The sequence below is a fragment of the Dipodomys spectabilis genome, unplaced genomic scaffold (assembly GCF_019054845.1).
Source record: "Dipodomys spectabilis isolate Male_0828 unplaced genomic scaffold, ASM1905484v1 ptg000112l, whole genome shotgun sequence".
NCBI lineage: Eukaryota > Metazoa > Chordata > Mammalia > Rodentia > Heteromyidae > Dipodomys > Dipodomys spectabilis.
The window spans coordinates 1,804,638-1,865,585 of NW_024870789.1; the positions used below are offsets into that span (position 1 = coordinate 1,804,638).

At 43.8% G+C, this 60,948-nt stretch overlaps 2 protein-coding genes, 1 long non-coding RNA gene and 1 pseudogene across 5 annotated transcripts; all 4 read left to right on the forward strand.

Annotated features, from left to right (window-relative positions):
• The first annotated feature begins 15,402 nt into the window (after positions 1-15,402).
• LOC122114894 lies at positions 15,403-15,797 on the forward strand (annotated as a pseudogene).
• Positions 15,798-15,801: 4 nt separating this feature from the next.
• LOC122114896 lies at positions 15,802-16,541 on the forward strand. The gene is made up of 2 exons (XR_006148659.1): positions 15,802-15,914; positions 16,130-16,541. It is a non-coding gene; the product is annotated as an uncharacterized LOC122114896 (long non-coding RNA).
• A 6,649-nt stretch (positions 16,542-23,190) lies between these two features.
• Mrps17 (mitochondrial ribosomal protein S17) lies at positions 23,191-25,656 on the forward strand. Of its 2 annotated transcripts, none has more exons than XM_042688081.1 (3): positions 23,191-23,246; positions 23,830-23,969; positions 25,188-25,656. In XM_042688081.1, exons 2-3 carry the CDS (start codon positions 23,847-23,849, stop codon positions 25,455-25,457), a joined length of 393 nt encoding a protein of 130 aa, XP_042544015.1. In that variant the 5' UTR covers positions 23,191-23,246; positions 23,830-23,846; the 3' UTR covers positions 25,458-25,656. The 2 variants fall into 2 exon arrangements, with proteins under 2 accessions (XP_042544015.1, XP_042544014.1); XM_042688080.1 differs by lacking the exon at positions 23,191-23,246 and adding an exon at positions 23,267-23,554.
• Positions 25,657-31,473: 5,817 nt separating this feature from the next.
• Positions 31,474-59,024, forward strand: Nipsnap2 (nipsnap homolog 2). Of its 2 annotated transcripts, XM_042688057.1 has the most exons (10): positions 31,478-31,626; positions 41,162-41,301; positions 41,382-41,427; positions 45,129-45,223; positions 45,849-45,919; positions 47,934-48,074; positions 48,861-48,892; positions 54,588-54,682; positions 55,319-55,402; positions 58,034-59,024. In XM_042688057.1, the coding sequence occupies exons 1-10, from the start codon at positions 31,535-31,537 to the stop codon at positions 58,096-58,098; spliced, it is 861 nt and encodes a 286-aa protein (XP_042543991.1). In that variant the 5' UTR covers positions 31,478-31,534; the 3' UTR covers positions 58,099-59,024. The 2 variants fall into 2 exon arrangements, with proteins under 2 accessions (XP_042543992.1, XP_042543991.1); XM_042688058.1 differs by lacking the exons at positions 41,382-41,427; positions 45,849-45,919 and having other exon boundaries at positions 31,474-31,626.
• Positions 59,025-60,948: the final 1,924 nt, after the last annotated feature.

A 60,948-nucleotide genomic window follows, 5' to 3' on the forward strand; every position in this document is an offset into this window, starting at 1 on the left:
TCATTTGACATTGTATACAAATACCAAACCTCACATTTTACTCTATAAGTGTATACAGTAATAATTAGTCAATTGAAAACCATACAACTTCAAGCAAATAAATAAAATCCCTGGTGTTTCTAGAAACTTACATGCTAATGACTGCCACCCCAGTCATTAATACAGTATAGAAAGAAAATAAACACTAAGCTATGTAAGATTTTGAAGAACTCTGAAATTTTCAAGTAAGAATGTTACAATAATATGGATGAAGAGATGGAAATCTGTACAAACATAAAAAATGGTTTTGAATTCCTGTTACCAATATCAAGCTGCAATATCAAGTAGCAACAGAGCAGGAGAAAAGTAAACACAGTGTGGTTTGTCACTTACCCACACACAGAATGTTAAAAGAGAACCCTCGCTGCAGAGACCTGTTCACCAGCTGATAGGGAAAACACTCAAACCCAAAATGGCCAACAGTGCTCAAGCACCTGACGTTTTCATTTGGCTTAAATAAAAGAAAGAGAAAAAGGAAAGCGTTTTAATTGCAACATAAAACAAGCTCATTTTGAATGGACAAAACAACACTATGAAAATAAATTAGGAGGGGCTGGGAAGGTGTCTCAGTGGTAGAGCGCTTGCCTTGCATGCATGAGGCCCTGGGTTCAATTCCTCAGCACCACATAAGCAAAAAGAAAAAAGCCAGAAGTGGCGCTGTGGCTCAAGTGGCAGGGCGCTAGCCTTGAGCTGAAGAGCTGAGGGACAGCGCCCAAGCCCAGAGTTCAGGCCCCATGACCGGACCCAAAAAAAAGAAAGAAAGAAAATAAATTAGGATACAAGTGTATTGAATAAATGTGTTTTAAAAAAGTCTGTGCCAGGCTCACGCTGTAATCCTAGCTACTCAGGAGGCTGAGATCTGAGGATCACAGTTCAAAGCCAGCCCGGTCAGGCAACTCTGAGACTCTTTTTTTTTTTTTTTTTTTTTTGGTGGGTCATGGGGCTTGAACTCTAGGCCTGGGCGCTGTCCCTCAGCTCTTCAGCTCAAGGCCAGCGCTCTACCACTTGAGCTACAGCGCCACTTCCGGTTTTCTAGTGGTTTATTGGAGACAAGAGTCTCACAGTCTTTCCTGCCTGGGCTGGCTTTGAACTGCGATCCTCAGATCTCAGCCTCCTGAGTAGCTAGGATTACCGGCGTGAGCCACCAGCGCCCGGCTAAATCTGAGACTCTTATCTCCAGTTAACTACCAGAAAACTGGAAGTGGCACTGCAGCTCAAATGGTATAGCCCTTGCCTTGAGCTGAAGAGCTGAGGGACAGTGCCCAGGCCCAGAGTTCAAACCCCACAACCAACAACAACAACAAAAAATCTGTATGCAGACACACAAATGTTGCTCTCATTATTATAAATAAATTCAATCTATCTCCAATCACAAAAAAAATTGTATTTAAAAATGGTAAATAAAGAAATGCCACAGGGCTAGGAAGGTGGATCAGTGGTAGAGTGCTTGCCTTGTATGCATGAGGCCCTGGGTTTGATTCCTCAGCACCACATAAGCAGAAAAACCTGGAAGTAATGCTGTGGCTCAGTGGTAGGGCAATAGCCTGGAGCTGAAGAGCTGATTCCACAGCACTACTTCCAGTTTTCTGGTAGTTAATTGGAGATAATATTATCAAGGATGGGGCTGGGAAGGTGGCTCAGTGGTAGAGCGCTTGCCTTGCATGTGTGAGGTCCTGGGTTCGATTCCTCAGCACCACATAAGCAAAAAGAAAAAAGCCGGAAGTGGTGCTGTGGCTCAAGTGGTAGAGCGCTAGCCTTGAGCTGAAGAGCTGAGGGACAGCGCCCAGGCCCAGAGTTCAGGCCTCACGACTGGACCAAAAAAAAAAAAAAAAAAGATTATCAAGGATGTTCCTGCCCATGCTAGCTTTGAACCACAATCCTCAGATCTCAGCCTCCTGAGTAGCTAGGATTATGGGTGTGAACCACCAGTGCCCAGCCCCAAACTATTTTTATCCTTCTCAATAGCTTCCATACAACATTATGACCCTAATAACTCACATTGCCAGCAACAGGGTATGTGTACCACCAGTGCCCAGCCCCAAACTATTTTTATCCTTCTCAATAGCTTCCATACAACAGTATGACCGTAATAACTCACATTGCCAGCAACAGGGTATCAGAGATCCCCTTTTTTTTTAGGGGGGGTGGTCGGGGGAGGTCTGGTTGTGGGGCCTGAACCCTGGGCCTGGGCGCTGTCCCTCAGCTCTTCAGCTCAAGGCTAGCACTCTACCACTTGAGCCACAGCGCCACTTCTGGCTTTTTTTCTTTTTGCTTATGTGTTGCTGAGGAATTGAACCCAGGGCCTCATGCATGCAAGGCAAGGGCTCTACCACTGAGCCACCTTTGCAGCCCTGAGAGCTCCCTTTTCTACACATCCTTCACTAGCATTTGTTTTTTAACATTTTTGTCCATCATGGGGCCTAGGCGCTGTCCCTCAGTTCTTCAGCTCAAGGCACGCACTCTACCACTTGAGCTACAGCGCCACTTGCAGTCTTCTGGTGGTTTATTGGAGATAAGAGTCTCACAGACTTTCCTGCCCAGGCTGGCTTTGAACTGTGATCCTCAGATCTCAGCCTACTGAGTACCTAGGATTACAGGTGTGAGCCACCAATGCTTAGCTTTGCTTTTTAACTTTTTTATAACAAACATTCTAATCAGTGTGAGGTAATAAATTCATTCCCTTTCCATTTGCTTTTTCCTATGACTGGTGATATTGAGCATTGTCTTAATAGGTATTTTATCAGAATATATTAATTGACTGGTGATGTTGAACATTGTCTTGATAGGTATTTTATCAGAATATATTAATTGTATAAAGTAGTAGGTTTCATTATGACATGTCATACATGTATATAAGACATTTTTACCATATTTATTGATCACTTGTATTTCTTCTTTTGATTAGTATCTGCTCTAATTATTTGCACTTTTTTGAGGGGGGTCGGGGCAGTCCTAGGGCTTGAACTCAGGCCCTGAGCCTCTTTATGCTCAAGGTTACAGCTCTACTACGTGAACCACAGAACCCCTTCTGGCTTTTTCTAGGTAGTTTGTTGGAGATAAGAGTCTCATGGACTTTTCTACCTGGGCTGGCTTTGAACCACAATCCTCAGATCTCAGTCTGCTGAGTAGCTAGGTTACCGGCACCCAATTTATTTCCCCATGTTTTTATTTGACTAGTTTAGTATTGTTTTGTTTCTTTTTTTAGGGTATTATATACTCCACCACATTGCATTTTGTTATATTGCTCAGCTATAGAACTTCTATTCAGAAATTGGACACTATATCTTCATTAACTTCATAATTTCCTGCTCTTTCCCTATCTTAGAAATAGATAAAAAGGGCTTCATTGTTATAAATTTAAATGTGTTTATATACATTTTAGTTATGTATAAAGCACATAAAATCACAGCTTCCATGAATATAACTTCTGATGATAAAATCTTGTTCTGTAAAAAAAAAAAAAAAAAATCCTACACACACACTATATAAAAAATGTGTTCTTATTTGGGAAATTTTCTATGCACAATAATTGTAAAAACTACATAAATAAATAAATAAATAAATCTTAAGTAAAACTAACTACACAGGAGACTGACATCTGCAGTTAAAGCCAGCCCAGACGGGAAAGGCTGTGAAACTCTTTTATTTTTTTGTCCAGTCGTGGGCCTGAATTCTAGGCCTGGGCGCTGTCCCTTAGCTCTTCAGCTCAAGGCTAGCGCTCTACCACTTGAGCCACAGCACCACTTCCGGCTTTTTTTCTTTTTGCTTATGTGGTGCTGAGGAATCGAACCCAGGGTCTCAGGCATGCAAGGCAAGCGCTCTACCACTGAGCCACCTTCCCAGCCCGGCTGTGAAACTCTTATTTCCCATTAACCACCAAACTACTGGAAGTGGTGCCGTGGCCTAACCTTGAGCAAAAGGGCTCAGGGACAGCGCCCAGGCCCTGAGTTCAAGCCCCGCCCCCCCCCAAAAAAAAAATCTTAACAATTACAATGTTCCTGACAACTGGTTCCCCCTAGTGTTCAATGTCTGCAACTGCCAACCTTACACAGTCAAAATTGCTATTAAAACGCAGGTTCTAAAAACTACACTTGCTTATTATGGCAATATAAAGAATGAAAATAATGAAATGATAATAAAAATTAGTATGAAATAGCCACATCTACCTAAATATGAAAAAGGCTTATTGACTTCAAATATAGATTTCTACTGCCCCTAAATTTATCAAAATCTCTAAAAAACAGCTACGTGGCTGAAAAATACAGGAAGCCTGTACCATCAACAGGGTTTAATCGGAACTCACAAAGAGAACAAGAAAAAATGGTTTATTCAAAACATCCATTTTAAACAATCCTAGTGAAATATAAAATATACAGATCTATTTGAAAGATATACTTAACTTTTTCTTCATCAATAGATTTTTGTGAAGGCACATTCTTTGTTTTTTCTGCCATGGTAAGTCAAAAGGGCTGAAATAAAGAGAGAAGATTCTTTCAAATGTAATTGAAAAGGTTATATTCCTTACACATACTTGAGATCAATAAGGAAGTCTAACATAGACATTTTCACAAGTTTCAGCTTTTCAGTTACGCCACTGACCAGTTTTAAGTTGTAGCTGTTTTACGAGACAATCTTCTATGAAAAACATATTACATACTAGACAACACATACTACAGAGTAATACATTTTACCATAAACACATCAACAGCAACCTTTAAAGAATGGCATATTTCCCTTTCAAATCAAGAGGGCAAGGATCATTCTTTCTTTTAAAAGAACTCCTCATGAGAAAGAGATACCAAGTTTTACCTTAAAATGTAAGATGACCATAAGAAAGATGTTCATGTAGTTATTTAAATTTCCAGAATCACTTACCAGGGAGACTGGGAATTACTGGGAAAATGGGCTTACAACATTCTGAATAAGCTCCTTAGGAAATGAACAGTTCATGTTTGCAAAGCACCGTTAACACACCCAATGTTATACTGGGGGCTCATAGGTTTTACTCCTATAGAAGCTATAATACACATGAACTACTTCATTGCCATATACCATGAAAAATCCAAGCTGGGGAATCGTAAACTTACTTGCTCAGAGTTCAGCTACGCAGCACCCACAGGTCTGAACTGACCCTGTAGCTGGTGTTCTTCTCACTATCTGCAAATGAAGATTCACTGTATTTGCAACAGTTGGGATTTGGGAGGAGGAGAAGAGAAGGGCGAGCTGTGCCGATGTCTACGCAAGCCTCCCAGAGCAGGCCAGGCCTCCCGTGCTTCCCCCCCACCCCACCCCCACTTTGGGGTATCTCACAAAGATACAAAGAAAATAAAGTCTGCTTCTTTTAAAGAAAGTATTATACATACGCTAAAAGCAAACCAGAGTGGAGAATGGCTCTGTTCCGTGCCTCCTTCATTTGATCTATCCTGAGGATTATTCCACTTCATTTTTTCACTTCATTATTTCACTTCATTTTTCCTTGATGCTATTTCTAATATGGTCCTCCATTCTGTAGTATGGTTTAGTATGGTATCTATAAATATAGTATAGTATCTATAAATATTTACTACTTATTTAACACAAAACACACGCTGGGCTTTGCAGTCCTTAATTGCAATCAACAATAAACACCAATAATAGAGTTTGCTTCTTTTTTTTTTTTTTTAATAAGTCGTGGGGCTTGAATTCTAGGAACTCTGAGGCTGGGCACTGTCTCTGAGCTCTTCAACTCAAAGCAAGTGCTCTACCTCCTGAGCCACAGCACCACTTCTGGTTTCCTGGTGGTTAGTTGGAGATAAGATTCTCACAGACGTTCTTGCCCCGGGTGGCTTTGAACCTTGATCCTCAGATCTCAGTCTCCGGAGTAGCTAGCATTACAGGCATGAGCCACTGGTGACTGGCTGTTTCTTAATCTCTTATACTTACTTTCTCTCAGAATTTGAAGTTGGTAATTACAAATTCAAGAGATGTATCTCTGTCAAACTACTATTTTGGGTAAATTTGTTGAAGATGGTTTGAAAAATAGAGGTACAAATTACCTTGTAGTTGCAAATGCAAATTTGAAAAGTTTCAAAATGTGAGTTCTGTTGAAACACACCTGTAATCTTAGCTGTTCAGGAGGCTGAGATCTGAGGATCACCATTTGAAGCCTGTGCAAGAAAGTCCTTCAGACTCTTCAATTAACCACATACATATTAAAAAAAAAAAAAAAAAGCTAAAAGGAGAGCTGTGGCTCAAGTGTTAGAGCACTAGTCCTAAGCAAAGAAAGCTCAGGCACAGTCCCCAGGCCCTGAGTTCAAAGCTCCAGGACCCACCACAAATAAAAATTGAAAAAATAAAATAAATAAGTAAACTAATTTCTTTTTATGGACCACTTATTTCAGGGACATATGTGATCATAATCTCTTAAGTAGTTGTAGAGAGGGTTTCTGTTCAACATGTCAGCTTATGACAGTTATGAGGGCAGTGTGTCTCCACGTACCACCCTCATCCATCCCATCCCAACCCATCCCTTCATGTTATCAGCTTCCATTTTCACCCATTGTTTTGAGAATTAAAATATAATCTCTGAATGAGAAATATACAATACTGCATTACTAAGCTCAGGTATACAATATCCTTTGATTTGGGGAAAGCAGTTGAGTTATCTGGATGAATCAGAGAAGCAGGGTCTGTTTTCTGCTCAGGACCTTTGTCTTCACTAAGAGAAAGTTTTGTCCATAGATCCAGACAGACACCCTCCCTGACCCACAGCCTCCACAACATAAGGGCTATCAGTACACAGGACTACATAACTAAATTACCTATTATATTGATCTATAAATCCACATATTGGTATACAAATCTATGTCTATAAACACTATATGAAGATTGTAAAGAACTAATTTCAAAAGTAGTGAATGAAAAGCATCTCCTCCTTGCGTGAACCACATAAACCACACCCTAGAGTAAGCAAATATGTGATAGAGGGTTTTTTGTTATTGTTGTTTGTTCTGTTGTTTGTTATTGTTGTCTTGCTCTGCAGCCCAGGCTGGCCTTCAACTCTCAAACTTCTTGTCCCAGCCTCCTCAGAGCTCAGATTACATGTGTATACCTCACCTAGGGTTTATTTTTTTTAACTGGTTTCATTAAGTCATTGTTCTATGTATATATAACATGCTTTGACTGTATTCACTCCTCACCCTCTTACTAGTCACTACACTCACCAAAAACAAGAAAAAAAGAGAGAATCCACAAGGCACTTGCATACTGAGAGATGTGACAGCGGTCTGTAGAAAACAAGGTAAGTAATTGACCAAGTTATAAGAAATCACTTCTTTTTCATGAAGTGGTTAATTGAAAAGACCATTGGCAAGCAGCGATCATTCAGGCTCAGGTACTACCACAACAGTTCTTGGAAATGAAGTGGGGTTTATAATATTAAGAAAAATAAATGCATCCAAGATGGTGGACTGCAGGCATCCAGCACTCACCACCACCACCCCCCGCCCCTCCGCAAAGAACCAAAGTAACAGTGTGTAGCTGCCCTTCAAGGTGAACTACCATGGGAAAACACTGAAAATCAGCACGAGAGGATTGGAAATGGGTAAGACTCAGAACTAGGACAAGCCGCCTAGAAAGAGAAACAAAATATCCTGATATCTGCCACCTTGCCTCCTCAAAAGAGAGAGGAAATCTCCCTTTCCATGGGTGAGGGTCAGAGCAGGTCCCAGAAAATTCTACCACAAATGCTGACAATCCTAGCTGTCAGAAAGCCTCTCAAGGCTGGGAATGTGGCTCAGTGGTAGAGGCTTAGCCTTGAGCAAAGGTAGTTCAGGGTCAGTGCCTGAACTGAGGAGGAGGAGGAGGAGGAGGAAGGGAGGGAGGGAGGGAGAGAGGGAGGGAGGGAGGAGGAGGAGGACTTTCAATCCTCCCAGGCTGGCAGCCATACAAATAAGTAGACTGTGTTCTGCACAGTGGACCAGCATCCTCTCCTGACCAACCCTCAGAGTGCTGTCATCAGAAGCAGTCTTGAGGAGGGAGCTGTTAGATTTTGTTTGGCACTAGCAATTGCATGCATAGCCCTGTCTCTGAGAACACAGACATTTCATTGTACTGGTCAGCAGCCAGCTGCCTCTCACACCCAACTTGACCCAGAAGAGTGACTGTGAACAAAGCCCACCAAGTGCCCTACAGAGGGTGGGCACCAAGACAGAAAGAAATGGAGGTTGCTGACCTAGAGAACAAGGAGCTTGGAGTGCTTTCCTTCCGTGGCAGAGGGTGTGGCCAGCACTGTGCCTGGACTCAAGGCAGAAGCTCACACAGCTCCTGCTGCACTCTCTGCAATACCATGCACAGCTGCCTGCTGGAGGAGAGTGAGGCTCTCTCATGTGGCTCCCACACAAGCAGACTGGGGAGGGTGTCTTATACGATTCCACGGCTGAGGCCATCACCTTACCTCTGGCATGCATGCAGCCATCACCCTGCCCTAAATGCCAATAGCCAAAGAGGCCCCAGGAGGAACAATTCCTGTACCCACACCCATCCTGTCCCTGGGCACACACCACCATCCACAGAGGGCCATGGCAGTGCCTGCTACCCCGCCCCCCGGGTTTCCCGCCATTGCACTGCCCAGCCGTGAGTGAAAAATGCACTCCCGTCAAAAGTGAGTGCAGTCACAAGGAAGGGGTTTTGTGGCTCCTACCACCACCTCTCCATCTGCATCTTGACAAAAGTACTTCAGAACTCACATCAATGATATGGCTGCCAGTGCCAGAGGCCCCTGCCTGTCACAAAACTAGCATCAGCAGTACCAAGTATTTCATCCATTTCTTTTCTTTCCTTTTTTTTTTTTTTTGTCAGTTGTGGGGCTTGAACTCTGGGCCTGGGCGCTGTCCCTCAGCTCTTCAGCTCAAGGCAAGTGCTCTACCACTTGAGCCACAATGCCACTTCTACTTTTTCTGGTGGTTTATTAGAGATAAGAGTCTCACAGACTTTCCTGCCCAGGCTGGCTTTGAACTGTAATCCTCATATCTCAGTCTCCTGAATTGCTATGATTACAGGCATGAGCCACTAGCACCCAGCTTTAACTAGTATTTTTTACTTACATTGAGTTTGCTAAACTATAACCCTATTGTAAGACAGGGTCATCTGTGTGTATCTATACAAAGCTATATTTTCTTCAGAATCTTCCATCAAAGCAAAGTAGTTCAAGAGACTGGAGAAACTGGTATAAGAATTGAACTGTCTTTCCCTTTTTTACTTTTCTATTGTGATATACATAATATAAAATTTGCCATTCTAGCCGGCTTTAAGTGTTCATTCTTATAAGCACATGTTTTCTTTTGTGTGTGTCTGAAAATACTGTACAGAGGGGTTACAATTACATGGGCAAGATAATGAGTACATTTCTTTTTTTTTGGTCCGGTCATGGGGCCTGAACTCTGGGCCTGGGTGCTGTCCCTCAGCTCTTCAGCTCAAGGCTGGCACTCTACCACTTGAGCCACAGCGCCACTTCTGGCTTTTTTTTTCTTTTGTGGTGCAGAGGAATCGAACCCAGGGCCTTGAGCATGCAAGGCAAGCGCTCTACCACTGAGCCCCCTTCCCAGCCCCAATGAGTACATTTCTTATCAAGCATTGTAACCTCCTCCTTTGTTTCCCCTTCCCATCTCTTCCCATCCTCACCTGGCCCCCCCACCCAATCCTCCTCGCCCTTATTTTTCTTTTTTATTGTTAAGTTTTTTCTTGTGAAAATACTGTACAGAGGGATTTACAATTACATGAGCAAGGTAATGAGTACATTTCTTATCAAGCATTTTTGCCTCCTCCTTTGTTTCTCCTTACCATCCTGCCCTCCCATCTCCCCCTCTCCACCCCCTCTCCGCCCACCCGCCAAAGTTGTAAAGTTCGTTTTTCAACATAACGTTTTGTACACCTCATTGTTGCAATGGGTCCACCTGTATCCCTATTTAAACAATTTGTTTTTTCCCTTCCACTCCCCAAATCATACCAACATCAAATACAGTGAAAACAGGGGTTATGGGGCTGGGAAGGTGGCTCAGTGGTACAGTGCTTGTCTTGCATGCATAAGGCCCTGGGTTCAATTCCTCATCACCACATAAGCAGAAAAGGCCGGAAGTGGTGCTGTGGTTTAAGTGGTAGCGCGCTAGCCTTGAGCTGAAGAGCTGAGGGACAGCGCCCAGGCCCAGAATTCAAGTCCCACAACCGACAAAAAAAAAAAAAAAAAAACATGAGTTATTCTTTGCAATTGATATTGGTCTAAAGAACAGTAATATTAGCCGGGCGCCGGTGGCTCACGCTGTAATCCTAGCTACTCAGGAGGCTGAGATCTGAGAATCACAGTTCAAAAGCCAGCCCGGGCAGGAAAGACCCTGAGACTCCTATCTCCAATAAACCACTAGAAAACCAGAAGTGGCGCTGTGGCTCCGCACAATCTTCCCTTTCATCCTGTACCTGTACCTGTGCGATCTCCCCACCCCCACCCCCACCCTGCCTCTCTTTCATTTTCTTTTCTCTCTCTGGGACCTTTTTTCATGGACTTTAGTCTGTATTACATATTGTGAAACACACAAAGAAACAATAAACTGTCTTGAAGTTACCCGTCACTAAAGAGCTCACCAAAAATTAAATGCCTGCTATTCTCTGCTAAACATTATGAACAATCCTGATCACTGTGGCTGCCTGGATGGAGCAAATGTGATCATTAAACATGCCTCAGGGCATCTACTACTACAAGTTAATGTTGAACAAAAGACTTTTGTACCTCTTCTGGAACCGGTTTAAGCCTGTAGTTATGATTCTATAATTTGATTACTGCATCTACAGGTGACATAGAAGTGCTACGTAGAAGCCAGGCTCTCATGGTTCACACCTGTAATCCTAACTACTCAAGAGGCTGAGATCTGATGGTTCAAAGATAACCAGGACAGCTGGGCACTGGTGGCTCACGCCTGTAATCCTAGCTACTCAGGAGGCTGAGATCTGAGGATCATGGTTCAAAGCCAGCCCGGGCAGGAAAGTCCATGAAACTCTTATCTCCAATAAACCACCAGAAAACCAGAAGTGGCACTGTAGCTCAAGTGGTAGAGAACTAGCCTTGAGCTGAAGAGCTGAAGGGCAGTGCTCAGACCCAGAGTTCAAGTCCCATGACCAACAACAACAACAAAAAAGATAACCAGAACAAGAAAATCCATGACACTCTTACCTCCAGTTAACTACCCAAAAAGTCAAAAATGGAGCACTAGCCTTGAGCAGAAAAGTCCAGAACAATGCTGAACAGTGCCCAGGCCCTGAATTCAAGCCCCAGGACCAGCACAAATACAAAAAGAAAAAAAAGAAAGGAAACCAAAAAAAAAAGAAAAAAGGAAACCTCAGGTTTATACCAGCCTAACCAATTAAATTATGTTTTAATTGCTACATGATTATACATATTTATGGGACACATGCTTCAATGTACACACACAATGTACACACACAAATGTAGCTCAGTGCTAGATCATTTGTCTAGCGTGTACAAGGTCCTAGGTGTGACCCCCAGCTCCACACCACAAAATCCTCTATTTACTCTTTGAAAATGCACAGTGTCAACTACATTCATACCACCATGCTGTAGAACTAGAACTTATTCCTCCCATTTAACTGTAACTTACTACCCAATGACTACTTTCCCCTATGCCTTTTGCCTTTACTTTCCCTGGAAAGCCTACATAGGTATATCAAACTCCAGGGTATAAATGAGAAATCCTATCTGAAAAAAAAAAAAAACTAAAAAGCCAAGTGAATGTACTTGGGAGGCTGTAGCAAAAGAATTGTGAATGCAAGGTAAGGCTGAATTACATCAAGAACCTGTCTCAAAATATTTTTTTAAAAAAGAAAATAATAAAGGAAAAGAAAAAATCCAAAATGAAATCCTATATTATGTTCTTGATTAGTTAATATCTTCTAGACTTGGTGACTTATCACTAAATTGCATAAGTGATTGAATAGAAATATATTTTAGAAAGATATATTACCAAGCATGGTACTGCATGCTTATCCTGGACAAAGTTAGTGAGACCCTGTCTCAAAAATAAAATATACAACAAAAGGGCTAGAGGTATCACTCAAGTGGTAAAGTGCTTGTCTATCATGTATGAGGCCCTGAGTTCAGTCCCCAGTACTTCAAAATAAGAAAAAAATTAGCACCCACAGTGTTACATGTAAATTTACTGTATTAATCCAAAGAATAGGAGCTGCCTTTTGGTTATGCATAATCTGATTTTTATTAAGGATAGTTTCAAAGCAGAGACCACAGGAATTTTGTGAATAGTCACTTCAGAAGAATAATTATAATACTACTACAAAAAGACTGGTTAGGATGTACTTTAAACATGTTCTGAATTTTATATATCTTTGAGAGTCTAATGAGACATATTCTCTCACACCTATATACTGACTCACAAAAACCTGTGTTTACTTTCAGCAGGTTCACAGATCCCCAAAACTCCCAAAGAGCAACAGAAGAAATACAGTAGCCCAAAAATATAAGGGAAAATGTTCACACTAACTTATAAAGAAACAAAAATTGAAATGTTGAGGAGGTACCATTTTTCATTCCTCACAGTAACAAAATCAGAATGTCTCACATCTTGCATTTAGAATGGTATGGGTGAAATGTTATACATGTTATAGCATGTAAATATTAATTAGAAGTACCTTTTAAGAAAACTATTTGCCAGAACCTATCAAAATGCTGATGTGCAAACACTGTGACTTGGCATTGCACTTTTCTTAGCATCTTTGTGTGAAATTTTAAAAAATTAATAAAATAAAAGCTAAACCTAAAACTTAGCAACAGGACAGTGGATATTTTTTTCCAGAACTGGGGTTTGAACTCGGGGCCTTGTGCTCTCACTCTGCTTTTTCTCTCAAGGCTGGTGCTCAACCACTTAAGCCAAAGATTCACTTCTGGCTTTTTATTGGTTGAAGTTAAGAATATCAAAGATTTGCTTGCCTGGACTGGCTTTGAAACTTGATTCTCAGATCTCAGCCTCCTGAGTAGCTAGGACTACAGGTATGAGCCTCTCACTGATCCATTCAGCCTGGCTGAAAATGGATTTACAATAATCAGGTATACCCTTATTTGATAGTCCTGAAATTTGAACTCAGAACTTTGCACTTGCTATGCAAGTGTTTAAGACACAGCTCTAACCCAAAATATAGGATATATTTTTCAAAAAGAATGAGGTACATCTACATCGTCTCATTTAGAAAGAATATTACTCAGTGAAAAGCAAACTTACAAGGTACTATGTCTAGCACTACTCTACTTGAGTTTCAAAATAAAATTTGGAGGGGGGTTGTTTTGTTTTGTTTTTTGTCAGTCATGGGGCTTGAACTCTGGGCCTGGGCGCTGCCCCTCAGCTCTTCAACTCAAGGCTAGCACTCTACCACTTGAGCCACAGCATTACTTCCGGTTTTCTGATAGTTTATTAGAGATAAGAGTTTCACGGACTTTCCTTCCCTAGCTGGCTTTGAACCATGATACTCAGCTCTCAGCTTCCTGAGTAGCTAGGATTACAAGTGTGAGCCACCAGTGCCTAGCAAAATAAAAAATTTTTAATGTGCAGTTACATACAAATATTTATCCATGTGTATAATCTGCGTGTGCATCTGTGTTAGAGGGCAGTCTTCCTGTTTGTGTGTGTGCATCTGTGTGTGTGTTAGAGGTTAGTCTTCCTCTTTTTGGCGTCAACAGAAGTATCTGCATACCAAAATAGACACTTCGGTAATCTTTCTAACCCCTCATGAGAACAAAAACTGGCCTCATAAATTCCTCTTTGGCCAGCCAAATCAGGGGTTTTATAGAGATCTAAGACAGCGCCCAGGCCCAAAGTTCAGGCCCCACGAACAACAACAACAACAACAAAAAAAAAGATTTGCTGGGCACCGGTGGCTCTTATCTGTAATCCTAGCTACTCAGGAAGCCGAGATCCACAGATCATAGTTCAAAGCCACTCTGGGCTGGGAAGGTGGCTCAGTGGTAGAGCGCTTGCCTTGCATGCCTGAGGCCCTGGGTTCGATTTCTCAGCACCACATAAGCAAAAAGAAAAAAGCCGGAAGTGGTAATGTGGCTCAAGTGGTAGAGCGCTAGCCTTGAGCTGAAGAGCTGAGGGACAGCGCCCAGGCCCAGAGTTTAAGCCCCAAGGCTAACAAAAACAAATAAACAAAAAGAGATCTAAGAGAGAGCTAATGATGTGGCTCTAGTGACAGAACACTTGCCAAACATGAGTGAGCCCATGGGTTCAGTCTGCAGTACTGCAGAGAGAGATCTAAGAGACATTTGCAAGAGGATTGGTAAAGAGGTTTCTTAGGAGAAAACTATTCTGGAGGTTGCTAACCTTCTTTTGGGGGAAAAGGGAAGGGAAGACATAAGTGTAGAATAATCAGACATCCCTCACCATTTTCCCCATGACTGGCCCTGGCTTAATTATTAATGGTACGTGCTGTGTGTGTGTGTGTGTGTGTATGTCTGTGTGTCTGTGTGTCTGTGTGTCTCTGTCTGTGTCTCTGTCTGTGTCTAGGTCTGTGTGTGCACATGCATACCAGTCCTAGGGCTCAAACGCAGGGCCTGAGAACTGTCTCTGAGCTTTTCTGCTCAAGGCTGGCATTCTATCACTTGAACCACAGCTCCAATTCTAGCTTTTTGGTGGTTAACTAGAGGTAAAAGTCTCACAGACTTTCCTGCCCAACTTCTTTCAAATAGGTCCTCAGATCTCAGCCTCCCAAGTAGGTAAGATGACACATGTGAGCCACCAGTACCAGCTGGCACCTGCTTTTTATTGTGAACTATCCCAACTAGTACGGTAACAATATGGCTACCCTGGCTCAGTGACATGGCTACCCTCCCCACCTCCCAGTTTCTGATATAGGTCTCTGTAGTTGCCTGACTCCCATGTGAACTAAGTCAGATGCACTCAGAAAGTCCAAGTGAATTTGAATCAAGATGTCCTGAGTGTTTCTATCGGTTCAACCAGCATCGTCTTAGATCTTTGTTTTTGCTGCTGTAGTTGTTTTCAAATTCTAGGTCTTACTACATATCCCAGATTCTCCTAGAACTTGAGGTCTTCCTGCCTCAGCCTTCCAAGTGCTGGGATTACAGGTATATACCACCATGCCCGGCTCCTGTGGTCCTGTATCTTATCAAATAAGATGTATACCCAAAATAGAAATGTGTCTATCTAGATCATAGAAGCAACAGGAAAGAAGAGGGTCTACCAAGAACCTCCCAAGAGTTACTAATGCTCCCCCAAAGTGAGTTCATTTTGAGGCGCAAGCGCAGATGGCGCGGGCCGCAGGTCAGTTGTGGCGCGGGAACAGAGGCTGCTCGGCCTCTGCGTCTTCGCCGCCATGGCTAGTCAGTCGCAGGGGATTCAGCAGCTGCTGCAGGCCGAGAAGCAAGCATGCCGCCGAGAAGGTGTCCGAGGCCCGCAAGCGAAACAACCGAAGGCTGAAGCAGGCCAAAGAAGAAGCGCAGGCTGAAATCGAACAGTACCGCCCGCAGAGGGAGAGAGTTCAAGGCCAAGGAAGCCGCGGCCCTGGGATCCCATGGCAGTTGCAGAAATGAGGTGGAGGAGACTAAGGAGAAGATGACCATCCTCCAGAACCACTTCCTGCAGAACAAGGAGAAAGTTCTAGAAAATCTCTTGGCCTTTGTGTGTGACATCCAGCCAGAAATCCACGAGAACTACCGCATAAATGGCTAGGACAAGAGAAGCGCCTTTCCATGGACTGTGAGGCTTAGCAAAGCTCCAGTTCTGTGCTGTGAGAGACATTAAATTATTTCTGTATTCAGAGTAGCCAGTCTAGCTTCTGTGTCTAAATTTAGTGTTTATCCAAAGGTTCATCTTTTTTTTTTTTTTTGAGTCCAGTCATGGGCCTGAACTCTGGGTCTGGCCGCTGTCCCTCAGCTCTTCAGCTCAAGGCTAGAGCTCTACCACTTGAGCCACAGCGCCACATCTGGCTTTTTGCTTATGTGGTGCTGAGGAATCGAACCCATGGCCTCAAGCATGCAAAGCAAGCGCTCTACCACTGAGCCACCTTCCCAGCCCTAAAGGTTCATCTTTATACCTCTTATTTCTTAGGAATTTAATGAGTCTATGTTGTCTGTTTTCCTATGCCTTTCAGCTCAAGCAATGTGTTAGTGTCACTTTTTTCCCTTAGATCTTAATAGGATCAAAAAATTATAATTCTTTGAAGAAAGAAAGGGATTAAGTAATTTTTTTCCCTTATACTTTCTTAAAGGTCAGGGGCTTTATCTATGAAAAAGTAGTATGTAGTTATTTGTAACTTGTACAAAGCAGCAGCCAGCCTTAAAACAGTCCATTCTGGCTAAATGTTAGAACATTGAATTCTAATGTACTTTTTGGGGGCTGCTGTTAGTTTATTTTAATCAAAATGACTAGATGATAGGACTTAAGAACTTACTACATGTTACTTGGTGTACTGATAATCATTTAAGAGTAAAATCTTTGTGTGAAAAAAAAAAAGGGAGTTCATTTTAACCATCTATGAAGCTTAGCCCAAAGCTATCATGCCACTCAAAAACTGGCTGTAACCTCTCTCCCTTCCCTCTTGTTAGACAAGAACTAACTAAAAAATGAATGAAAGAAGATGTCAGCATGGAAAAAGTTAAGTAGAGAAAGGCACAAAAATAGAAGCAAAAAAGAGCTAGTGAGCTTACAGAGACAACAATGGGAAAGAGATACAGAGAAAGTAGAATAGAGAAAGAGGCAGCCAGGGACAAGGGGGAAGAACTCAGTAAAAAGCCAAAGGAGATTAATTTGCTTTAAAGTTTGTTTGTTTGTTTGTTACCAGTCCTGGGGCTTGAACTCAGGGCCTGGGCCCTGTCCTTGAGCTTCTTTTGCTCAAGGCTAGCACTCTACCACTTGAGCCACAGCAACACTTCCGGCTTTTTCTGCTTATGTGGAACTGAAGAATCAAACCCAGGGCTTTATGCATGCTAGGCAAGTACTCTACCACTCGGCCACATTCCCAACCCTGCTTTAAAGTTTTGGCTTTTATATATGACCAAACATTTTAATTACTAAGTTTATACTGTTGTGTAAGTACGAGTTCCTTCTAACTTAGAATTACGAGGAAGCCCTGCTCAAATGTTCATATAAAAACAGGAGGGATATACAATCATTTGAATTAAGAAATCAAAATCCAAAATGAAATTTTGATTTTATTGTATTCCATAAGTCATGCTTGTTCAAAACATGGTTTCTTGCGTGAGTGTAGGGAGCCTTTTAGATAAACTAGGCTCCGCAGAAGTTATTATGATTATTTCTAAGGGAGAGTCTTTCCTTATGCACCTATTATTTGAATGTGTTACTGTAAGCAAGTATTACTTTTAGCGTTCTCAACAGAAGATGAAAATAAGAATACTTTTTCTGGCCCAGGGCCTTGAGTGTGTTAGGTAACCATTCTACCACTTGAGTCATGCCCCCAACCCAAGAAATTTTTAATCTTTTATTTTGCCAGTCCTGGAGCTTGAACTCAGGGCCTGGGCATTGTCCTTGAGCTTCTTTTGCTCAAGGTTAGAGCTCTACCACTTGAGCCACATCACCACTTTTGGCTTTTTCTGTTTACGTGGTACTGAGGAATAGAACCCAGGGCTTCATGCATGCTAGGCAAGCACACTACCACTAAGCCACATTCCCAGCCCTTTAATATTTTTAAATAAGCAAGTAGCTGGTAGATAATGATCATAAGGCCCAGACTCGGACCTAGCACTCAGCCAAGCCATTCCTCTAATACCCCATCCCTGAGCATGGGCATTTGATAGCTGCTATTCTCCTGCTCAACATGGATACTTCTGAATGACCACTCCCTCTGTGACTGCCACTTGCTTCCATTTTCCCCCTTACTGTCTGCTTTTTCTCCTCTTCTGGTAGTCTTTCACCTCGTTACATGCCATCTATGAAAGCTCTCAAGGTCATATAGCCCATGGACAGAGTCAGATTCACTTACAATTCATTATGCATTGATTTCCTTTTCAAAGCTTCAGAATGTTGGAAATAATTTGTATGTCCTGACTTTCTTTTAGATGGAAAGAAAACACTTGAAATAAAAAAAATGAACTGTAAACCAAAATATGTCTGATGAAAATCAAACCCAGGACACAATAATGGAAAGGCTAAGAAGAGGTCCATTTCTGGTACTCTGTCCTAGGAGGACTCTGGGATTTTGATTATCAACTAGAATTTAACCAGGAAAAACAGGAGAGATAAATACCTTTTACTCACCAAAAAACTGAACAAGAGAGATACATTAAAGGAAATAAATTTGAGGAAAAATATCATCTGAACTCAAAGCCTATTATGCACCCAAAAATTCCTTTAATTAAAATACCTCTTGACTATGACACACAAACAAATAGCATCAAACATAATTCAGATTTTATTTATCAGGAAAACTATGCAAGAGAAGTTCCTATAAATACCATGAATGTGGAAAAATCTTCAATGAACATATTCTTCTTTCTAATCAGATTCACACCAGAGAGAAACCCATTGAACATGGAACCCACAACCCGTCTCTTACCCAACCACAGATAGTCCCTACAGGGGAGAAACCTTATAAGTGTGATGAGTGTGGGAAAAGATTCAGCCAGAGAATACGTCCTATTCAACATCAGAGAATTCACACAGGGGAAAACTTTTATTTGTGATGAATGTGGGAAAGCCTTTCGCCAACATTCCTCCTTCACTCAACTTCTGAGAATCCATACTGGAGAGTAGTCCTATAAGTGTAATCAATGTGGCAAAGCCTTCAGCTGTATCACATCTCTTACTGAGCATCATAGATGTCATATTGAAGAGAAACAGTATGAATGTAATTTTTGCAGAAAGCCTTCAGCCAGAGTACACATCTTAATCAACATGAAAGAACACATACAGGAGAGAAGTCCTATAAGTGTCATGAGTGTGGGAAAGCCTTTTGCCAGATTACTCACCTTAATCAACACAAGAAAATCCATGTGCAGGAGAAATTGCAGAAGTACAAATGTGAGACAGTTCTAAGCCATAGTCTTTCATTCAGTGGCACATAAGATAGCTAAATCACGCACTTAAAAAATGTGGGAATATGGGGCTGGGAAGGTGGCTCAGTGGTGAGCGCTTGCCTTGCATGCGTGAGGCCCTGGGTTTGATTCCTCAGCACCAGTGAGCAAAAAGAATAAAGCTGGAATTGGCGCTGTGGCTCAAGTGGTAGAGCACTAGCCTTGAGCTGAAGAGCTGAGGGACAGCGCCCATGCCCAGAGTTCAGGCCCCAAGACTGGACCCCCCCAAAAAAAAGTGGGAATTGTTTTTATCAGACTCTTGTTCCTTCTAGTATCAAATTATTTATAGTGAAAAGAAAGCTTATAAATAAATTTTAATGTGTAGAAACCAAATAAATTTATACCTTAAGCTAGCAGCATTTCACATTCCCAGGAAGATTACAAATAGTCAATATTGTTTTATAAACAAAAATATATTTAGCTGTTTTTTTGGGGGGGGGGTCCCGTCTTGGGGCCTAAACTCTGGGCCTGGGCGCTGTCCCTCAGCTCTTCAGCTCAAGGCTAGCACTCTACCACTTGAGCCACAGCGCCACTTTCCCGCTTTTTTCTTTTTGCTTATATGGTGCTGGGGAGTTGAACCCAGGGCCTCATGCATGCAAGGCAAGCGCTCTACCACTGAGCCACCTTCCCAGCCCATTTAGCTGTATTCTTAATCTGATATAAAACTTCCAAAATAAACTTCTAGGTGTAGGTACATGCCTGTAACCCCAGCATTCAGGAAGCTGAGGCAAAAGGATAACAACAAGTTTAAAGGCAGCCTGGGCTGCATAGTTTGACTCTGTCTCAAGAGGAAAGATAGGGTAGGAGACAAAGAAAAGAAAGAATACACCTTCTATTGGGTGCTGGTGGCTCATGTCTGTAACCCTAAATACTCAGAAGGCTGATATCTGAGGATCATGGTTATAAGCCAACCTGGGCAGGCGAGTCCTGTGAGACTGTACTATTAAACACCAGAAAACTGGAAGTGGCACTGTGGCTCTAAGTGGTAGAGCACCAGCCTTGAGCAGAAGAGCTCAGGCACAGCGCCCAGGCTCAGAGTTCAAGCCCTATGACCAAAAAAAAAAAAGAATGTACCTTCCACACTGGCAAAATGTGTGCCTGACCACACCAAGTGCTGGGCCATGCAGTTCAACCTTGGAGAGAGAGAGAGACAGAGACAGAGAGAGAAAGAGAGAGGAGAGTTGTATAATCAATGACTTATAATTATTTATCTGTAAATTTTATGCCATAAAGTTTTTAAGTAAGTTTTTACATAAACATTGGTTAAGCAATACAATGCTATAGTAAAACCAGTTACACAAATCAAAATAACAGTATTTCTGGAATTTCATTTACAATTTTTACTATATCTAGTTTTCATATTTTTTATTTATGTGTTTGTGTGTGTGTGTGTGTGTGTGTGTGTGTGTGTGTGTGTGTGTGTGTGTGTATATGTGTGCTGGTCATGAGGCTTGAACTTGGGGCTTGAGCTTTTTTGCTCAAGGCTAGTGCTCGAACCCTTGAGCCACAGCTCCACTCTTTTTTTTGGTGGTTAATTGGAGATGAGTCTCATGGACTTTCCTGCCTGGCCTGGCTTAACTGGGATCCTCAGATCTCAGTGACCTGAGTAGCTAATATTACACACATGAGCCACCAACCTCTCTTTAGTTTTAGTATTTTTAAAGAACATAGGATTGTAGCTTGACCTAGGAAATATCTCTAAAAATTATGGGCTTCCTATACTAACTATCTTTGTTCTACTCCCATCAGAATAAATGTGCAGCTTTTGGAATTAAAATATTCATTGTTATACCACAAAAAAATACTGTGTGCCATCATTTGAGAAACTGTGATAGGACATACTATTCTTTTTAGTAATCCTTTCCTTTTCTTCAAAAAAATAATAGGATCACTTTGAGAAAAGAATTGGAGGGCCAAGCACCAGTGGCTCAAACCTGTAATCCTAGTTACTCAGGAGGCTGAGATCTGAGAATTGAGGTTCAAAGCCAGCCCAGGCAGGGAAAGTCGTGAGACTCTTATCTCCAAAAACCACTCAGAAAACCAGAAGTGGTGCTGTGGCTCAAGTGGTAGTGTGTTAGCCTTGAGGTGAGGGACTGTGCCCAGGCCCAGAGTTCGAGCCCCACAACCGACAAAAAAAAAAAAATGAATTGGAGGACACTGGTGATCTCATTGACAAACCTTGAAATTTTTATTTATAGAAATGCTTTTCTGTCCTGTTAGTCTAGTTTTAAGTTAACCTATAGCAAATGTAGATTATCATTTTATTCTGATGTTGGTTAACATGGGAAATACTTTACAGACACATAATATGAATGATTGTTTCTTATTGGGCCCATTAGTCTGTGGGCCTTTTAGGGTGAGTCTCTTTTTATCTTTTTGCCCTAGCACATAGTTCAGTGTTCAATAAGAGTTTACTAAAAAATAATAATAAGTAAGGCAAGTTAGTGTTTATTCAGATACTTATTTCCCAAGTCTTTCTCTGAGACTGACCATGTCTATATTGTGCCCTTCAAACTGTTCTTTTTTTTCTTTTTTTTTTTTTGTCGGTCATGGAGCTTGAACTCTGGGCCTGGGCACTGTCCCTCAGCTCTTCAGTTTAAGGCTAGTGCTCTACCACTTGAGCCACAGCGCCACTTCTGGTTCTCTGGTGGTTTATTGGAGATGAGTTTCACGGACTTTCCTGCCCGGGCTGGCTTTGAACAAGATCCTCAGATCTCAGCCTCCTGAGTAGCTAGGATTACAGGTGTGCGCCACCAGCACTCGCCCTTGAGAATGTTCTAATAGCCAGGCGCTGGTGGCTCATGTCTAGCTACTCAGGAGTGTGAGATCTGAGAAATATGGTTCAAAACCAGCTCCAGCAGGAAAGTCCGTGGGACTCATTACCAATAAACCTCCAGAACACAGGAAGTGGCACTGTGGCTCACGTGGTAGAGCTCTCACCTTGAGCTAAAGAGCTGAGGGACAGCACCCAGGCCCAGAGTTCAAGCCCCATGACCTACAAAACAAAAAACTGTTCCAGTAGTCCCTTGTTGCTGTTTCTCTCAGCAACTTCTGAACAAAAACCTAATATATTTCTAGTCTTTCCTCTGTCTGAAAAGGTACAATCAGGTGGCCTACTCAGTCTTAATTCCTTAATAAATGGCACAGGAATGTAGGTCTTCATCCAGACTCTCTTTAACAGACATTGAGAAGTAACACGAATTATAATGGATATAAAAATCTGGGCTGGGAAGGTGGCTCAGTGGTAGAGCGCTTGCCTTGCATGCATGAGGCCCTGGGTTCGATTCCTCAGCACCACATAAGCAGAAAAAAAAAAGCCGGAAGTGGCGCTGTGGCTCAAGTGGTAGAGCATTAGCCTTGAGCTGAAGAGCTGAGGGACAGTGCCCAGGCCCAGAGTTCAGGCCCTCTACCGGACCCCCCCCCCAAAAAAAAAAAATCTGCAAAACTTAAAGAGCAGCACAGGCTGGATGGAGAAGCTTGATCAAGCACTTCCCTAACATGCACAAGGCCATGGGTTCAATTCCTGCACTGAACACAGAAGCAGAGTGAGTGGGAATAACCGGGCATCTCTGTCTCTGGATTTAGAAACATCAGATGCTTCGTTGGTTTTATGTAGTCTTTTTTCAATTGACATATAATGCACATATGTATGAGGCACGAAGTGACATTCCAATACATGTCTACAATGTCGAAGGACCAGATCAGAGTCGCTGGTATATCCATTACCTCAAACGTTTATAATTTCACTGTCTTAACATTCAAAATCCCACTTCTGTTTGCCATAATGCAACTAAACGTTGTCAACCGCAGCTGTCATGCCGCGGGACGGAACGTTAGGAGCTATTCCTCCCGCTTGCAGCCCAAAGTTGCACTGCTTGGTGATGAACGTCCCTTTGGCAAGGCCTCGTCACACCACAGGGAGACGGGAAGGGGGCGCAACTGCGGCCGGAACTGCCAGCGCTGCCGCCGCGCGCAGTGCGCCGCAGGAAAACAGCCCGGACACCTGCGACCGCCCTAGACCCAAGGGAAAGGAGCGGCAGGGGCGGGGCCTGCGTGCGTCTTGACGCTATCACGCTTCCGCCCGGTGCTTGCGGCGTTGGACGCTGAGGTGAGCACGGGCGCGGGCCGCGGCTCCGGGACCGGCGGCAAGGCGTCGCCTACCCTCACGGCGGTCGGGGCGGAGATTGAGATCATCCCGGACTCCCGCGGGCCTGGCGGGAGGCCTCGGGAGCGACTGACCCCAGAGGCACTGCCCGGCGAGGCTCCGTCCCCTGGAGAAGTCCCTCCAAGTCCCGCGAACCCCGAGTGGCAGGGCCTCGGGCCTGAGATCAGCAGCCAGGAGGGCGGACGGGGAGCGTCGGGACCCTCACTGCGGGGAGGAGGCCCTGAAGCTAGGCAAACGATCCCTGCCGCCCGGTGAGCACTGGAGATTGGGCTGTGAAGAGGTGACTGGCCTACGGGTCTGCAAAATGGTGGCCCCAGAAAGATAACAGCCGTTTCTGAACTTGGGCGGTCCTCAGGACTGAATTCATTGAACAAGGCATAGTCACCCTAAGGGCTTCGGTTTGTTTTGAGATATCTTTTGTTTGTAGAGCTGAAGATGAACCCAGGGCCTCATTGTGCTAGGCAGGTATTCCACCCTGAACTTCAGCCCCAGCTTGGAATGTTGAGCTTTGAAATTTGTTTTTCAGGTGACCAGAACCTCATAATGTCAGTGATTCGTTCATCTGTCCACGCTAAATGGATCGTGGGGAAGGTAATTGGGACGGCAATGCAAAGAACTGCTAAAGTGAGAGTGACTAGGCTTGTCCTGGATCCCTACTTACTAAAGGTGAGGAACATCCCCATTTTCACCAGACATTGTGAACTCTCTGGATTTGAGCAGAACACAATTAGTAGGAGAGGTGTTGAGCATTTGCTCTCTGCAGCCAGCATGCTGGTCTGTGTGTATAATGTGGTTCACACAGTTAATTTATTCTGATAGGTACTGTCGGCAGGCATACAGAATGTGAGAGCAAAGAACAGTATGCTAAATTCTTTCCTCCTTGGTTGCCATAAAGAGTTTCTCAGAAATATTTAAGCTGAACCTCAAGTATGATTTTATCCAGAGGACCATAGATGGAAGTCATTCCAACTGTTGTGAGTGGCTTGTGGCAAGAAGTTCATTTAGCTATGATGGTGCAGGCGTATTCTACATTCTCGGGCAATGTTGAGCACAGGAGGTTGACATTTACCGAGCACTCCTATCAAATGAATGCAAAGATAAGTCAGGCTTAACTGTGAATGGTCTTTTATGTTTTTGACCTGATTCTTTAATTAAAGGAAAATATTTGAAAACAGGATGGGGGCTGGAGGAAAGAGAATGGATGAGGAAACTCGATAAAGTTGGAGCAGTGGAGATGGAGTAGAAAAAGATTTCAGGAAGAAAGCACATGGTCATTGGCTTGTTAGATATACAGGAGAGGGAGGGTGGTGTCTGTATCTGAGTTTGGGCTCATGGGCAATAGGAATGCTGATCGTGATCTAGGAGCAAAAGCATAGGAGCAAGCCAAACAAGGCCTGGTGATTGGCCTTGGGAGTTCTGGTCTTGAATACTGACCCTGTTGATGCTGTGTGTGCTAACCTTCTTAAGCTGCGTTTCTCATCTGTGAAATGGAAATGGCCTCATGCAGCAAGATTAGGAAAAGCAACTGATTCTAATTATTTTATTTGTGACACTTTGGGGCAGGCTTAGAACTACATGTGTTATATATGTTATAATGTTTAAGTCTCCTGATAATTACAGCCTCGTTTTAGGTAGGGAAAAAAATGAGCTTAGAGTTATTATGTGATTCACATAGATAATTGAGAGATTTGCATGCTCAGTGGAAAATGTTTGGTGTGTGGAGAGATGGTAACTAATAGAGCAGAGGAGTGGCCTGAAGAGCTCAGGGTGTTTTTTCCCTTCTCCCCAAGTCCTGGCCTCTTTTCTGAGCATTACCTTGTTATATTTTATACTGCCAGGTCACCAGTAGGAACTACTGATTTGTTCCTCTCCTTTTCTCAACAGTATTTTAATAAGCGGAAAACCTACTTTGCTCATGACGCCCTTCAGCAGTGCACTGTTGGGGACATTGTGCTTCTCAGAGCTCTACCTTTTCCAAGAACAAAGCATGTGAAACATGAACTGGCCGAGATTGTTTTCAAAGTTGGCCAAGTCATAGATCCAGTGTCAGGAAAACCCTGTGCAGGAACTGCCTACCTGGAGAGCCCACTCATTTCAGAAACCACTCAGCTAAACAAAACCCTGGAAGAACCCAGCATCTCTTCAACACAGTGAACAGTTTGGAAGAAGGAGCCAAAGAGAAACATTATATTTACTGTATGAAAAATATTTTTTCTAACTTACATTAAGAACTATGCCAAGTTCTCTTACAGCATTTTGGAAGTAGGAAAGCAAATGAAGTAAAGGGTTTATTCTAAGTTTACGAATTTTCAGGATTTTCTTTCCAGTAAACATACTTTCATGTTATACCAAGTATGCCTAGAAATCTGCTGTATATTTTCTAAGTTCTATGTTAGAAGATACATTGTTTAATTTTGTCTTTTCAAAAGAATTTTTTTTTTTTTTTTTTGGTCAGTCATGGGGCTTGAACTCTGGGGCTGGGTGCTGACCCTCAGCTCTGCAGCTCAAGGCTAGCGCTCTACCACTTGAGTCATAGCATCACTTCCAGTTTTCTGGTAGTTTATTGGAGATAAGAATTTCACGGAATTTCCTGCCCAGGCTGGCTTTGAACCGCAATCCTCAGATCTCAGCCTACTGAATAGCTAGGATTACAGGTGTGAGCCACCGGTGTCCAGCCAAAAGAACTTTTAATTTACCTCAGAGCAGAAAATCTGTTATTCATAAGGACACACTAAATATTTTGTATAGTATATATCCTATATAAAGTATTCTCTGTGATTTTATTAACTCCCAAGGGAAATAATCAGCATACTTGTGGGTAAAATTTCTAAGATTCAGCCATATTAAGAATGTCGGCATTATGGTAAAGAGTTTAATTCGTTTATGGAGAAGTTAAAGACAGAATCAACCATATTACTCAGAAATCCTAGTCTTGGATGTGTTCCCTACAGAACTAAAAACAGGGACTTGAACAGATATTCATAAAGAAATCTCATAGCGGTTTTAGTCACAACAGCTAAAAGGTAAGACAATCCACATACTTGTTCTTCGGTAAACATAGTGTTACATATTCAGTGCCTTGTTATTCACAGTTCAAACATCCAAAGTTTTGATACATTCCACACCATGCACTAGTCTTGAAATCATTAAGTAAAATAACACCCCCGCCAAAAAAAATATATATATATATACATATGTATATATATATATCGGCATTTAGAAAATAAAAATTTTGCTGCATTCTGGTAGCTCACACCTGTAATCCTTGCAACTCAGAGATCTGAGAATCATGGTACAAAGCCAGCCCAGGCAGGAAATTTTGTGAGACTCTTTAACCACTAAAAAAGCCAAAAGTATACCTGTGGCACAAGTAGTAGAGCATTAGCGCTAAGCACAAAAACTCAAGGATAGCACCCTGGCCCTGAGTTCAAGACCAACACAAATAAAAAGGAAAAGAAAAAATGTTAATGCTGTATTACTTAGGCCTAGGCCTACATTGTTAAGACCTGACATATTGAATAAGTGATAGGACTTTTTGTGCATTTCTGTTCCAGGTTTCAGTTTTGTTGTTAATATTTAATGAAGTGTGAGAACTTAGATTTTTGACCCAAGGAAACATTTGAGCTAGCTACATACTTCAATTTTCTGGTTCTGAGAAAGATTTGGGGTCTAATTCAACCCCAGCTAATATGTGTGCTATATAAAAGTTCCAGTGATGATCACAGACATTGGGCTTACAGAGTGGAGAGCTGTACACAGAGGCCTCATGACAAACATCATAGGGATGAGGGAGAGGTTGGACTAACTTTGCAGGAGCAGTCAGCTCTAGAACTAAATCTTGAGTTACCTGGCCTACAGATGAGTAGTGTAGAAAAAGCAATCCAGGGCTGGGAAGGTGGCTCAGTGGTAGAGCGCTTGCCTTGCATGCCTGTGGTGCTGTGGCTCAAGTGGTAGAGTGCTAGCCTTGAGCTGAAGAGCTGAGGGACAGTGCCCAGGCCCAGAGTTCATGCCCCACGATTGGACCCAAAAAAAAAAAAGAAAAAGCAATCCAGGCACTAAATTCTCAGAGGAAGCATAATCACTGGTTGTAGAAGTGGGAAAGAATTGATGGGACACTTTTGAGCACCAGTTTCTACTCAAAGAAGTAGGCAGATGGAAAGACAGCAGGTGATTTGATGTGATTAGGTCTATAGTTCAGTCAGTATGGGAAACAGAGAAAAAAAAAACTGGAGGGGCAATAGTGGGAGGAGACCGCTACAAGGAGGGAGGAAGTTGAATGTTTTCAAAATGGATTTTTTGAGACTGAAAACAGTGAAACCTGTCTGAAATTGTTTTAGGAAGGAGAGCAGCAGAGAGAGGGTGAGATTGATAAGATTGCACCGTAAAAGTGAAAATGTAGCAATGAAATCCTCACCTGTAAATAATGTAAGCCAAGAGAAATGTGTGGAGAACAGGCAGGAAAGGGAAAGATGAGAGGGTGGGAGGCAGGGACTTATTGAGAGGCGGGTCCTAAAATGTCTGTACAGAGATGCGATTGGAAGGTGGATATTCCACTAGATCTGTTTGGAGCCCAGAGAGGAGTGGAATTGCAGAGCTTGAGGTCTCTGGCTGGTGGGGCTGCCCAAAACAAATCAGCCTGTAAGGGCTCTGCAGAATCCCAGCAGGTGGCAGGACAGCTGTAAACCCTGCCAGACCCCCCACTATGGTACAGGCTCCAAGCCACCTCTAGCATATTCTAAAGGTTTATATGTACTCATTTTTATTTAATTTTGCTTGGGCTAGGGTGTCTAGTTGATTGTTCTTCACCTAGCAAGTACAAGACCATGGTTTCAACCACAAAGAAAAACAGGAAAGTTCATGGAACTCTCCATGTAATGTATATTTCATTGTGAAACCAGCACTTTTCTTTCCCTGTTCCCATAAACACTGGCTTAATGAAGCTCCCAAGCAAAATCTGAGGAGGGGAGAAGAGAGCAGGACAGTAACAGTCAATGTTGAATAACACAAAAGCAAAACCAAAATGCCTAGCTACCAACTTTACATTTCAGGAGAATAGATGCAAAAGTATCTGTCTTACAGGCATGGTGGCCTATGCCTGTAGTTCTCAGCACATGAGAGGCAGGAGCATCCAGAGTTCTCAAGTTCAAGGACAGCCTGAGCTACACAGTAAGACCGTACCTTAAAAACAAAAAATAAAAGATCAGGTGCTGGTGACTCATGCCTGTAATCCTAGCTACTCAGGAGGTTGAGATTTGAAGCCAGCCCAGACAAAAGTCCCCATGAGACTCATCTCGTTAACCACTCAAAACCCAGAAGTAGAGTTCAAGTGGTAGAGCACTAGTCTTGTGCAAAAGAGCTCAGGGACAGCACCCAGGCCCTGAGTTCAAGCCCCACAACTGACACACACACACACACACACACACACACACACACACAAAACCAAAAACCAGGTGCTGCTGGCTAATGTCTATAATCCAAGCTACTCTGGAGGCTGAGATCTGAAGATAGTTTGGAGCCAGCCCAATCTGGAAGGTCTGTGAGCTCTTCCAAGTAACTACAAAAAAGCTGGAAGTAGAGATGTGGTTAAAGTGGTAGAGCACCAGCCTTGAATGAAAAAGCTAAGGAACAGTGCCCAGGCCCTGACTTAAAGCTTCTGAACTGGCACAATAATTAATAAATACAAGCTGAGGAATTAAGATCCCTAAGAAAGCATAGGGCTTATTCACACTTGAAGAAGGCTGCCTGCTACTCCAAAACTAGGGTGAGTTTCTCATGGAAGGAAGAACTCACTTCCAGCTGCCTCTGAGTCTTCAGGACCTCACTGGTAAGCACATATGCTCATTAAAGAATGGAACTCCTCATCCACTTGCCCTCTGGCCTGCTTCCTACTGGCTCCAATGACAAGTGCTGTTCCCCAAGCTGTGACAAAGTCATCATGCCACCTGACTCCTCAGATGTCCCTTGGCACATTAATGTTCAAATTCTGTTCCTGTCAGGTAACTGCACCCCTTAGGCCCTGAACCCTCCACACAACCCTCATTATCTTCAGAGAGCATAGATCTCTCCTGGAAAAGGTCCCTTTGGCCTGCTGTGCCTGGGCTTCTCCCAGCTTCCCACGCTCCTCTGTGTCCAGTCTTGTTTCTGCCTTCATTGACATTTTATGATTAACCTGTAGCTTTGGGGTGTTTTTTATTTTTTGGGGGGGGGGTCCGGTCGTGGGGCCTGAACTCTGGGCCTGGGCGCTGTCCCCCTTGAGCTCTTCAGCTCAAGGCTAGCGCTCTACCATTTGAGCCACAGCACCACTTCCGGCTTTTTTCTTTTTGCTTATGTGGTTCTGAGGAATCGAACCCAGGGCCTCAAGCATGCAAGGCAAGCACTCTACCACTGAGCCACCTTCCCAGCCCCGTTTTTAATTTTTTTTTTGTCTTTGTTGTTGTTTTTGTCGGCCGTGGGGCTTGAACTCTACCACTGAACCACAGCGCCACTTCTAGTTTTCTAGTGGTTTATTGGAGATAAGAGTCTCAGGGACTTTCCTTCCTGGGCTGGATTTGAACCGTGATCCTCAGATCTCAGCCTCCTGAGTAGCTAGGATTTCAGGCTTGAGGCACCAAAGCCCGACTAACCTGTAGCTCTTTTATCTTCTTATAGGCTACACTTTACACTGTGCCATCTAGACTCACCAGCGCTTAAGTTTTTGTTTTTACTAGAAATATTCTCCTTCCAATGATCCACACCTTCCTCTGGAACTGAGCTGGTGGGATGGCTCCTCTGGGGAAGTTTTCCCGACTCCTCACTTCACCCCTAATTAACTTACTTCACCCCTAATTAACTTACGTCCTCTTACTTCCTTCAGCACTGTCTTGGTCTCTTGAGAGCCTCTCCATGTCTGCACTGACACAAACTTTCACATTCTGTCACTGAACTGGGATTGCTTGCAGATTGTTACCGGGGACACCAGTGGCCAGCACCTGGGAGTGCTGGAATAAATGGATACCCTTAGGCTGCAAGACAGGGTGAGTATGCTTCAATCCAGACTGCACTGAGTAAAGTGCTGCATTTTTTTTTATTACTCTGTGCTACTTTATACACAGAGGTTGCGTTGTGATCCTTTTTATTTTTTGGAGGGTCGGTCGTGGGGCTTGAACTCTGGGCCTGGGCGCTGTCCCTCAGCTCTTCAGCTCATGGCTAGCGCTCTACCACTTAAGCCACTGCGCCACTTCTTGTTTTTCCTGCTGATGTGCTGAGGAATCAACCCAGGGCCTCGTGCATGCAAGGCAAGCGCTCTACCACTTGAGCCCCTTTCACAGCCTCGTATTGTAATCTTTCTGTACATGCGGATAGTGTGTGTGTGTGTGTGTGTGTGTGTGTGTGTGCGCGCACGCACGCATGTCGGCCCTGGAGCTTGAACTCAGGACCTGGGTGCTGTCCCTTAGCTTTTTCACTCAAGACTGGTGCCACAGGGCCACTGGTGACTTTTGCCGGTTAACTAGAGATGAGCCGTGGATTTGTCTGCCCAAGCTGGCTTCAATCTCAGCCTCTTAAGTATCTAGGATGACAGGCTCTACCTAATGTATTTTGCTATGTGTATGTACCGCTCTATGCTCTTCCTCATCCTTCCTCTCTCCAAAGTGTTTTTTGAGATGTGAATACATCACATACCAAAATGCGCGAGGTGTGGGAATATGGTTTCCCGCTCCTGGGCTTCAGATTCTAGCAACAGAGGTCTTCCATTCTTGTGCTCCGTCCCCAGTACACTGCCCCGTGCCCACCTTCATCTGGCCGCTGTGTGTGGAGCGGCGAGCTCCCGAAGCCCGGACCTTTCTAGAGGTCTCCCGGGCTGGGCCGTGTGCGCTCCCTCTGCCGGCGGCGACGCACACCGCAGCGGCCGCGTGCCCAGCCCCGCCCCAGCCTCCGAGGCCCCGCCCCGCGCACCGCAGCGGCCGCGCGTCCTAGCCCGCCTCGCCCCCGCCCCAGCCCCGGAGGCCCGGCCCCGCATTGCGCAATGGCTGCGAGCCCGTCCGACCCTGCCCCAGTCGCCGAGGCCCGGCCCCGCGCACCGCGACCCCGCGCGCTCCCCCTGGCGGCGGCGGCCCGCACCGCAGCGGCCGCGCGCCCTGCCCAGCCCCGCCCCGCCCCAGCCTCCGAGGCCCGGCCGGGGGAGGGGTCGCGGCGGCGGCGGTGGCGGCGTCACGGCCGCGCTCGGGCGGTGGGAGCCTAGGCTCCGGAGCAAGATGGCGGCGCGAGTGTTGCGCGCCCGAGGAGCGGCCGCGGCTGGCGGCCTTCTGCAGCGGGCCGCCCCTTGCAGCCTCCAGCCCGGGCTCCGGTGAGCAGCGCCGCCCTCTCCGGGCGCGGCTGGGGAGGGGCCGCGGGGCGAAAGGCGTCCAGGCCGCTGCCCGGCTCTGCGCCCCCCGCCTGGCCGCGCCGCCCTCTCCGGGCGCGGCTGGGGAGGGGCCGCGGGGCGAAGGGCGCCGAGGCCGCTGCCCGGCTCTGCGCCCCCGGCCTGGCCGTGCCGCGGGGAGGGCGGCGGGTCAAGGCGCGCGCGCGGGCGCCCCGCGGCCCCTGCGGATTCAAGGTCACAGCCCACCGCGGGGCTGGCCGACCGCGCCGCCCCCTCCCCGGGCTCGCGGGACTTTGACCCAGCCGCGCGGCACCCTAGGCCCAGGCCTGACGCGGCCTGCGCTTCCCGCCCGGCCCTCGCCGCGGCCGCCGCGGGTGGAGGAGAAACCGGGTCCCCGTCCCCGGAGAACTGGCCTTGCAGGTGGTGAGGGCGGAGCGCCAGGCCCGGCCCCGGACAGCCTTGACTTGCCCTTGAAAGCAGTGTATCCAAAACTATTGCCAACCGCAACACTTTTGCAGCCGAAGAGAAACTGTATTCACATTGAAACTTTTTCCCAACTTCCTTCTCTGGATGAGGTTCGGGTGTCAGTCTGACACCCTGACATTGCACGTGCCATACTCCACATCCTGGCTTGCTTGCTTGCTTGCTTTTATCTCTTCAACTGGTTCGTTTTAGTGTTGTCCTTTGGGTGGTGATAGCAGTTGATGGGCCTCTGGAAAATATAGTTGTCTTTTAACAAGGAAAGCAATAGAACTGGCATTTTGTTGTTATTTATTTTATACATATATATATGTATATATAGTTAGTGCAGGTCCTGGGGTTTTGATTTCAAGGCCTCCCTTAGTTTTTTTTGGTCAAGGCCAGCTCTCTACCACTTGAGCCACAGCTCTACTTGCAGCTTTTTGGTGTAACTGAAGATAAGTCTCATGGACTTCCCAAGCTGCCTTTGAAGTGCGGTCCTCAGATCTTAACCTCCTAAGTACCTAGGATTATAGGTATGGGCACCTTTTTTTGTTGTTTTGTTTTGCAATGCTGAGGATCAAACACTACTGTGACTTAGTGTCATCATAGTAAGTAGCACTTGAGTCTTAGGAGGTGAAACTCACAGAAAGCAAGAGATGCAAGGAAGAAAGATGTTTGAACTCTCCTTTGTGAGGCTGCAGGTGCACTGTGCCCTTCCTGGAGTTGATACTCAAAGTCCAAATTACTTACATTTGGTGTTTTTGTTTCCAAGATGATTTTTTTAAATTATTGTTTTCTGTGCCAGTATTGGGACTTAAGATCAGAGTCTTTTCTTGCTCAAGTTTGGAAACTTGGGAAGTTTGCAAGGGCAGTTTGCTATTCATATAGATAAAACCAGTGTGAGTCCTCTCAGATGTCTGGGCTGGAGGCAACTATGTGCTAATACCAGCACGAAGGGTAAGACAATAGGAAGGCTACATGCTGATGGGCATATGGACCTTCTGTGTGCTGTTGGGTATTTGATTGAAATTTTTCATAATGATTTTTAAAACCACAGAGATGGCTTGAGGCAGGAGTATGGATGATAAAGAGGTTGAGAAACAAGCTCTGGCATATGAGCATTTGCAGGCAGGTAGAGATGAAGTGGCCAAAAAGGGAGCTAGAAAGAGCATCCAGGAAGGTGGTATGTGACTGCTACCAGAAGGAGGTATCATCCCAAGGAGGCCATCATCTGTCAGGACTACCAAAAGGTTAAGCAGCATGACAGAAGAAAACTGGCTTTGCCAACAGGCATGCTACCGTAACCCTGTGGGGTCAGTTTTAGAAAGCAGTGCAACTTCTTAGGCACCCCAGCCCAGTGTATGTCCTAATGCAGCTAGGTGCCAGTCCCAGAGTGGAGTGTCTTGCAAGTGCTGGAAGGCTTCTGCACCCAGGTTTAACTCATGCTTCTACAAAGCCTGCTCCTCTTCATTCTCTCCAAAGAAGCATCTTTCAGTTAGTGGTCCAAACCAGAAACCAGCAGGTCTTCCTCAAGCCCGACCCCCTCCCCCACCCCCATCTGTTGCTACTGTAATAGTTCTGTCTTTATTTTTTTTTTTAAGGGATTTCATTTTTTTTTTATTGTAAAGCTACTATACAGAGGGTTACAGTTACATGAGTGAGGTTATGAGTACACTTCCTCTTGAACATTGTTACCCCCTCCATTGTTTTCCCCATACCATCCCCTCCCTCCCTCCCTTCCCCGAGGTTCTTTTTTTTTTTTTTTTTTTTTTTGATTGTGATTAAATGATTACATAATTTCAAAATCACAAGTTCATTCTAACTTCCCTGGAGCAAATTGTCTACCACAGTCTGTAATATATAACAGTGTTCACATGTTATATACCATATTTGTGATCAACAGCATGGGGATATTTAGTAGTGGTTCAACCAAATGAGCGGGAGTTCTTTGTTTCTTAAGTCCTGTTAGTTTTGTCGTTTCACCTAACCTTTTGGATTTAGCATCCACTTATCAGGGAGACCATGTACCGTTTGTCTCTTCGTTCTTGGCTTACCTCGCTCAACATGATTCCTTCTAGCTCCATCCATTTCCCTGCAAATGCCATTATTTTGTCATTTCTAATGGCTGCATAATATTCCATTGTGTATAGATACCACGATTTTTGGATCCATTCGTCTGTGGTGGGGCACCTAGGTTGTTTCCATATCCTAGCTATTGCGAACAGTGCTGCAATAAATATGGAGGTGCACGTGTCCTTGTATATTGGTTCCTGTTGTTCAGGGTAGATGCCTAGAAGTGGTATGACTGGGTCGTAAGGGAGGTCAATCTTTAGCTTTCTAAGGACCCTCCAGACTGCTTTCCAAAGTGGTTGTATAAGTGTACATTCCCACCAGCAGTGTAATAGGGTTCCTCTTTCTCCACATCCCCTCCAGCATTTGTCGTTGGCTGATTTGTGGATGTGGGACATTCTGACTGGGGTAAGGTGGTATCTCAGGGTTGTCTTTATTTGCATTTCCTTCACCACCAGGGATGATGAACATTTCCTCATGTGTTTCTTTGCCATTTTTATTTCTTCATTTGAGAAGTCCCTCTTTAGTTCCCTTGCCCATTTAGTAATTGGTTTGTTAGGTTTGGGAGGGATTAGTTTCTTGAGTTCCCTGTATATACAGGATGTTAACCCCTTGTCTGATATATTGCTGGTAAATATTTTTTCCCAATTAGTTGGTTGTCTTTCTAGCTTAGTTGCGATAGATTTAGCTGTGCAGAAGCTTTTTATTTTAAGGTAGTCCCATTTGTCGAGTCTCTCTCCAACTTGTTGTGACCCTGGGACTCTGTTCAGGAAGTTCCTTCCTGTGCCTATTAGTTCAAATGTCTCTCCTACTCTGTCCTGTAGTAGTTTCAGAGATTCAGGTTTAATGTTAAGGTCTTTAATCCATTTTGAGTTGATGTTGGTGCATGGTGATAGGCTGGGGTCCACTTTTAGTTTTCTGCATGTGGCTGCCCAGTTTTCCCAGCACCAGCGGTTGAAGAGGCTGTGTTTCTTCCATTGTATGTCTTTGGCTCCTTTGTCGAATATCAGCTGGCTGTAGGCCTGTGGATTTATATCTGGATCTTCTATTCTGTTCCATTGGTCTTCGGGTCTGTTTTTGTGCCAGTACCATGCTGTCTTTGTGATTATAGCTCTGTAGTAGAGTTTGAAGTTCGGCATGGATAGCCCTCCCATATTGTCTTTATCCCCTAGAATTGTTTTGGCTATTCTAGGTCTTTTGTTGTTCCATATAAATTTTTGGACTGTTTTCTGTATTTCAGTGATGTACGTCATTGGGATTTTAATAGGAATTGCATTGAATTTGTATGTTAGTTTTGGAAGTATCACCATCTTTACTATATTAAGTCGGCCTATCCAGGAGCATGGGAGGTCTTTCCATTTCCTAGTGTCTTCTGCAATTTCTTTCTTTAACTTTTTATAGTTCTCATTAAATAGTTCTTTTACATCTTTGGTTAGGTTAATTCCTAAATAGTTCTGTCTTTAGCATGTCTTCATTCTGTCTTTTCCATCCATGACCCTCATCTCAACCCCAGCACTTGTTTGAATCTTACAAAGAACATGGTCTTGAACCTATCGCTAAAGAGGAGAGCTGAAAATTTCTAACAAGACATTACAAAGATTTCTATTATACAAACTCTGGATCCTAATCCTTTTTCCCATCCACCCTCTATCTCCCAGCCAATAGAGGGTGTGGATATTAGATGTTGTGGAATTATTGTCTTGGTGTAATAATAGCATTTCAGATTTGTCTTTGTTTTTAGCTGATCTGTGGTGAAGTATTTCTTTTCATATACTGTTTGCAAACGCTTGTGTAAAAATTAAAAAGTAGGGCTGAAGGCATCGATTAGTCATCTCCAACTGACCCAAGTGTGAGTGAGGCCCTGAGTTCAAAAAGCCCTGGTACCAGAAAAAAAAAAAAAAGTAAATAGAAATTGGACATAGTATCAGGTTCTTTTTAAATCTGTATGCAAGGTATTGATTATCCTTCCTCAACTTCTCTGAAGTATTTCAAAATGAAAGGTGGGTAACTGGGTCTCTATAGTAGCAGCTTAGAAAACAGGTTTAACGGGGTTGGCACAAGGGCTTTGTGGTAGGAGTGGGGTTGGATAGCTGCTGCTATAACACAAAAGTTCCTTGGAACGAGTGGTGTTTGCAAGCTCCTGGATTTGGCACATAATCCTTAACATATCCTTTCTTTTCCACCTGACAAATTATCTACAAGACTTTGGATCAACAAATACTTCTTCAGCCAGTTCTAACTTCCTCCCAGCTAACCTGGACTCATCTCCTCCTTGCCTTTCTACCTACCACCAGTGTCTCTGAACCCTTGCCTGACACTGGGTGATGATTATGCTTCAATAACCCTCCTGCAGACTCGGCACTTTGAAGGCAGAGCTGGACTATTTTCTCCTCTGTTCCTCAACTGCCCAGGGCCTGGCACATACTATGTGCCATTAGTAAATATTTGAGGGTCAAATGAGGAAGCCTGTTCTGTTCCTGTTGCCTGGTCATGGGGTCTTAATACATTTCAATATACTTATCTTTTCCATTTGCTCTAACTAAGCCTTATCACCATTTTACGCAGCTGATCAGGACCTGCTTCAACCTTTCATCTCAGGAGGGTGTTTGTTTTTGCCGTGCCAAAAATTAAACTTAGGGCTTGGAATGTAGGCTAGGCAAGCACTCTGCCACTGCACTACATACCCCAACCTCAACAGTGTCTTTCAAATATATTCAAAAGAATGTTTCTGCTTAACCCTGGACCACCCTTTGCCCATCCAGTGAATGTGTATTTGTATATCCTTTATGCCTATAGCTGCTAGGCATGGCAACCACAGGCGCCCAGGACTGTTGATGCCTGCCTACATGGCCGCTGTCATCTGCCACAGCACTGCCAGGCTGCTTTGTACACACTTGAAAAGCTGCCAGCATCATGCCATGTCAGGATGCAATCCTCTACGTAAGCTGTGTAAGAGCCTAACTACCCTGCCTGCCTTTACCCTGTTGTTACATCTCTCTCCATCCTCCCCCTCCCTGCTCTCCTGCCTTCCTGAACTCTGCTATGTCAGAAACAGGTCACTTATTTCCATGATTCTTTCTTTGCCTTTGTACATGCTGTTCCTTTTGACTGGATTATCACCTGCCTTGTTTATCCGCTCACTTGTCTTCTAAAACAGCTGAATGTCTTTCCTGGAGTCCCTCAGTTCCTCAGAAGCTGTGATTTGTTCCCTTGAGCATCAACTGTGTGTGTATGTCTATGTGTGTCTACATCTTCTTCCACAGCATCCATGCTGACTCTGGGTGATTGCTAATAGAATTTCCCATGTGGCTGAACAGGCTCAGTATCTGATTCAAATGGATGCTCACAGAACCTCACTCCCCTCATGCTTATTCTACTTCAAGTCTGATATTTTGTAGACTGGTGCTCCCTCCTCTGTTGATGTTATAAGACTCGCAACATGGGTTGCAACAATGCTATGGTGACCTCTGACATTGGTGATTATCACTTGATGCTATAGAGACTCCTGACATTGCTGATTGTCATTGTCAGTAAAGGACTGATGCCTTGCCAGCTTCCTATTACTCTGACAGCCATTGTAGCTTTTACCTCCTCGCTGGTCATACACAGTGAGAAGACTGGGATCATCTATAGAGTAGTCAGCTTGGCTCATCTGACACTCAGATGATTGCAAGGCTTGCAATCAATGGCGAGCAGGTCTGGAGCAGACTGCTTTCATGTGTCAAGGCAATCGCCACTCAAGTTCTAAGTAGTTGAGATCCTCAGGGGTAGGGAGGAGGGTCTGCTTTCACCCCGCCCCTCTGAAGACCAGGATTCAGAGATTCTTGTATGTGTCCTATCCTGACTGTTTCCTCTGCTGAGCGTGTTCTGTTTACAAAACACTTCCATATCCCTAATATCTATTGTAAAAATTATCATAGTAATTTTATCTGCTTGTCATTTTATCTCATGAGATATTAAACATCTAAAAAGGTGGCATATATAAAACATTCTAAACAAATTTGAGCAGTGTGGGGAAGGGTTTGTCATTTGTATTTATATAACTAAATAGGGCCTGAACACTATCTCTGAGGTTTTTTTGCTCAAGACTTAGTGCTCTACCACTTGAGCCACAGCACCACTTCCAGCTTTTTTTTGTTGTTGTTGTTAGTGGATATAAGAGATAAGAGTCTTACAGATTTTCCTGCCCTGACTGGCTTCAAACCACCATCCTCAGATTGTAGCCTCCTAGGTAGCTGGGATTACAGGCATAAGCCACCAGCACCTGGCTGCTTATATTTGTGCTTGAACTCAGAGCCTTGCTCCTGCTTGGCTTGCTTGCTTGGCACTCTCACTTGACTTCACACCTCTAGTCTGGCATTTTGCTGGTTCAATGGAAATGAAGTCCCTCGGACTTTTCTGCTCAGGCTGACTTCAAACTGTGAATCTCCAGATCTCGGCCTCTTAAGTATGTAGGATTACAAGCATGAACCACCAGCAACCAGCAAGTGGATTTTTTTTTCCTGGTCCTGGGGCTTGAACTCAGGGTCTGCACACTGTCCCTGAGCTTCTTTTGCTCAAGAGGCACTTGAGCCACAGCTCCACTTCCAGTTTATTTTGTAATTTATTGGAGATAAGAGACTCATGAACTTTCCTGCCTGGGCTGGCTTTGAACCACGATCCACAGAGCTCAGCCTTCTGAGTAGCTAGGATGATAGGCATGAGGCACCAGCACCCAGCTCTGGGCTGGCTTTGAACCAAAATGCTCAGATCTTAGCTTCCTGAGTAAGTAGGAATCTAGGTGTGAACCACTGGTGCCTGGCAAATGTTTTTATTTTTATTGAAATAAATTTTACCCTGACTCATATGGAAAGGTGCCTTCTTGAAATTCAGTTTTTTTCTAATCAAAGAGTTGTGAAAGAAAAACACCATATGTTTTGCCTTTTGTTAAAGAGCCAGAAGTTTTAATATACAGTGTCTTCAACTTTGGGAAACTTTTATTTAAATAATAGCTCTAGAAAGTTAATCACTATAGATCAGGTTCTCACCTGAGTGTGTTAAGTGCATTCTCTAGGAGTATTTTGTGCATTATACAAGTGAGAAACAGTAGCTCCAGAATCACCCACTCCAGAATATAACCGTTAAATAAAGGATTCTATCATAGAGTAAAAGCCAAAAGAAGAGTCTCCAGCTTCTTTTTAAAACACATTTAAGCCCAAACATTTTTGTTGACTTTACAAGAAAATGTTGCTGGTTACCAGTGACTTGTGTCTGTAATCCTGGTGGCTCAGGAGGCTGAGATCTAAGAATTGAGATTTAAAGCCATCCCAGATGGACAAAGCCTTGAGGCTTTTTTTTTTTTTTTGTCCAGTCCTGGGGCTTGAACTCAGGGCCTGGGCACTGTCCCAGAATTTCTTTCGCCTAAGGTTAGTACTGTACCACTTGAGCCACAGTGCCGCTTCTGGTTTTTTCTGTTTATGTGGTATTGAGGAATTGAACCCATGCATGCTAGGCAAACACTCTACCACTAAGCCACATTCCCAGCCCCTTGAGGCTCTTATTTCCATTTAACTAGCAAAAACTTGACATAGAGCTGTGGCTTAAGTGGTAGAGCTCTAGGCCTGGAGTTCAAGCCCCCGTACTGGCACAAAATGGGAGGGGAGACAGGGATTGTAATCAAAAGCAATTGATATTAATGCATGTAAATATGAAATTAGAATACTGCTATTTCTAAAATACATTGTTGCATAATAATAGGAATTTGTGTTGTTCCAGCATGGAACCTAAGTATGCATTCCCAAGAAGCAGTGGAGAACCTATTTTCCTGAGGACATGAAGCAACCATTCCTCTTGATGTTTTTTTTTTTTCTTAATTTGTGGCATTCCCTAGTTAATTAATCTGTTTTAGTGCACCTTAAATTATCTGCATTAGGAAAGAAGTGTAAGGAATGCAAGTAGTGAATGTTTTTGTGCATTTAGTCTCCAGCACTTAGATAAATATAGCTGCCTGTGTGGAATGACTAGTGTAATTGCTGGGCCAAAATCATGTGTAAGTTTTGATAAAATATTACACTGTCCTGTAGGTCATCCAAGTTTGTGTTCTCACCAAGCAAGCCTGTGGGTGTTAAGAGGGCACTTAGAGTGTCATGGTTAAAGTATAGATCATTGCTTCAGCCAAATTTATCTACACATTTTTTTTCCATGTTGCTAAGAATGCAGCCTAGGGCCATGCATGGACAAGTGTCTGCTTCACAAACCTTACACATCCCAATCCCCATTCTGATCAACCTTTAAGTGTGGAACTCAATAGCATTAGTTGTATTAGCTTTATTCTACATAATCATAGCCTTTATCTGTTTCCAAACCAAACCTCCTTCCCTTTTTTTAGAGGTATTGGGGTTTGAACTCACGGATTCATTGCTAGGCAAGTGCTCTCCCACTTGAGCCAGATCCTCAGCTCTTAGGGTTTGATTAATGTTTTTGGCCAGGCTGACCTGAATCTCAATTCCCACTGTTATTTCTGCCTCCTGAGTATCTGGGATGACAGGCACACATCTCCATGAGCAGCCGCTGGTGAGAGGAGGACTGCTTAACCTTTGCCAGAGCTGATCTGAAACTTCAAGATAGATGCCACTGCACCACACCTTGTATTAAAATACCGCGTAAATATATCACTGGGATAATTTTTAAGTGTACAATTCACTACCATTGAGTATATTCATACTGTTTCAGCCATAGCGCTTTTTCATCTCCCCCAGCACCCAGCAGGTCTTTGTCAAAGCTGCCCTGGGGCAGGGGAAGAGCACTACTAGGATTGCACTGTGAGGTGTGAGGTTGTCCACTTGGTAGTCTCTGCTGCTGCTCTTGAGCATGCACATGGCCAAGCGAGGTTGTGTGCCTAGGTTCAGAGCACAGGGCAAGGACACAGTGCAGGCTTGATGAAGACAGCAGGGTGGCATGTGACAGGACCTTCTGGCTGAGACTCACTGTTGTGTTTGTTATTCCACAGGAGAGTGACATCATCCGATAACAGGCCCCGAGAAGACAGCTGGTTAAAATCTTTATTTGTCAGGAAAGTTGACCCGAGAAAAGATGCTCATTCTAATCTCCTAGCCAAAAGGGAAACGAGCAGTTTGTACAAATTGCAATGTGAGTAATAGGTTCACGTTTCATAGCTGCTTTTGTTGTTGATTCAAACAAATTCATAATTGAATTTTCTTTTGTTTCAGTTCACAATGTTAAACCGGAGTGCCTAGATGCATACAACAAAATTTGGTGTGTATATTGAACTATCTTTTCCTTGGGAAAAAGTGATTTTAGGATTTGTTAGTTCTACTAATACTTGATAGCAGAGACTGGTATATTTTATCTTGTGGAAGCCTTGAGTTCTCTGAGCAGGTACTCTACCACTTGAGCCACACCCACATCCCTTTTGGCTTTAATTATTTTTTCTGCTACAGTCTTTTGTTTTTGGTCTGGAGCTGCCTCAGACTTTGGTCCTCCTCCCTAAGCCTCCCATGCAACTGAGATTACAGATGTAACCACCACACCTACCTTATTTGTTGAGATGAGTCTCCGTAAGTTTTTCCTCCCTGGGCTGGCCTTGATCCTAATCATCCTGAGCTCCATCTCCCTGGTAGTTAGGGCTACAGATGTGAGTCACCAGCATCCAACTGTTTATACTTAAACTGAGTTGTTTGGTTTGCCTATGCGTTTTGATTTTAAACAGCTAACCCCTCATATGGTCTCCTCACAGTCTAGAATGCTACCAGCTTTTGAAGATTGGCAGGAGCCATGCAACGCCATCTAGTCATCGGTTCTTCCAGTGCTTAAGTCTGTTCGCAGACCTTCCTGGCAAATCATGCATAAATAAATTCCATCTCTGGACAACTTTGAGGGTTAAGAATTAGAACTCAGGGCTGGGAAGGTGGCTCAGTGGTAGAGCGCTTGCCTTGCATGCCTGAGGCTCTGGGTTCGATTCCTCCGCACCACATAAGCAAAAAGAAAAAAGCCAGAAGTGGCGCTGTGGCTCAAGTGGTAGAGTGCTAGCCTTGAGCTGAAGAGCTGAGGGACAGCACCCAGGCCCAGCAGGCCTCACGACCGGACCCAAAAAAAAAAAAGAAGAAGAAGAAAAAGAATTAGAACTCATTTTCCTATGATCTCCACTGTTGCTAGATTTCCTCCTAAAGAGACTGGCACATGAAAGTTCTGCATAGGGCTCGGGTTATGCCTATAATCTCTGAACTCTGAGGCTGATAGTTACCAGTTCAAAAACAGCCTGGTTTACATAGTGAGAGCCTATCTTAAAAAAAAAAAAAAGCCAGGCGCCAGTGGCTCATACCTATAATCCTAGCTACTCAGGTGGCTGAGATACAAGAATTACAGTTCAAAGCAAGCCTGGGCAGGAAAGTCCATGAGACTCTGATCTCCAATTAACCACCAGAAAACTGCAAGTGGCACTGTAGCTCAAGTGATAGAGTGCTCACCTTGAGCTACAGAGCTCGGGGACAGCACCCAGGCCCAGAGTTCAAGCCCCATGACCAACAACAACAACAACAACAAAGCTGGGTAACACATACCTGTAATCCTAGATACTCAGGAAGCTAAGATCTGAGGTTCAAAGCCAGCCTGAGCAAGAAAGTCTGTGAGACTCTTATCCCCAAGTTTCCTACCAAACTACAGAAATGGAGCTGTGGCTCAAGTGGTAGAGCACTATCCTTAAGCAAAACAGTTCAGGGAGATACTGGTGCCGGTGGCTCACACCTTTAATCCGAGCTACTCAGCAGGCTGAGATCTGAGGATCAAGGTTCAAAGCCAGCCCGAGCAGGAAAGTCTGTAAGACTCTTATCTCCAATTAAGCACCAGAAAACCAGAAGTGGTGCTGTGGCTCAGGTGGTAGAGCACTAGCCTTGAGCTGAAGAGTTGAGGGACAGCACCCAGGCCCAGAGTTCAAGCCCCAAGACTAGCACTAAAAAAAGAGAGGAAAAAAGTATCCTGTACATACGTAATTATTACTGTTATTTCTTCCCAATTCTTCCCTTTTTCCAGAATCTGTGACCCCTGAGCTGATTGTTCTATGACAAGACCCATACCTCTGATAAAATTTGGGGAAATTTAGCTCAATTCATAGTTAAACAAAGTAGTATTTTAACAATTAGTTGTGAACAAATACAAGACAAAGACCTTTTAATATCTGAGAAGGCAAATGATTTTTGTCTCCAGAACTCAGAACAATTTTCAGAAGCAAAGCTTTTCATTTTTTTTTTTTTTAGGTATTTAGTCAAATGCAACAGCATAGAATTTCTTGCTCACCTCAGTGTATCTCTTTATTTAAAAATGACCTGAAACAGAATAGATGTTTATCTCTATCTTTTCTCATAAAATGAACAGTTTTCGCCACACTTGCATTTTTCTACACTGGATTATCTTCATCCCATTTTACTGTTTCACCTCCTGTCTCATTCTGCCTATCCGTATTAGTATCAGCTGCCTCAAACCTCAACATGCAAAACCACCTTCCTGTCAGCACTGTCCACTGGCCTGTCCTTAGACCTTGTGACTAGTCAGTCACAGAGGCTACATTCTTCATCCAGTGATACCTTTGGGTTCTCTGCTTGTTTCCTTCTCTTCTGACATCTGCCTCTCGGAGACTGCCAAGCCCTATTCCCAAGTTGCCCTCCCTTCTGACTACCTTTCCAGGCTACTTTTCCCTTATCAGCACCCCACTTTGTAATCCATTATCCCAATGGATAATGGATGATCTGTTTCAGATCCATTTTCTCCCTCCTGTTTTTTTTTTCTTTTCTCTTGACACTTCCAGTTTCCAGAACATAAAGACTTAAGTCTTGCCTGGTTTTCAGGGGCTTTTATAATGAGATTCTTCTGGCCTGTCTAGTTGTGGGCATAAGTACTGCCTGCCTGACAACTTCCATTCAGGTAAGGCCAGGGTTGGTCAGGCTCCATTTCTGACCTTGAAGTCCTTTTGCATCCATTGTGGAATGAGCACTGTATATTTCATCACCATTTTTCTGCTTAGAAATTGTGTGGGTTTGAGCTTTTCTCCTGGTGTAAAACAGTGCGGCCCTTGCTCTCACCATTCCTTGCACATCATCCTTTGGGAGGGTTTCCACAGAGCCCAGCTGGTAAATTATGAAGTCTCTGGTAAATTATGTCTGGCCATTGTCTTCCGTGGTTCAGCCACTGGTCCATACTGTATGGTCAGAGGTAACAAACTTGTTGCTGTGTTCTGTGTGAGGCTATGTAATACCTCTAGCATAGCTCTAGTTTTGGCCCTGATGATGCTATTTAGGACTGTTGAAGATTGAGGCCTTGTGTGCTCATCATTTTCTTTCTCCTTTCTTTGAGGCCTGTCTATTCTCTTCCTGGTAACTCTACCTGCTGTACCAATTCTCTTGTCTGACTCGCTTCCCTTTCTCATGTTTTTGGGTTTTTAGTTGTTAAAACTAGCAGATCCAAGTTTTTGTTGTTGTTGTTGTTTATTTTGTTTTGTTTTAGTCAGTTGTGTGGCTTGAACTCAATGCCTGGACACTGTCCCTGAGCTACTTCACTCAAGGCTAGCACTCTACCACTTTGAGCCACACCTCCACATAACCCCACTGATGTCCAGTAGAACCACGTTTTTGTAAACATTACATTCCTAAGCAGTGCTCTTTCCCTGAGACAGCAAGAAGTCCTGCAATCTAGGAACCTTTGCCTCTTCATTGTTTTTATACTTTAGTTGCTGCCCACTCTTGTAGACAGCTTGGGTTGAAAGCTAAGCTTCTGATAAGTGGGGTGATAGTGTAAAACAGAATTCAACTTAAAGGTTACCTTTTGGGCCTCATTTTATCATAAATGTGCTCTGAAATCAACTGTCAGAACCCAGCGTACGTGGTCTCTTTCTTTTTACTGTTTGTGTGGACCACTGGTAAATTTTCTTGGTTGTTTAATTAGTGTTACTGTTTCTTCTCTTTAAGTCAAGAGGTGTTGCCAAAGATTCATGAAGATAAGCATTACCCTTGTACTTTGGTGGGGACTTGGAACACATGGTATGGCGAGCAGGATCAAGCTGGTAGGTCTTTGAAATAAACACATTTTCCTTAAGCCTTTTTGTACTCATTCAAATAATTTCCTAATTGAATACTTATTTTATTAATCATAGTTTTTCAAGTTTCAGTCTAATCTTACGGCTAAAGTAGTCTCTTCAATAATTCATTAAAAGCTACTGTTTATTATCTTTAGTGTTTTCATCTATTATTAAGACTTTATAGCCAGGCTTCAGTGGCTCACACCTGTTATCCTAGCTACTCGGGAGGCTGAAATCTGAGGATCATGGTTCAAAGCCAGCCTAGGCAGGAAAGCCCATGAGACTCTGATCTCCAGTTAATCACCAAAAAACCAGAAGTGGCACTGTGGCTCAAGTGGTAGAGCGCTCGCCTTGAGCTGAAGAGCTTAGGGACAGCACCCAGGCCCAGAGTTCAAGCCCCACAACAAACTAAAAATAAATAAATAAAGACTTTGTAATGTAATTGCTGTGTCAATTACATGACACATTACAGTTCATTTGTTACTTAGGTCACTACAGTACATGGAACATTAGTTTTGCACTATGTTTTTGTTACACGTATCTAGGATATTTTCCTGGTTAGGGTATTGTGGAGCTCTGAGTGTGTGCTGTCTTTTAAAATGCATTTCAGTCCACCTGTGGCGCTATGAAGGAGGCTATCCAGCTCTCACGGAGGTTATGAGTAAACTCAGAGAAAATCAGGTAATGGTTTTGAAAAAAATGTACACTTATTCAGTCTAATAATACAAAATGTGTTAGTACAGAATTAAATGACTTATCTCTCCTTAATTTTTGTTAGTAAACACTTTGTTTTTGTGGTAGAAATTTCTGTTGTTTGAAACTGGGGCTTGAACTGGTATCTGACACTTTTGCTAATTTGCTGGTGCTCTACCACCTAAGCCATGCCTCTAGCCTCTAAGGGTGTTTTTTGGGGGAGTGGAATTTTTTTTTCTTCTCTTGTTTTAAATATTGTCACTGTAAAGGTGATATACAGAGGGGTCATTGTTTCATAAATCAAGTTGTGGTAAAAATTTTATGGTAGAAATTTTGTGGTAGAAATTTGGATTCCGGAAGCGTGGAGTTACTATTTCATGCTTAACAGTTTTAATATTATTAAAATGACAGCTCTTGTTATAAAACTCCACTTGTAGCCAGGTGGTGGCTTACACCTGTAATCCTACCTACTCAAGAGTCTGAAATCTGAGGATCGCAGTTCAGAGCCAGCCATCGCAGGATAGTCCATGAGGCCCTTATCTCCAAGTAACCACCAGAAAACTAGAAGTGACACTGTGGCTTAAAGTGGTAGAGTACTTGAGCAAAAGAGCTCAGGGTCAGAGCCTATGCCCCGAGTTCAAGCCCCAGGACTGCTAAAAAATAAAAATATAAAACTCCAGTTGTACTTTTAAACTAATAAGCCAATACATTGAGGCCAGCGTGTCTGCATGGTAGACACAGGAAGCCCTGGGTTACCCAATGTCCATCGCTTCAGGGAATGTCAGCACATGTGGTATTCCTTTGGGCCAACTTTGCCATCCTGCCCCTCCCTTCACTACTTGGAGCTTGATCTTGAACACACTGGGCAAACACCCTACCACTGAGCCACATCTGCGGCCACACTTCATTAGGAAAGAAAGCCTTTTATGGAAGCTCCCACAAGAGTATAAATGTCTTGGGAGTTGTTTTGTGGCCATCAGGTAGCCTCCATTCCAATATGGTCCAACACTGCTTACGGACATTAAAAAATTAAATTTGTAAGCCAGGCACCAATGGCTCACAAATGTTTAGAAGGCTGAGATCTAAGGATTGCACTTTGAAGCCTTCCTGTGTAGGAAGGTTCATGAGACTTTTTTTTTTGTCAGTTGTAGGGCTTGAACTCTGGGCCTAAACACTGTCCCTGAGCTCTTCAGCTCAAGGCTAGCACGCTACCACTTGAGCCACAGCACCACTTCTGATTTTCTGGTGGTTTATTGGAGATAAGAGTTTCACAGACTTTCCTGTCCAGGCTGGCTTCGAACCGCAGAACCAAGATCCTCAAATTTCAGCCTCCTGAGTAGCTAGGATTACAGGCATGAGCCACTGGCTCCGACTCCATGAGACTTTTATCTCCAATTAATCACCAAAAGCCAGAAGTGGAGTTGTGGCTCAAGTAGTAGAGTGCTAGCCTTGAACAAAAAAGTTCGGGGACAGGGGGCTGGGAAGGTGGCTCAGTGGTAGAGCGCTTGCCTTGCATGCATGAGGCCCTGGGTTCGATTCCTCAGCACCACATAAGCAAAAAGAAAAAAGCCGGAAGTGGCGCTGTGGCTCAAGTGTTAAAGTGCTATCCTTGAGCTGAAGAACTGAGGGATAGCACCCAGACCCACAGTTTAGCCCCCACGACCGGACCCAAAAAAAAAAAAAAGGTTCAGGGACAGTGCCCAGGTCCTGAGTTTAAGCCCCAGGACTCTCAACACACACACACACACACTAAATTCGTTTACATTGTCATTTAAATAATACAGTGAACATGTATTTGTTGTGTATATCTGGACACCCAGCGGTGCAAGTGAGTGCTGTGGGTCCTCACACTGGTTCAACAAATAAAGAGGATTGTTTCAGGCCATCTGGGACTTTAAGTTACCTTTTCTATGATAGTATTCTCTGGGCACATCACAGTTTCTAAACTACACTTATATGTAAAAATTAGAAGATTTCATGAGAGTATCTTTTTTACCCGAAGGAATTTGTGAGGTTCCGGAAGGCAAGAAGTGACATGCTTCTCTCCAGGAAGAACCAGCTGCTGTTGGAGTTCAGTTTCTGGAACGAGCCTATCCCACGGGCAGGGCCTAATATATACGAACTCAGGTCCTACCAGCTCCGAGTAAGTATGGAGGCAGGAAGAAGAAGAGCAAGCCTCCAATTGCTGACAGTAAACCTGGAGTGTAGATTCTGTTATGGAGGTTAACCTTAAGAGTTTGATTTGGCTAATTTTCTCCCTATCTAGTTCTCCCATTTCTTTCTCATTTTTTTCTATTCCACTATGCTCTTCTGTTTGTATGGTCTTATATAATATATATGTTTGATTTTTTTTTCCTAAATAACATTTTTGTTTTTAAAAGGAAAGACCTCAGCCAGGCACCAGTGGCTCACACCTATAATCCTAGCTAGTCAGGAGGCTGAGATCTGAGGATCTTGGTTCGAAGCCAGCCTGGGCAGGAAAATCCATGAAGCTCTTATCTCCAGTTAATCACGGAAAAAGCCAGAAGTGAAGCTGTGGCTCAAATGGTAGAACACAGAAGCTCAGGGACAGCGCCCAAGCCCTGAGCTGGAGAAAATGAAGCAGGGTCTTTCAGTGCATTTGTAGCATGGACCTACGTCTTGTTTTGATCTTTTTTTTTGGTCGGTCATGGGGCTTGAACTCTGGGCTTGGGCGTTGCCCCTTCACTCTTCAGCTCAAGGCGAGGACTTTACCACTTGAGCCACAGCGCCACTTCCCGTCTTGTTTTGATAACCATAAACAGGTTATCATTGTACATTTGTCATCTTAGTCTATGAAGCCATGAAATACAATTTCCTCTGTGGAATGCGAACAAGTAAACAGTCATACTCACTCTTGCTTCTCTATTTTATCATAGAAGAACTAACCAAAGTCTTCATCTCTTTTCAGCCGGGAACCATGATTGAGTGGGGCAATTACTGGTGAGTATGTTATTGGTGTTGTTGATTTTATTGGTTTTAATCATGTATTTTTTAAGCCACAATGTGAATCCTAAGGGGGAAAAAAAAAATCTTAAGAAAAATGCTGTGGGCTGAGAAGGTGGCTCAGTGGTAGAGCGCTAGCCTTGAGCTGAAGAGCTGAGGGACAGCGCCCAGGCCCAGAGTTCAGGCCCCACAACCGGGCCCAAAAAAAAAAAAAAACGGAGGTCCTGTCACTTGGTACACAGTGGACAATATTATGTGAACCAACCTCAGTCACAAAAGGGTGAACAGTGTATGAGTTCATTTGTGGGAACATCCGAAATGGGCATAATCATAGAAACAAAAACTGAAAAGCGGGGGAGGAGGAGCAGAAGTTTGTGTTTAGTGGGTGACAAGACTCAGATCTGCAAAGTACAGAGTTTTGTAGACATGTGTGCGGAAATGTGCTTACACTTGACATTGAACTACACATGTGAAAATAGATAGAATGTTAAGTTCAGTGTTGTCTTTTTCCCACAAGAAAAGTAAATAAAACATTTATTTATTGGTGTTTTAAACCAGGGTCTTGCATTGTTGTCTAAGCTTACCTGGAACTCTGTCTCCTCCTATCTCAGCCTCCCTATGCTAGGATTACAGATGTGTACCACCAGGCCAGGCCTGGCTTAAAGTATCTCTTTAAATGGGAAAAGTATTTGGATATGTGTTTCACCAGAAAATTCTAATAAACACATGAAAAATATTTCAGCCAGGTGCTGTGGCTCAAACCTGTAAACCCAGCTAAGTGGGAAGTAGAGATTAGGAGAATTCAGTTTGAGACCAACCCAGGCAAAAAGCTAGCAAGTGCATCTCACCTATAAAGCTAGTACAGTGGTGTATATGTCTATAATCCCAGTTACACGGGGCCAAGGCTGCACTAGGCAAAACCTGAGTCACCATCTGAAAAACTTATGTAAAAGGAAAAGGCTTGGGATGTGGCTCAAACGATAGAACACCTGCCTCCTATGAAGTATGAGGTCTTAAATTCAAATTCCAGCATGCCCCCACACACACACACACACAAGTATTCCACATCTTTAGTATTATAGAAATACAGAGCAAACCTGCAGTGATCAACAACTTCAGTACTCACTGGATGGCATAACTAACACAATGTCCTCCTGGACGGCAGGCATTTACATCTTCATTTACTGCTGATGGGAAAGTGAAACAAGGCAGCCACCTGAAATAAGATAGTCTGTCAGTTGTTCAGGAAGTGTACATAGAGGGACAGGACCACTGAGCACCTGAACCCAACAGACAGGCATGCAGATGCCCACAGCATGCTCCATAGCTTGGTGTGTGGTTAGTGTTAAAACTTGCTCACCATGGAATGCACAGGATGTGGTGGGTTAGTCAGTTACTTTTTCTTTAGTGTATAAAGCCAGTGGCATTCAATTTATATTTTGACACATAGGTAACTAAGATGGTGATATCTTCAGTACATGCTTCTGATTATTACCAAGCTAAGGCAAGTATATTTTCTTTGCCTTCTATGACTAAATTAGAAAAATGCAAAATGAAATGAATTATCTGGAAATTGTAACACAATCAATGAAATTTTTTTCCTTCTGAGCAGGGTTGCAATGCACATTACATTGATTTGCTTAATTTCAATACTTCATCCATAGATTTGTAATTTTTGTGATGATACTGATTACATAATTCCAAAGGTGAGGGTGCAGGTTAACAAATTTCACATTGTTTCTGGATGACCTTGGGAGAAGTGGCAAAAGTCCTCCCTTCACCAGGGAGGAGCCTGAATTGGGTGTGATTGCAGCTGTGGTGTGGCTCTCCCAGTAGATGAGAGCAGATTTCCCCTGGCCTGTTAACTGTGGGAAGCTGTTGTGACTGAGGCTGGGCCAGAGCTCAGGCAGCATTGACTGACATGTTTTGGTGATCCACAGTGAGGACGTCCATCATAGATTCCAGCTTTGCTTCTGGTAGCAACCCTCCCTTCACAGCCACCTTTCACTCTAGAAAATTGCTTTGGGAAAAATAATTTTAAAATATGTTTTAGGAATTCAGATTATCTTACTAAGTATAAAAATAACATGGGGGGGGGAGGGCTGGGAAGGTAGCTCAGTGGTAGAGCACTTGCCTTGAATGCCTGAGGCCCTGGGTTCGATTCCTCAGCACCACATAAACAAAAAGAAAAAAGCCAGAAGTGGCGCTGTGGCTCGAGTGGTAGAGTGCTAGCCTTGAGCTGAAGAACTGAGGGACAGGGCCCAGGCCCAGAGTTCAGAGTTCAGGCCCCTTGACCGGACCCCCCCCAAAAAAATAAATAAATAAATAACATGAAATCTGGGAAAGTGGTTCAGTGGTAGGGTGCTTGCCTTGAGTGCATGAGGCCCTGGGTTCTATTCCTCAGTACCACATAAAAGAAAAGGTTGGCAGTGGTGCTGTGGTTCAAGCGGTAGAGTGCTAGCCTTGAGCTGAAGAGCTGAGGGACAGTGCCCAGGCCCAGAATTCAGGCCCTACAGCTGACCAAAAAAACAAACAACAAAAAAAAGTGAACAGGGCGCTGGTGGCTCATGCCTGTAATCCTACTCAGGAGGCTGAGATCTGAGGATCACAGTTCAAAGCCAGCTCAGGCAGGAAAGTCCGTGAGACTCTTTTTACTTTGTCAAGGTGAGCTCTACTACTTGAGCCACAGAGCCACTTCTGGTTTTCTAGTGGTTAATTGGAGATAAGAGTCTCACGGACGGGGCTGGGAAGGTGGCTCAGTGGTAGAGCACTTGCCTTGCATGCTCAAGGTCCTGGGTTCGATTCCTCAGCACCACATAAGAAAAAAAAAAGCCGAAAGTGGCACTGTGGCTCAAGTGGTAGAGTGCTAGCCTTGAGCTGAAGAGCTGAGGGACAGCGCCCAGGCCCAGAGTTCAGGCCCCACAACTGGACCCAAAAAAAAAAAAAAAGAGTCTCACAGACTTTTCCTGCCTTGTCTGGCTTTGAATCTCCATCCTCAGATCTCAGCCTCCTGAGTGGCTAGGATTACAGGCGTGAACCACCAGGGCCCAGCCTTCTGTGAGACCCTTATCTCCAATTAATCACCAGAAAACCAGATGTGGCACTGTGGCTCAAGTGGTAGAGTGCTTGCCTTGAACTGAAATGCTCAGGGACAGCACCCAGGTCCAGAGTCTAAGCCCCAAGACCAACAAAAATAAAAATAGAGCTGGGCGCCAGTGGCTCATGCCTGTAATCCTAGCTACTCAGGAGGCCAAGATCTGAGTTCAAGCCCGATGACTGACAAATAAATAAATAGATAAATAAAAAACTAACATGGCTGGTGTACACTGAAAGGCATGAAAAGAGCTGATACTTTTTGGAAGTGATAAATGTCAAAAAGGTTTATGTTTTTTTGTTTTTTTTTTTTTTGTCTTTTCTTTTTTGGTACTGGGGATCGAACCCAGGACGTTGCACTTGCTAGGCAAGCGCTTTGCCACTGAGCTACATCCCAGCCCAAGGTTTATGTTTTTTAAGATGGAATCTCCATATGTTGCCCAAGCTGGCCTTGAGCTCATGATTCTTTTGTTACAACCTAAGAGCTGGGATTACAAATGTACCACCACACCAAGCTAAAAATTTTTTTTAAAAATTGGGGCTGGGAAGGTGGCTCAGTGGTAGAGCACTTGCCTTGCATGCTCGAGGCCCTGGGTTCGATTCCTCAGCACCACATAAGAAAAAAGCTGGAAGTGGCGCTGTGGCTCAAGTGGTAGAGTGCTAGCCTTGAGCTGAAGAGCTGAGGGACAGCGCCCAGGCCCAGAGTTCAGGCCCCACGACCGGACCAAAAAAAAAAAAAAATTAGCTGGGTGCTATGATTCATGCCTATAATCCTAACTACTGAGGAGGCTGAAATCTGAGGATCACAAGTTCAAAGCCAGCCCTGGCAAGAGACCTTCATCTCCAATTAACCACCAAAAAAAAACCAGAAGTGGAGCTGCAACTCAAGTAGAACACTAGCTTTCAGCAAAAGAAGCTAGAAAATAGCAATCAGGCCCTGAGTTCAAGCCCCAGTATTGGAACACAAACAAAAAAGGCACCTATTACAAATTTTCCTTTTTTTTCTTTTTGCCAGTAGCCAAGCTTGAATCCAGAGCCCCATACTTTTTCTCTCGTGGCTGGCACTTTACCACTTGAGCCATTTCTCTAAGTTCCAACCTCCTGGATTTGTCTGCCTGGCCTGGCTTTGAACTGTGATGCTCAGATCTCAGTCTCCTGCATAGCTAGGATTATGGTGTGAGTCACCAATACCTAGCTATGTTACCCATGTTTTTATGCCAGGCCTGGGGCTTGAAGTCAAGGTCTAGGTGCTGTCTCTGAGCTTCTGTATTCAAAGCTAGTGTTCTACCTCTTGAGCCACAGCTCCACTTCCAGCTTTTTGGTGTTTAATTGGAGATGAATCTCACAGACTTTCCTACCTAGGCTGGCTTTGAACCACAGCCTCCTGATTAGCTAGGATTATAGATAGGACCCACCAGCATCCAGCAAAGGTGTGCCCCCCACTTTTTTTTGTCGGTTGTGGCACTTGAACTCTGGGCCTGGGTGCTGTCCCTCAGCTCTTCAGCTCAAGGCAAGTGCTCTACCACTTGAGCCACAGTGCCCACTTCTGGCTTTTTCTGCTTATGTGGTGATGAGGAATTTTTTGTCGGTTGTGGCGCTTGAACTCTGAGCCTAGGCGCTGTCCCTCAGCTCTTCAGCTAAAGGTGAGAGCTCTACCACTTGAGCCACAGTACCACTTCAGTTTTCTGGTGGTTTATTGGAGATAAGAGTCTCACAGGCTTTCCTGCCTAGGTTGGCTTTGAACCGAGATCCTCAGATCTCAGCCTCCTGAGTAGCTAGGATTACAGGCATAAGCCACCCGAGCCCTGCTAAGGTGCCCATTTTTAACCAATGTAATCACAGTTTTATGTATACCAAGTGTTTTATGTACTTTTTTTAATAGTTTTTTTATTGTAAAAATACTGTACAGAGAGGTTATAGTTACATGAGCAAGGTAATGAGTACATTTCCTATCAAGCATTGTTACCTCCTCCTTTGTTTTCCCCTACCAGCTGACAAAATGTCTTAATACCCATTTGGCCAGCACTTGTACTGGAGACAGTGCTGGTGAAATGCTGACAAGAAGCCCCACCCTCACACTCCCTGCCACTGAGACTCACAGCTCACTCAGTGCCTGGGTCTCTCTCTGGCTTCTTCATCTGTTTCCAACCCCGTTCCGTAGTAGTGGCTCCACTGTCCGCTGGCATCCTGGGACTATACCAGATTTCCCCCACTTTCTCCCAGAGTGTTCTAGGTTGCCTGGCTCCTCCCCTATTGATTCCCTCAACTTTATGTCAAGAATTAGTGACAAAACCAGATATCCCATGTTTTTATTTGGAATAATTGCATCATGCATTGTATAACTACAGAAAGGTGTATTTACATTTTATATCCATTAAAATTGCTTTTGACTGCACTCTGATAATCTCATAGCAATTCAGTATTTGCTTTTGTGAAAAAATGAGGCTTCATTCTACACAGCTTTCCCTGGGTGTGAGAGAAATGTAGTCTCCAAATCTACTCCCCACTTAGACACAGCAACCTATCCTCCTTAACAGCTTTCCCTGCCTGCAGATGGCATGGGCCTATAGTCTGTTCAGCCTTGTCTTTCCTCTTCCAGGGCCCGAGCAATCCGCTTCAGACAGGACAGTAATGAGGCAGTGGGGGGCTTCTTCTCTCAGATTGGGCAGCTATACATGGTTCATCACCTCTGGGGTATGTATGCTTCCATTCATTTTGAGTTATAAGATTTCAGATACATGGCTAATTAAATTCTAATGGAGGTCATAGTGTGATTGGACGGTAGAGCAAACCTTAAATTGGAAACCATAAACAATAGGGAAATTCTGGGCTGGACAGTAAACTGGACTGTCTTAAGAGCTGAAGCCTTGAGCTCAGTCCACAGTACCACCAATTGAATTGAATGTTATTGAGGAAGTTCCATGGTTTGAAAAGTGTCTCAGATTTACTGAACTGTAAAACTTTAAGAGCTGATCACAGGGCTGGGAAGGTGGCTCAGTGGTAGAGTGCTTGCCTTGCATGCATGAGGCCCTGGGTTCGATTCCTCAGCACCACATAAGCAAAAAGAAAAAAGCTGAAGGTAGAGAGCTAGCCTTGAGCTGAAGAGCTGAGGGACAGTGCCCAGGCCCAGAGTTCAGGCCCCACGACCAGACCCAAAAAAAAAAAAAAAAATAGCTCACTTTGCTTCTCCTACAGAAACTAACAGTAAGTTTGGCCAGAACAACATGCTCACAATTTTCTGAGCTTGGTACTAAGTCCTTTACCAGCTTAGTAGATGTGCCAAGCATCATGCCTGGTCTTAAGTCTTGCTTCTTTGTGGTTATTTTTAAGCTTACAAGGATCTTCAGACCAGAGAAGATATTCGGAATGCAGCATGGCACAAACATGGCTGGGAAGAATTGGTATACTATACAGGTAATACAGGCCCGTTTATCTTACTGTTCTAGCTGCATTTTTTCACTCTGGCTAGTTTGTTTACTTTCCAAATATATATTGCTAGGATAGTGAAGAAGTTGCAAAGATGAGAGATAACCAGAATTTTAATACTTACTTGACTCTCTTTAAAAAGATTATTGTTGGGCTGAGAAGGTGGCTCAGTGGTAGAGTGCTTGTCTTGCATGCCTGAGGCCCTGGGTTCGATTCCTCAGCACCACATAAGCAAAAAGAAAAAAGCCAGAAGTGGCGCTGTGGCTCAAGTGGTAGAGCGCTAGCCTTGAGCTGAAGAGCTGAGGGACAGCGCCTAGGCCAGAGTTCAGGCCCCACAACCGGACCCCCAAAAAAGATAAAAAAATAAAAAGATTTTTGTTGGGCTGGGAAGGTGGCTCAGTAGTAGAGCACTTGCCTTGCATGCATGAGGCCCTGGGTTCGATTCCTCAGCACCACATAAGCAGAAAAAGAAAAAGCCGGAAGTGGCGCTATGGCTCAAGTGGTAGAGCACTAGCCTTGAGCTGAAGAGCTGAGGGACAGCGCCCAGGCCCAGAGTTCAGGTCCCACCACCAGACTCAAAAAAAAAGATTATTGTTTTGTTTTGGTTTCATTTTGCTTTGTTTTGCTTTTCTTTTTTGTGCTGGTAGTGGGGCATGAACTCAGGACCAAGATGCTGTCCCTAAGCTTTTGTGCTCAAGTCGTGCTCTACCACTTAAGCCAGAGCTCCATTTCCAGCTTCTTGAATAACTAGGATTATAAGCATGAGCTATCCATGCCCATCTATTCATTGTTTTAAGTATGTTGCCTGGTATATTGGATCTTATAAATTCTACAATAGCACAGTTTTTGTAGATTTCTATATTCTTTGAAAATTTGTAATACCAACTTTTTTGAAGGTTTCTTTTTCATCAAAATTGCCATTTCCTAAAAGAATAGCTTAGTACATCAATTAAAAAGTATGTAAACTTTGGGCTGGGAAGGTGGCTCAGTGGTAGAGCATGTGCCTTGCATGCCTGAGGCCCTGGGTTCGATTCCTCGGCACTACATAAGCAAAAAGAAAAAAGCTGGAAGTGGCGCTGTGGCTCAAGTGGTAGAATGTTAGCCTTGAGCTGAAGAGCTGAGGGACAGCGCCCAGGCCCAGAGTTCAGGCCCCACCACCGGATCTCAAAAATAAAATAAAATAAAAAGTATGTAAACTTAGAATGGTTTTGGCTGGACTCTAACTCACTGGTAGAGCACTTGCATAGCATGTTCAAGACACTGGATTCAATCCCCAGCAATAAAAAAAAAAAAAAAAAAATTGAGGCCTGAGAATATAGCTCAGCCATAGATTGAGCCATAGCATTGGGAAAAGAAAGAAAAGAAAAGGAAGGAAGGAAGGAAGGAAGAAGCGAGGGAAGGCAAGGAAGGAAGGAAGGACAGACAGACAGACGTGCCAGGCACCAGTGGCCTGTAACCCTATTCAGGAGGCTGAGATCTGAGGATCACAGTTCAAAGCCAGCCCAGGCAGGAAAGTCCATGAGACTTTTATCTCCAAATAACCACCAGAAAACTGGAAGCAGAACTTCCACTTTAAATCTATATATTTTTGTTTTTTTGTTTTTTGTTTTTTTGGGTCCAGTCGTGGGGCCTGAACTCTGGGCCTGGGCGCTGTCCCTCAGCTCTTCACCTCAAGGCTAGCGCTCTACCACTTGAGCCACAGCTCCACTTCTGGCTTTTTTTCTTTTTGCTTATGTGGTGCTGAGGAATCGAACCCAGGGCCTCAGGCATGCAAGGCAAGCGCTCTACCACTGAGCCACCTTCCCAGCCCCTAAATCTATATGTTTAAACCCATATATTTACCAAGAAGATGAAAGAGTAAGTTAGTCTAGGAAATATATTTCTATTATCTTTTCCTTTAAAATATTATATAAGCCAGGCACCAGTGGTTATGCCTATAATCTTGCCTATAATCTCAGTAGACTGAGATCTGAGGACTGAGGTTTGAAGCCAGCCCTGGCTGGAAGTGGAGCTGTGGCTCAAGTGGTAGAGCACTAGCCTTGAGCGAAAGAGCTCAGGGACAGTACCCAGGCCCTAAATTTTGGCCCTACAACCAGGGCAAAAAAAAAATTAATCATACAATTGGCTGGAGGCATGACTCAGTGGTGGAGTGTCTGCCTAGTAAGCACAAGGCTCTGAGTTCAAACTCCAGTGCCACCAAAGGAAAAAAAAAGTATATATAAGTATGAAGTTTTGTGGCTTATGCTTATACCTGTTGTCCATTACCAGAGGCATGTTTCACTCAGCAGTTTAAGAGTACAGTATATCTGTTCCTTTGTATAGGACACATTCAAAAATATGATTACTTGGTTTTATTATAAATTTATTTTAGTTCAAAGAACCATTTGAGAAATTACCTTTTCTCACAGTATGGGCTTTCCTATTTCCCACAAGTAGAACAAGTCTCCAGGAAAGGTGTGTTGATCTTAATAGCAGGTTGCTAGCTGACTGGTTGACAGTCTACATATTTCTGCTAAGATCAGTGCTACCTCCCAGAAACAGAACTATTCTGTGTCCTCTTGACATTGCTAGCCACGAGTTTGAAGGACAGCAAGCTCAGTAATCTTGACCTATTTTCAGTCCCACTAATTCAGGAAATGGAATCCAGGATCATGATCCCACTGAAGACTTCACCCCTCCAGTAACGCTACAGAGTCTGTGTGCCCATGTGGTGCGACAGGTACCTGTCAGGAAGTAATTGTGAGAAAACTGAGGTGTACACTGCTGTACATAGCTTATAAGGGGCCTCTTTTCTTTAAAATTCATCACAGGAAAGGAAACCATTACCATGTGGCCGATGACAGGCTCTCTCTGTTGTCTTTGAACCATCCCTCCCCACCCTCCAGGAAGCGGGTCCCGATTAGAGTCTGTCATCTAAGATTCGAACCATGAAAAGAGCCATTTCTTTCTTAAAAAGCAAATACATTTTATAAGCACAGATTTTGACAAACTTCTTGTATCAGGAAGAAATTCAAATTTTGTCATGTTTCTCAAGATTTTCTGAGTCTCAAACTAGGAACAAGTAATGAGTGTGCCCAACAGCTGAAGTTGTTTGAATTCACTCCCATCTATAATCAGTGAGCCTTAAGTGTGTCATCACCACTCTGGTAATGGTGGACAAGGTACATTTTATCAATAACTGTCTTCACGTTGTGGGCCACGGTCTCTGTGATGGTGAAAATGGCTTGAACCCATGTATCAAATGACTGAAATGAACACTGGGAGGAGGCTAATTTTATTTGTGATATTTTTCTATAAAACAAGTAGCACTTGGAAAAGAGGTTTTCTTTTGTAAGCAGTCATTTATGACCTCAGACATCCTCTGGTTGATGTTACAGCCACTGCAAACCCTTCCAAGGTCACAGATGAAGGGTGATCCGTGTTGAAACTTAATTTGGCAGAAAGCTGCAAACTGTGTCTAGCTCTGTGTGTTCAGTTTTTAGTAGCATGTGCCAATTTTGTGACTGTAATCATATGAAATTCCTATTAAACTGAAAAGTTATTTCTACCCCATATATTGAGGAATTTATGTGTAAAATAAAGTGTGAATAAATCAAATGTCAGGCCTTTACATGTGAGTCTTTTTATCTGAGAAGATAAAATGTCAATAAAACCCTCTTTGTTCTCACATACTGCCCATTGGGACCTTTTATGACTTATGCTGACAAGGAATTTTCCTATATCAAGGGACCCACGCTCTGCCCAGCTGCCCTGCTCGTCATCAGGAAATCTTCACAACTGCTGCCCTGGTGAGCCTCTGACCTGATCTCAGGGTGAGGAAAAGCCCAATTTCTGGTCTTTCCAAAGAAGTTTGTGAAAATGGCCATTTCACTTTACCCTCTTGAGTCCTTATTAGACTCTCAGCTCCTTGAAAAACAAGGGCTGTTGTCTTTGCTTACCATACCCAGCCTGTGACACAGGGTCTGGGACAGGTCAGACACTCAGCCCACATTTGCAAGATAGATTAAATAAGAACTATACGAAACAACATCTCTGTTTTTCTCTTATGTTTTCTTTTTTTTTCATTGTTGCGAATAGAGCTACGGAGCTTAGGACCTGCACTTGCTGAGCAAGTGTTGTACCATGTCAGCTATGCTTCTGTCTGTAAACTTTAAGAAAAATGGAGCCAGGTGCCGGTGTCTCATGTCTGTAATCCTCACTACTCTGTAGGCTGAGGTTTGAGGAGTTCAAAGCTAGCCTGGGCAGGAAAGTCTGTGAGACTCTTTTTTTTTTTTTTTTTGGTCATGGAGCTGAACTCTGGGCCTGGGTGTTGTCCCTCAGCTCTTCAGCTCAAGGCTAGCACTCTACCATTTGAGCCACAGTGCCACTTCCAGCTTTTTCTGCTTATGTGGTGCTGAGGAATCAAACCCAGAGCCTCATGCATGTGAGGCAAGCACTCTACCACTGAGCCACCTTCCCAGCCTCCATCTGTGAGACTCATCTCCAGTAACTACTCAGAAAAATCTGGAAGTGGTGCTGTGGCTCAAGTGCTAGCCTTAAACACAAAGGGACTCAGGGTTCAAGCCCCAGGACCAGCAAAAAGGAGAAGGAGGAAGAGGAGGAGAAGGAAAAGGAGGAGAAAGGAAGAAGAGGAGGAAGAGGAAGATAAAGAACAGTAGAGTTAGTTGTGTTAGTAAAGGTAATGTAGCCATTCAGAAGTGCAGAGATGGTTCCATTTACAAATGTGTAGACTGGTGTGAGGTGCTGGTACATGCATGTAATCCCCACACACAGAAGATGTTGCAGGATTTTAAGTTTGAGGTGAATCTGGGTTATGTAGACTCTGTCTGAAAAACAAATTTTAAGCTAGGCATGGTGACACATACCTCAAGAGGTAAGCCAGCTAGGACTAAAAGTTTATAAAACCCAATCTCAACCAATAAAAGCTGAGCATGCTGGTACATGTGTGTCTGTCTAAATAAGTAACATAAATAGGATTCTAGACCAGCCAGAGATCCTGTTCAAAAAGCAACTGAAGTCGGGTGCTGGTGATTCACACAATAATCCTCACTACTCAGGAGGCTGAGATCTGAGAATTGTGGCTCAAAGCTAGTCTAGAAAGTCTATGAGGCTCTTATCTCCAATTAACCACCAAAAAGCCAAACGTGGAGCTGTGGCTCAAGTGGTAGAGTGCTAGCCTTGAATGAAAAAGCTCATGGGCAGCATTCAAGCCTGGGTTCAAGTCCTAGGAGCAGCAATAAATAAAAAGAGCTAGAACATGATTCAAGTAGCAAATCACGTACAAAGCAAGTACAAGATCCTGAGTTCAAGAATCAACTAATAAGTTTTCAAAAAATTAAAATGAAAAATAGTGAGCTGGGTGCTGGTGGCTCATGCCTATAATCCTACTCAGGAGGCTGAGATCTGAGCATCTCAGTTCAAGGCAAGCGCTCTACCACTGAGCTACCTTCCCAGTCCTAGAGCATCTCAGTTCAAAGACAGCCCAGACAGAAAAGTCCATGAGACTCTTAGCTCAAGTTGACCACTAGAAAACC

What these genes read in the sequence shown, in the direction of transcription:
- Mrps17 (XM_042688081.1), top strand. Translation starts at nt 23,847, where the DNA reads ATGTCAGTGATTCGTTCATCTGTCCACGCTAAATGGATCGTGGGGAAG. An exon ending in TGGATCCCTACTTACTAAAG is followed by an intron (nt 23,970 to 25,187) that starts GTGAGGAACATC and finishes TTTTCTCAACAG; the next exon opens with TATTTTAATAAGCGGAAAAC.
- Nipsnap2 (XM_042688057.1), top strand. Translation starts at nt 31,535, where the DNA reads ATGGCGGCGCGAGTGTTGCGCGCCCGAGGAGCGGCCGCGGCTGGCGGC. An exon ending in AGCCTCCAGCCCGGGCTCCG is followed by an intron (nt 31,627 to 41,161) that starts GTGAGCAGCGCC and finishes GTTATTCCACAG; the next exon opens with GAGAGTGACATCATCCGATA. An exon ending in GATGCATACAACAAAATTTG is followed by an intron (nt 41,428 to 45,128) that starts GTGTGTATATTG and finishes CTTCTCTTTAAG; the next exon opens with TCAAGAGGTGTTGCCAAAGA.